The sequence below is a fragment of the Salmo salar genome, chromosome 02, assembly GCF_965601325.2.
Source record: "Salmo salar chromosome 02, fSalSal1, whole genome shotgun sequence".
NCBI lineage: Eukaryota > Metazoa > Chordata > Actinopteri > Salmoniformes > Salmonidae > Salmo > Salmo salar.
Window position 1 is genome coordinate 52,432,199 of NC_138292.1, and position 53,131 is coordinate 52,485,329.

A 53,131-nucleotide genomic window follows, 5' to 3' on the forward strand; every position below is an offset into this window, starting at 1 on the left:
AGTTGATTCCACTTCACAATAACAGCACTTACAGTTGACTGGGGCAGCTCTAGCAGGGCAGAAAATGTAATAACTGACTTGTTGGAAATGTGGCATCTTATGATGGTGCCACGTTGAAAGTCACTGAGCTCTTCAGTACGGGCCATTCTACTGCCAATGTTTGTCTATGGAGAGTGCATGGCTGTGTGCTTGATTTTATACACCTGTCAGCAATGGGTGTGACTGAAATAGCCAAATCCACTAATTTGAAGGGGTGTCCACATACTTCTGTATATATATACAGTACCAGTCAAAAGTTTGGACACACCTACTCATTCAAGGGTTTTTCTTTATTTTTACATTGTAGAATAATAGTGAAAACATCAAAACTATGAAATAACACATATGGAATCATGTAGTTCCCAAAAAAGTGTTAAACAAATCAAAATATATGACATTCTTCAAAGTAGCCACCATTTGCCTTGATGGTTGGGATGAGTTGGACTGCAGAGTGCAGGAAAAGCAGCCAACAAGTGCTCAGCATATGTGGGTACTCCTTCAAGACTGTGTGTCTGTATTTATTTTTTCTCTGTAATACTACTAGCCACCTGGCAATATTATGAAGTTGGCTTTAGATAGCCCAGATAGGTTCCCAACCTCATAACTAGCTACCAATGAAGTTAGAGTAGCTAGCTTGTCAAACAATCTTAGCTGGCATGCCTGCTGTCAATGTTGGTAGACTTTAGAAAAGCAAGCAAATACTAAATGTATGAGACTCACATTCCTTCAATCTTTTACCTAGATTTTAGCAGAGATGCAGAGAAGCATATTTAGGTTCCAGTCAGGACGATACAGACAGCTCAAGAGGTATGTTGTTATATTCAGAAAATGAAACATATTTTTTACACAGAATTAAGCATAATGACTATGGCTCTAGATTGCAAGAAAAAGGTGTTTCAGGTGTTTGAAAAATGCTAAATTCTCAAACCTCCGTACCACCCCACAACCATCCATATTTTGTGGCCTCTCAGATTTTTGGGATGTATGACGCCCGGAGACCTCAAATCCTCAACCTTACGTGCTATACGGTTGAGGATTTGAGGTCCCCAGGCGTCATGCACCCCAAAATTCTGAGGGACTCTATCTACATCAATGGGTCAAAATGATCTGGTTTGTAAAAGAATCCTGGAGACAAAAGAATCAATGGACATGTCATACAGTATATTCAGACTTCTGGTTGTAGCACATGCTTGCATTGGATACAATTTTCTCATCATGCTTTTGTTCGCACATTGACTAGACCGTAGGGGCACTGCAAGGCCCAAAACACCAGATGCAAGTGGGCACCATATCAGCTTAACCCCTAACCACTGGCTTCTGCTCCAATGGCTTCTCTTTCTTCTTTGCCAGGAGCGAAGCAAAGCTTTCATCAGGATCATAGAGCGCATGCTGTCTCCTTTCCCTAAGTAGATTGAGAACAGAGTGAATGGACGAATGACAACCGTCGCAGAGATTTGATCCCTGCGGGCAGCAGGCAGGCAGTAGCAGCCCACTTGCCTTTTCAGATTTAGCCGAATCACCGAGGCACGAGCAGAGAGGTTTGTCGTTCGGCCACAACCGTCGACTTAATCCATTGAAAACCTTTGGGGGCCTATCTTTGCCTCATTAAACCCTCCTTCTCTGTTGTTGTCGTCGGGTAAATGTCACGCAGTTATCCAGGCGACACTTTCCCCAATGCAAAGGGGGGGTCTCTCTATTGAAAAAAGGGGTTTGTCTCTATTGAGTTAAGGGGCCATAATCTATTCATGGGGGCTCTTTAAGGGGGAAGAGCCCAGCTGCTCTAATTTGAGAATAAAGACTGTCCCACCTTTGTCTCTATTTCATACGGGAATCAATGACCCCCCTACTACACCCCTTCACCCTCCCATCGCTCTCCAGTGCACTCCCCATTATGCGATTATTTTCATGCTAAAATTTTGAACAGGGAGCGACTTCGTTGGAAAAAGGGCTCTCTCACAGTCACCGCAATAGGGGGACCCAGCGGTAAGTCTCCCCTTACCCTCATGGGTGTCCTCCTGGTTTTTCAATCATAATTTGTGGGACAACCACAGAAAAACAGCAAATCTCCTTATACCACACAGCTGTCCGTTTGGGATTTGGAGATATAGCTCGGCTTTTTTGTCACTGGGCTCCACAATGGCCGTGTCAGTGGGGTCAACTATAGGGGTATCCGCAACATAATACAATATTAATGTGGATCATATGGATTTTTTACTATTGTCTCAGCTCACTGAAAATAGGCAGTAGATGTATGAGGATGCAGGCATGTTCCTTGTCAAACAAGACAATAAGACACATGATGATGATGGCTACATCATCAAATGGCTTCCCTGCGAATATGCATGAATTTTGTTGGACATATCCCATGTACTTGTCAGAGACATCAAGGGGTTTTCACATCATTGTATCATATTGGTCAGGTTTAGTAGCGTCATTAGAATATGTAAATGTTGACCAATAAAAGACGAATAATTAACTATCTTGCTCATTACCACCAGATTGGATTACACTACACAAGATCAATAAACCCACTGCAGGAGGCTTAATCTCAATGTATAATTATGAAGCAAATGCTAAGTACTTTTCTGTGTGCTCTATGGACTTATTTGAAGGTGTGGTGTATGATGGCACTCGCACAGTTGATTATGGAGTAAACACACGATGCAGGGCAGACATGCATATTCAACATTGGGTGTGGCTTCGATCTCAGGGCCTCTCCTACTTATGAATATTAAACAGCAATTTGATTTGCCCCCGCCCCCTCTTCCCCTGAACTTGCTGTAAAGTCTGGGACAGTCAGTCAGACACAGACGGCGCTTTCTTAGATCGTTGGTATTGTTGTATCAGAGGCGATCAGAAATATATGAAGAAAAAGAACAATAGTCGAAAGGACAAAAGAGTGAGACAAGGGGGCAGGTCATTTTGCATTGGAAATCTATGCTCTTTTCAAAAGGTGTTGTTCTCCACTCGTGCATGTTCAAATCGGAGGAGTATATAGAGCCGTAGGTCGGCCGGACTTTTAGTTTCGCAGCAAACGGCACTATCAAACAGAAGGCATGATTTTGAGACCGAGTTCAAGCTGTGCTGCTTTTTCTATTCATGTCTTCTTGCAATGCATGTGGTTTAAGGTACGTGAATATTCAAGCCTATTTCGCACCTTTTGTCCATACAGTATTGCTCTAATTGTACAGTTTTCTACATGCACATTTTCAAAAACTGGTTGTGGGTTTAGGTGGATGCACTAGAAAACTTGAGCATGTTTTCATGTCACCATCAATTTGCTTTTCCAAAGTTCCAAAATAAGCAGTAACGCGTGCCTCTGTAAAATAACAGTAAGGGGGTTTCTTTGCAATAGTTTGTTGCAAGTTAGTAACTACAAATCACACACTTAGCTAATGTCGATATTAGCTTGCTAACAAACATTTATCTACCTACTTTAAGATTTGTTGCAGCTATCTACTTCTATTTAGCTGTTAGCTAACGTTACTTCTACAGGTGGAAATGTTCAAGCTTACATAAATGTTGATTGACAGTTTGAAATGAAGGTATCAAAAGGCAAGACGCATTCAAATAAAGTAATGTTGCACATCCCCCCCCCCCCAACAGGTGGCTGTGGCATCAGGACACTTCGAATTGCAAATTGTGTCGATGCAGAACGTGAATGGCGAACTGCAGACTGGTGTGTGCTGCGATGGATCTCGGAATGCCGCAGATCGCAAATGCACGAGGGACGAGTGTGATACCTATTTTAAAGTGTGTCTAAAGGAGTACCAGTTGAAGGTCGCTTCCGCGGGCCCATGCAGTTTCGGGACGGCATCAACACCCGTGGTCGGAGGGAATACTTTTTCTTTGCGGAACATGAGGAGTGACAAGTCCAGGATTGTGTTACCGTTCAGCTTCGCTTGGCCGGTGAGTTGATTGTGTCGTTATGTTTATGTAACGCATTCTCCCTCTCTGGCGCGCGAGTTTGCTGAGATCTTGAACCTTCCAATATTTTGTCTCGTCAAAGTGCAATTTCGATTAATGGACATGGAATAGACTACAAAAACGATGGGCAAATTAAGTAACTTTTGGATATGTCAGCATGTCATGTGAGGCAGGCAAGGCTACACAATGCAAGTTGATGGGCCACTTTTTTTTAGGGGGTTACCTTATTCTTACAAAAAAACAGTATGTTATTGTTCAATCAGAATAGCAGAGAATAAAGTGAGGTGGTCCATAAGCTTGCGCTGTCTGAATGCTCATCACTAGTGTTTATGCGATAGTTAATTGGGAATAGGCTGAAATGTTCAACCAAAAATCTGGGCAATTCCGAAGAGGTTTAATCGTTTACGAAGAGCTGTAGCGTCGCATCAATCTGCTGGTGACGCGCTGCCTAAACGGGATTCATTCCCCACTGTCTTTTCCCAAAGAGCGCGACCAGTAGCCGAGCCTCAAACAATGGCTTGTGCAAGAATAGGCAATAAAACAGCTGGGTTATCTAGCCACGGCGTTTACACACAGTGCGCTCCTAGGAAGCGGAGACTTCACTCGATTAACTATACACATTCCTCTGGTTGACTGTTCTCGTGTACGTTTTTTTTTTTTTACCATGCCACAATTTTCATGACATGAGCCATCCATATTTTGAGCTCATTTTTTTTTCTGTCTCTCTGAGATTATACTGTCATTTTTGAGAATTGAGAGGAAAAATCTTGAATGAGGTAGGCTAGTTGAACCCAGCAATTATTTAAGGATTAGGCCATAGTTGACCAAAGAACATGACAACCAAAGTGGACTGATGATATTTCAATAAAGATAAGTTGCCCTGGCAGCATCAAAATATGTTTTGGACACACAATGATGTGGCCCCCAAATAGTTTTCTAGACATGCTCCAATATCACTATGAAAAGACCTAGCTAAGGAGCCTTTGTTCTATTGCATACTTTCTTTTCCATCCAATTTCTACCTAGCAATTTGGAAACATGGTTAATTACTCAAGATTGTTCGCCCAGAAATACAACAAAGACAAGCTCAGGGGAAAACTGAATGAAATATTGAATGGGGAATTGGCTTTTTTTCACACTTACATTAGTGGTCATACAATAACCCCTGTTTTGTATGAATTGTAAATTTGTGCCTCATCAGCATTCAATGAAGAGGTGCCAGGTCATCAATGGGATGAAGGGATTGGATGTTTGAGGGAGTTGCTAGGTAACGAGGCCTCCCACTGGGAGAAATGGAACTGGGAGCAAGAGAGGGAGGAGAGCATCTGCAAGGGGGGCATGGTTAATGGAGACAGCTTTTTCCCCCCTCCAAACCCTTTGCTTACAGTGTTCTCCATGGCTAGACCTAATGGGTGAAGAATGATGTGTGTTGTGGAAGGGCAATGTTGGATTTATAGTGATTTTCGTATAGAATTAGGATCTGGATTAAAAAATGTTTTTAATTCTAGGTCGATTGTAAAGAGGATATTCCTAGAAATAGGGGCTTTTGGAACTATGCCAATGTTTTGTTCTGTTTAGCGCAGGTGTGGACACTTGAGATTCCTGAGTATGGAATATTCCCAAATATTTCATAAACTGAACAGTCATTCAGCGTTTTGGTCACGATGCCAGTACTGTATAGGGGCAGTCGACATTGCCTAAGTCACAAAGGTCTGGGCGTGTACCCTCGCCCCTGACCTTAACACAGGCAGTATAAAGGCCTCTTGTTCCCCCACCGCCCTTTGTCAACCTGGGCGGTTGCGCTTGACTGGTCCCAAGACATTCCATCTTTTTAACCCTGCCACCCTATAGTAACTGGTGTGTTAAATGAAGCAGTCACCGTCCCCTTACTTCGAAGAAGCAGGGGCGTATTCATTAGTGCACACCGTTGGAAAACATTTTGCAACAAAAATGAGTTTCTTATTGAATGACTTTAGGTACGTCCCTCCCCACTTTGGTCCGTTTGCTTCTGTTGGTTCCTAATGAAAAATACACCCCAGGCTTGGCTAGACGTTTTGGGCTAGGCTAGAGTGGCCCTGGGTCTGTTTTATATGTCCACAACCCCGACCCCAAATTGGCACGGGCGACCCAAGACAACCTCACTCTGTGCGTCAGTCTGTTTATTGGGCTCTCAAATGGCAGCCTCTTGCCATGGCCAAAAGTATCGCCAACAACATCTTACTTGTGGTTGAACTTTCATTCCCCCTCTTTTCCCTCTCTCCTTTTTGAACTCTCACATGTGACACAGGCCACTGTTCTCCTCTCATTCTTTTTTAGAGCTTGGAGAGCTCTACTCTCTCTTTCTCTTCTCTCTCTCAGCCCCTGGCTTGACGGCCCGAGCCAGACAGAAGCAGTGACAGCTTATATTAACGGGGGGGGCTGAACAATAGCCTCGGGCTGGCAGCGAGGATTATGGGAGATAATGGGAGGCCAGGATGGGAATAATGTGGCTGGGGGTAAGCAACAGGATGCAGCAGTAGACTCAGCAGTGTCGCGGTTCGTTCGGCGGCTCCCAGACTAAACCGTTGTGCTGAAGTTGCCATTATTTTGAAGTTCGGCCCCTATGGCCCATCGGTTGCCTTACTCGCGTAATGCCGGTAGGCCTATTATTCCACCAGCCAGCAGCCCCCAGAGCCAAAGCCTAGAGAAGGATAGAGACCAATGAGGATAGACCCCCCCCACCACCCACGGTCAACCAGCGGGCTGGAGTTCAGCCAGAGTGACAACATTGATGCTTGTTTTTTTTTTTTTCTGTTCGTTTGGTTTTTTTTTCGCTCTCACTTCTCAGCAAGGATTATTCTATTAGTCTCGCTCATCTCTCGTTCTCTTTTCTCTCTCCAATCCATCTGTCTGCCTCTGTTTCCCCATATCTTTTTCTGTTTCTCTCCATCCCTCTCTCCATCTCCCTTATTGTTGTAAAAGCCTCAACTACCTGCATCTGGCCTAGTGTGTGTGTTCAGGAGAGGCAGGGGGAATGCCTAATAGAGGGAGAGGTCCGACAGTACAAAACTGGAAAGCACACAGTGACTTGTGAGGTGAGGGTAATCCGAACAGCCTGCTTGTATCTTCAGCACAACACGTCCAGATAGAAGTTTCGTTTTAGTGTTCATGTCAAACTGGACATTTTGACCCAACACGTATACTGGACATTTTATGTTCGAGAAGCATTGAAAGCTTGTACCTCGCAGGGCAAAACAGAGAAGAAGAGAACGACACATCCTATTGTTCTCTCTTTTATACTCAGAGATATTTCCTGCTCAATGCTGGCCTGTCCGAGGGAGGAGGAGCGTGGTTAAAACTTGCTCCTCCTGTCGTCGGCGTGTAGTCTGATCCCAGCGTCGTGACGCACTTCCTGTTGCCGGTTGTAGTTCTTGTCTTCAACAGATGATTTACTCGTAGTTTATGTACTTAGCATAGCTTCCCCAGTATATTATATAAGTTATGCAAACAAATAGCCAGTTCAACCCTAACATCTGTGTCTGTGAAACTGGCCCCATATCAGTTGACCTTTGATAAAGGGCTTCCGGTGGTGAATAAAGCATGTGGGCAACGATGACTTTATCCTTTTTTCCCCCAAAAGTTCCCCTTCAGGCCACCATAGCGTGAGCCCTGCTCCTACTGCTCTGCAAAACACAGGCACTTACTCACCCAGCCGACTCCCTTCCTGGACGTGCCCAGGCTTGTCTGCTCATTTCACTTGCTTTTTCCCACACTTATCTCAGCCTAGCGAAAGCGCCCAGCCGTGCCTCTGTCCTCAACCAAAACTGTGTACGAAGCATGTAGTTAGGCACCGTTTCAAAAATACTCAATCATATTGCAGCAAGGAGGGCGTGACGTAGGGGAGAAAGTGGGCGAGGCACCACTAGTCTGGGGAAAGAGGGGATGGTGTGCTTTGGTTTCTTACCTGGCTACTATTTACTGTTTTGGTAAACATTACTTTGGCACAGTCGAATGGTGGCATGTACTAACCGAATGGGTTTGGGAGGGGGAAATGTTTTGAAATATTTTTTTTATATTTGTGAGGAAAGAACAGTTTTTACTGGAGTTTATTTGAGGACAGTGCTTTTTAAATTGTGAAGCTAGCCAAGTGAAATTCGCAAGCTTTGGATAGTATAAGAAAGTTGAGTTGACTTGGCTACCACAGTTTAGCTTGTCTCTCCATTTCAATGGTTATGATCACTTATCATGTTATGCAAAATGGCTGCACACACAGTTGGTGCTGCTGTGTGGTTTCCCTCAAATCTTGACATCATCTGGATTTCCTGGGAGTAATAACCAGTAATTAGACTGACATCCATATAAGATAACGATCAGTGACTCAATGGAACAATGTAGCTAGCTGCAGCCGCTGCTATGCTGTGCAGGGCTATGTGTGCCAGCGAACCAGCGTTGTGTTTGTTTAAATGGGACAAAGTGGCAAGGCCATAAACCCCACACAAGAGGCCGGGCATGCCTCCAAGGGAGAGGGAGGGAAAGAACGAGCGAGTGCTGTCTGCCCCGACCACCCCAACCCCCTCATCGCCCCCTGTTTCCACCACCACACACCCTTCTTTCCTCCGCCCCCCCCCCCCCCCCCCCCCTCATATTTTTGGAGCTTCATTGACAAGTGCTACAAGGAGTGCTCATGTGACTGTTGGCAAGTGAGTGTCGCGAGTGGAGAGAGGCCCTCTGACTGGAGCCAAGTATGGACCCACACACACACTTGAATTCAGGCATGCACGTACGCTTATTTGCGCACACATGCACACACAAACCGATATATGATGCACCCAGATAAACTCATGATATTGTACACAACAGTCTCAAATGAATGAAGGCCCGCATACACACATTCTGGCACACACACTCCTCCCCTCAGCCCAGCCCTCCACGGCTCTCCGCTGTCTGTTATCCGATACCGGTGAGAGCGATGGGGGCCTTAAGAGAGACAGAGTTTCAAAGAGGTGCCGAAATAATGGATCCCCGTCACCACGACGCACACACAAGTATACACACACTGAAATGGCCTTTTACACACACGCGCGCATGCACACACAGCAGAGATGCATACCCACTACCTCAACCATTCTATTCTACCTATTACAGCGCCCTCAAGTCGCTCCACGCTTAACTACTCACAGTGCACTGGAAGGGAAAAATAAAGGAAAGGAACCCAGGATGTTTTTAAACAATGCCAGCGGTTTGCTCTATCGCCACCCTTGATCTCGCTCTATCCGGGGAGGAGAAAGCAGTGGTTTAGTTTTGGGGTGGGTTGCTGGAAGGGAGAGTGGCTTAGCCCGCCCGGATCAGAGGGCTGCTGGCGCCTCGGGGGGGTATAGCCGCGCTCTCTCTAATCTGCAACATATGGACAGACACGGCGTTAAACGCCACCATACCCACTCGCTTGCGGCTCGTGTGTGTGTGTGTGTGTGTGTGTGTGTGTGTGTGTGTGCTCACGAATGGGAAGGAGTTTGGCTGTATTTACACTATTCCCTGTGAATGTGTGCCTATAAAGAAATGTTTTGTTTTATTGATAAAGGTACACACTGCATTGATGTTATACCAGATCTAAGAACAGTTATTACCTCAAATGGGACTTTCTCTTCCCCATCTTTAGATTTCTGCCAATATGTTATGTCCATTCAAACAGTAGGCTAAATAAGAAGTAACCTATAGCCAACTCTGTTAGCAGGAACTATGCAGAAAGGAATCTAAAAGTAAACCTGTATCAGCCAGGGGTGAAAGGATTAACGCAGCTGTGACTTATTTTACCTGACACCTCTCTCTGTCTTATCAATCTTCTCTCTCTCCAGAGGTCCTATACGTTGATCGTGGAGGCCTTGGACTTCAACAACGACTCTTCAACGGGCAGTGAGTATTATCCCCCACCATTATGTTACCTCGTTGTGTGTGTGTGTGTATAGGTATATATATTTATTTATTTATTCCATTTGGTTTCACATTACAAAAGCCACATGACCCCGTGACCTGGAAGTGGTGATCCCAGGACAAAAATAAGGAACCTGTAAAGCGGTCACATTTGTGTAAAGGGGCAGAGGTGTGTGGGGGGGGGCTTCATTTCTTGGTAAGGGGGGGTGGGAGGCAGGGAAATGTTACTTGTGCTTATAAAAATGTTTTTATAGGCTTTGACTGATGGCAGGTCATGGTCATGCCACCATTCTGTGTGTGGGGTACACACTCACACATTGGCCTTTATGATACTCACATTCACCCCCCCCTCCCCCATTTGAAAAGCCATTGGTTGGTATTACTGACCAACATTGGGCAGAAAACTATCAAGCATAAAGAACCTTGAGTCGTTCCCTCTGGCTCTCGTACTCCCCTACCATCGATTTAGCTCTCAACTGTCATTTTACACAATATTCTCATTCAGAAAACAGTGACGGTAGTATAGACTGGTAAGGGAGAGAGTGAGGAGGAGATGGAGATCACACTACAGATTTGTGCGTTGTTTGTTTTCAGCCCGACTGTTAGGCAGTCAGTGGGAGTTAAGGCTGTGTTGCATTTGGCATTCCTCAGGGAACCATTATAGTTCCAGTGTTAAATCGGCCCCAGGGTACGCTGACCCCTGTCCAGGTGTGCTTTGGCCCAGAAGGAGGGCAGGGCAGTAGTTCCACCACAGCCAAGTCTACATCGAGCATGAAACTAATCATCGCATTCGGGCCAATAAAGCCCAAATGCAAAAAGGTTAGTGTGAGGTTGAAGACTTTATTTTTCGAAAGCCCTCCCGCCGACAAGCACACACAACAAGCCAGCTAGATCAATGAAAACGTCTGCCAAGGAAGAGGGCCAAACGAGGACAGGCCAAATATTGACTGTCTCACTTAGCGTCAACAAGCTAAGTGCCCTTGGCACGTGGCCAGTTAGCCTCCAATAAGCAGACTCATTAAAAGCCTATCACAGTTGTGCTGCTAATGCTATCCAGATACACTGCTACGGCTAACCTTAGTCTAGAGTTAGCGTCTCTCTAAATTGTGCTTACATAAGCTTAAATTACAAGTTACCGAGGTAACTATCATGTTGGTGCCGACTCGACTCGTTCCCCCGAGCGGTATTCACCACAGGACTGGGAGGTTTAAATGTTTGGTCAAATCACCAGGACAGTACAGTTTCTTGAGGTTGGCTATTTCTCGCACCGTCAACCGTCCCAGGGTTTTCCTGTTTGATATGGTGGGTCACAGTTTGCTTCCAGGTCTTTTATTTTTTGGGGTTCGAGGACCCTGGGTTAATTTTGTCCATTTTGCCAAACCACAACCCCCTCGCCGTCAAACTATTCCGGGCCTCAGGTAGTGAGAGGGCGTCACCTCACCCCGACCACACTTTGCACTCCACTGGCGAAATACCATGCACAGGGTTCTAGAACGGCATGAAATATTACTACTACGGCCCGCCACTACAACTAGCACTGCCGTAACAAAGCAGCTTTCCCTCCAAGAAAAGAGTAAACAAACTCGACGCTTAAGTTTTTGTTATTTTTCGCGCCCCCTTGTCAAAGCTCGCAGAGGCTGAACAGAATTTAAGTGGGCAGACTGTTTGAAACAGTTAAAAAAATAATAATATGCGTTGTTTGCATTACTGCCTTTCTGTATTTCTTGACTACCAGAGGACTTCTTCATGGAAAATGGGATTAGGGCAGTCACTGCCCTAACATAGTGACATGGCAGCGCTGGCATGGTAGTGATGCCGTCCTCTTTCCCTCGAGTGCTGACCCCGGCGAGGTCGAGTTTTGTTTGGGTGCAGGGGTAGCAGAGGGTGGCGAAGGGGGCAGGGACAGAAGGGAGCATCACCTCTTATGTCTGTTGGCAGCAGTAGACTTGGATGGCAATTCATGTTTGGGCATTTACCCACTGATATTTGGAGACTCTGTACTAGTAAAGACTGAGAAGTGGCATTAAAATGACCCAAAGCAAGATGCTTGGTCTTGCTGAATGGGCATTCACATCGTGTGTTGACTTCTTCTGTGTATGTATTGTGTCTGTCTGTATGACTGCATTTGTCTTTGCCTCCCCCTCCACCTTATGCCCATGTGTTTCCTACCAGTCCCTCTGACTCCTCTCTCTCTCTCTCCGCAATCCATTTCCCTCCGTCAGGCGTGGGAGGCGAGAGGATCGAGAAGGCTGTTCAGTCGGGCATGATAAACCCCAGCCGCCAGTGGCAGAGCCTGAAGCACAACGGGCCGGTGGGCCAGTTCGAGTACCAGATCCGGGTCAGCTGCGATGAGCACTACTACGGTTTCGGCTGCAACAAGTTCTGCCGTCCGCGCAACGACTTTTTTGGCCACTACAACTGCGACCACAACGGCAACAAGACCTGCCTCGAAGGGTGGTCTGGACCAGAATGCAGCACTGGTAAGAGGGAGGGATTTAACCGAAGTAGTTGTCTGTAATTTTACAGCAACGTGAAGTCAAAAGCTAAAGAAGTAACTTTCTTTACATGAGGTTAGACATTTGAACAAAGTTCAAAAGGCATTCATCAAGTGACATTCATCAACAATCAATTGGAATATATAATTTAAATTATATAAATAAGTGGGCCTTTTAAGGGCAACTTGTGCTTTAGCGACTTTTGTTAGCATGCTGTCATTATGGCAAGTCCAAAACTATTGAAAGTAACAATGGCCCACAATTGACAGCAATTGCGTTGAGGTGAATACCGACCAGAGAGAGAGAATGAACACTAGGCTAAATCATATAATTTAGGGGTGGGGGTCAAGCTGGCTTCTTCACCCATTGACACGAGGGCATATTGTCTTAACGCAGCAGATTTTGGCCACGACTGGCCCGGCAGGCTTTTACAAATGGTTAGCGTTGCCGTTTGGAATTTGGGCTGTTTGCAACGCACCAGCGCACCCCTAGGCCTTAGTATCCTAGCGGGGAGCGATGGCAGGGCTCCGGGATAAGTCTTGGATTTTGTAGGATTACTGCCCCGGTTGGAGCTTAGGACATTCCCACGAGTTTGGAGATGAGATGGGGGAGGGGGAGCTGTCTGACATCATCATGCTGACTCTGTGTTTTTTCTCTCTTGTCACTCTTACTTTTCCCCCCCTGTGAATTTCTTGCTGTCTCTCACCGTCACCACACTTGACTTGACTTTCTTTCTCTCCCTCTTGCTTTCTCCTTTACTTCCTACCTCATTCTCTTTCTCTCTCACTCTCAGCTATTTGCAGGCAAGGCTGCAGCACTGAACATGGTTCCTGTAAATTGCCCGGAGATTGCAAGTAAGCACCCCTTTTCCCAACACAACCATTTTCATCTAACCTAAGTTAGTAAAAAGCTCCCTGAAAAGAGCCAGACTCAAAATCTCACTGCGACTTGTTGTCACTCAGCAATACCCTTGTTCAACATGGAAATGACACCATTGGCAGGGGGAATTCCCAATACCATGTGTTCTGTCCACTTTGGATTGGCACAAGACTCGATGGAGACGTAGTCAGTTTTGGCAGTGTCTTAGATAACACTGTATACGTTACTATACGTGGCAATCAAACTCACAACCCTAGAACGTGATGTGTTCGTTAGGCACCAAACAGAAGAATACAGACTGAAGCAGGAAGTGACTGTTTTAAAGTTTTACATTGCGTGCCCTAATAAGCACAACCCAATGAATCCCCCTCCCATCATCCAGAGCTGTGAAGGGCCCGAACCTTTGCATGTTTTGGGAAGGGAGTTTATGTGGGGTGGTTGGACATTATCGCGACCACCCTTTGCACACGTCTGCCAGGGGCCCCCAGAGTGGTGAGAGCTTAATGTTGGCGGCAGTGGAATCTGGTCTCAAAGACCGCTCTCAAATTCAAAGGATTTTTTTTCTTTCTTTCACCTGTCTGTTTCCCCACCCCCAACCCCATCCTCTTTCACCTCCCTTCAGCGCTACGCTTTGATTTAGCCCCTTTAGTCTCACAGCCAAGAAACAATCGGAAGTGGCGGTAGGAGAAGTTAGCATGTTGTGGCGATTCCGGAGAAGCTTCTATAGCTTCTTCTGAACTCAAACGCGCATCTGATTCTGACGGGAGGCTGCAGTGAAATGGGTACTTTTGATGCTTTCACATTTCCTCCATTTTGATAGATTTTGCAGCTCTCATTCAAGCCTTTCAGTAGCAAATTATGTATTCGGTAGGAGGTGTATATATTGGGTATCTGGGATAGTTATCCATTGCATGAAGCAAAGGTGGGCTGGGCATGGATACCAGGAATGAATGATAAGTGGTGTGTGTGTATACGATTCGCTCTGTTATCCTAATGGCTCAGTGAGAAGTTTACCCCTGCTAGTGGCCTGTCCAGACAAGCACTTTTACTTACTCAAGGAGCAGCCTTAGCCCAGCCCAACCCATTTGTGTGTTACATTGTGTTTGTGTGTTTAAGCGGGATAGTGTCAAGCACTGAATGTGTATTTTTGTTAAGATCAGTTGTCCCGTGCATTGAATACTTATCGTGTGTGTGTGTGTGTCCTGCAGGTGTCTGTACGGCTGGCAGGGCGAGTACTGTGATAAGTGCATCCCTCACCCGGGCTGTGTGCACGGAAGCTGCGTGGAACCGTGGCAGTGCCTCTGTGACACAAACTTTGGCGGCCAGCTCTGCGACAAAGGTAAGCATACACATGCACGCATGCAAATACACACATGCAAATACACACCAGAGAGGTATACTACAAAGCATGGTCATTGAGTTGGCCAGCTAACTTTGATAACAACCATAAATAGGCCTACTGATTTTCTGGTTCTAGCTAAACTTAGATGCTTTTGGTTGTTGAGTCAATTTGTGTGTGTGTGTGTGAGAGAGAGATATATTATTTTTTTTAATGAATATTTAGGCAAGTTAGCTGGCTAACTCGTTGATCCTGCTTTGTGGTATACCCCTCTGCTCTGTAGATAGATATACAGCTGATAACTGGTGCCCTCACAAACACACTCGTCCATTTGCTGTGAAGTACCAACACACTCGTACTTTTCCCTCCCTGTCTTCCAGACCTGAACACATGTGGTACGTTCCAGCCCTGTCAGAACATGGGGACCTGCAGCAACACTGGACCTGACAAGTACCACTGTGCCTGTCCTGACGGCTACTCTGGTATCAACTGCGAGAAAGGTGAGTCGCCTGACGTGTGTGTGTAAATAGGTAAGTCGCTTGTAGTGTCTGGGGTCTGGTTCCACTCAATGTTTATTCCTTATGAGAGTGAAATTGGAGTAGAAAACAAGATTAACTTTATTGTCCCAGAGGGAAATTAGTCTTGGACGCTCAAGCGCAGCTAATCTACTACGTTGGAGAATCTCTCTCCTGTCTCCCACTCAACTTTTTTCATTTTCTGGTGACGATTAAGAGAACAAGGTATTTGTTTTCTCAAGACTGGTCGGTGAGATCTGAGTCATGTGGTGCGACGGGGTGGGAAGTCGAGGGGTCATGGTTCAGGGGTTAGGGGGGGTCAGCCCCGTGCTTAACCCCATCCAGGGAGGTTCCGTTCGTGGGGCGGTCTCCCGCGTCACTCCGGCCAGGAGGTGACGACCTCATTAAGGTATCGTCAAGGGGAACGGAAGGAGACGCAGTAACGGAGCTAACCTTGTGTCAATTGTTTGAATCAAGGTTGGTTTCTATAAAGTTTGAGTTTTGATCATAGGGATGTCATAGAGTTGTATATGTCATTTCTTTAGTTTTTTTGAGTTGAGAACATTTCAATGAAGTTGGGTTGAATTTGATCATTAGGATAAGTAGATGGCCCTTGTTTTGTATGGGGGTCAATGGAGGCATGACTCAGCTAATTGAGGGGAAAGCTCCCTGTAGGCGTTGGCAGTCAAACACGCCCGCTCTGTGTTTGTCTGGGACAGTTGCCACCTCTGTTTGTAGCGAGGGTTTGAAAACTATCACCGGTCATCTTGAGAGCGAGGGAGTGGAGGGAGAGAACGAGGGAAAGAAGAGGGGGATTCCAGCCAAGCCTGAATTCTCCTTTTCTTTTTCTCTCCCAGCCATACCCAACAACATTAAACCCCCCTCCTGTGCTCCTTCTCTCCCTCCCTATATCCCCCTCTCTTCCTCCCCTGCCCCTAGCCCGCTGACACCAATCAACAGTCATCTCCCCCTCAGGGCCTCCCCCCTCGTGGGAGTCCCAAATGGCACCCTATTCAGTGCACTACTTTTGACCAGAGGTGTAGTGCATTATATAGAGAATAGGGTGCCATTTGGGATGCTACCTCGATCTGCCAGCCAAAGAATGCAGCATTAATTGATTTGAGCGGAGGAATCCGTCGTGACTTGAGTTTGCTATTCTCTTCTCTCCTGTCTTCTCTCGTCCTCCCGCGAAGGGATGGACAATGATTTACGCTTGGGTGGAAGTCACGGTGCGTCGCTTGGCGGGTCAGCATGCCGTGACAGACGATTTCCTGCTAGCTGGCTAGAGTAAACGCTAAGGCTATAGGGCTAGGGCCCTGGGGGGCTAGTGAGAGTGAAATGGGAGAGGGGATGTTTTTTGTTTGTTTTTTTTACGACGTAGGCCTAGTGGGGGAACGGACCCTCTTTCTGTCTCGCTTTCTTTCTGTGTCTTTCTCAGTGAGAAATGTTGTTCTTTCTTTCTCTTGTTCTGTTTATTTCTCTTGCACTCAGCACTCTTTATCTTTTCCTCTCTCTTTCCTTCCCCCTCTCGCTCCTCGTCTTGCGGTGTGGTCCAGAGCTGGTTAGTGAGAGGTCAAAGGGGCTTTCCACTCCACTGGCTGTAGCCATGCTGGGCCAGAGAAAGCTGCTGGGAACCGACAGCAGCGAGGGGAAAAACCCACCTCACCCTCATGCAGTGTGAGAACTAACTGAGTTTAGGAGTTTAACTCTCCATCTGTTCTCCACCTTTCCCCTCTCTCCCCTTTCTTTCTCTCCCTTCTCACTCCCATCCCTCTCCCTTTTACCCGCTCAATCTACCTCTTGCTCTGTCTCTCGGTCCATAGCAGAGCATGCCTGTCTGTCGGAGCCCTGTTTTAACGGAGGGAGCTGTGTGGAGACCAGTCAGGGCTTCGAGTGCCAGTGTGGCCCCGGCTGGAGTGGCCCCTCCTGCAGCATCAGTAAGTAATACATTATAGTATGTAATACCTGAGGTTTAGGTCATTTTAAATTCAATATTATACTGGCCTTGTTCGTGCCGATGACGCGTCTTTTGGACATCAACATTCTAACAGCATATATGAAATATATTTGACTATCGTAAAAATAATTATCTGGTTGTGTTTTATGAAGGTCGTAGGCAACATTTAAAATAAAATATTTTGAGGGGGAAAGAACATAATATTTTCATTAGTTTATGGTACTGTATGTAAAAAAAAAAAAATTGAAAAATCACTAAACGTAGAATTTCAAGTGTAAAATCTATTTTATTTGTGGAGTGCCTTCATTAAAACTGAAACAAAAAGCATGTGCGTTGGAACACAGTAACCGCTTCTTTTTACAACGACAACACAAATACAAGTAACCAAACCAACAAGACACATGGTCTGTCAGCAAGACGCGTGGTCAATTGAAGAAAATCTCAGTTGCATAAACATCAGTATTGGCACCATTTGTGCTTGATGATAAATAGTGAAAATCAGCACAAAAGAAATAATGGCATTATAATGAATGTGTCAATTTTATGACCGCAGTCAAAAATAGCCCATTTATTATCAGTTATTAAACACATTAATTGTGGCCCTGCTTGTGCTTGGGATGTTGTGCATCTTCACGTAATGGCAGCAGTTGGCTCTTTATTTAGGTGTTGTCCCTTGTTCTAACAGTCAACACAAATGTTTGTCGCTTGCAACACTTCGCACAAACAAGTCGCTTGCAGCTGAAACAGGTTTTGTGTTTTGTAGCGAGTGGATCTGCCCACCTGGCAGTTTCTACTTGGCTTGCGCAATTGCTCGTGTGGAATCTTTGCTGCTGCCTTGGTCCTCGTATGTCTCTCACGTAGCCCGTGTGCTAGACCCATGAAGTCTCTCCTGCTCATGGGGTTCATGCACAGCTTAAACAACACGTGTGTTGATGGCAGCCAAGTCAAGCATGTTGTAGAACACAGTGACAGGCCAGCGGCGAGTTTCTCCTTTCACTGTGCAGCTGTGCCATCTGATCCCCCCAAAAATCCACAACCTATAGAAAACAATAGGATCATTTTTCTCATAGGAAAAACGCATTGTATAAGTTGATCTAAATATGGCAACGCGTACAGCGGTGGAAAGAATTCCACTTGTCATACTTGAGTCATTTTCTATTAAGGTTTCAAAGTATATTTAATATACTTAAGTATCAAAAGTAAATGCTATAAATCCTTTAAAATTCCTTTTATATTAAGCAAACGAGACGGGATGATATAATTTTTTGGGGAGGTAGCACGGGGAACAATCCAACACTCAGACATCATTCACAAACGAAGCATTTGTGTTTAGTGAGACCGCCAGATCGGAGGCAGTAGGGAAGACCACATGTTCTCTTGATAAATGCGTGAGTTAGACAATGTTGCTGTCCTGCTAAGCAATCAAAATGTATGGGAGTTAAAAAGTACATATTTTCTTTAGGAATGCAGTGGTAACCCCAAAATATTTAAGTAGTACTTCAAAGTAGTTTTACTTAATACGCATCCAGTGGTGTAAAGTAAGTATGTTGAAATAGCTTTGATAGGTATTAGTTCATAATAGTTTTCTCTTTGTCGCTGGTGCTCATGATACAAACGTTATTTCTTGCCTTGCATTGGTAAAGTGTGACAACACTCATTCTTCAGCACCGTTGTAGAGTACTGCTGATGTGCAGGTGCCTTATTTTGCACAGAGGGAGCGAGCACCATTCTCGCTTTGTTCATGGTGCCAACCAGGCTTGTTTTCTTTGCAAGCAACTTGTTCGCCAATGACAGATGTGAAGAAATTGTCCCTGTTGACATTTCTCCACTACCGTTTTGAGATTGTAAATTGAATAGATGAATGACATGCCCTCCTAAAACAGGTTATAACTCCAGTTATGTTTGTGATATTAATAGGGGTTAAGAGTTGAACAACCAGTGTGTTATATAGACTTATTTAGGAATAGGCAAGGACGGCGGGGACATGACTTTAAAAACGTAAATGTATTTTGTGTTGATTTGACATTCCACATGTAGTCGTAACACACTTGTCCTCCACCCCCCCCCCCCCCCCACCCCCCCAGATGTGGACGAGTGTTTCCCCAACCCCTGTGGCCATGGGGGCACCTGCCAGGACCAGGTCAACGGCTTCAAGTGCACCTGTCCCTTCCAGTGGAGCGGCAAGACCTGCCTCATCGGTCAGTCAGTCCTCTATCCCAACACCCTGCACCTCCTCTATCATACGGTCGTCACTATTTGGCCAAGTTGCAAAGTTTAACTTTGCATCTTGGCCATCTAGTTTGAACCCTATCATACGACCACTGAGCTCTCATTCATCCTCTATCCATTTTTTTTTTTTTTTTTACCTCCTATATCCCACAAACCCCATGCAACTCCTCTACTATATCCCCTCTATCACAGAAACAACTGAGTACTCTTATATCCTACAAACCTCCACCTTCTATCTCACAACAACAACCTAGTCCTTCTCTATTCCACTACCATCTCTATATCCTACTACCATTGAGAGAGTATTGATCTCTATGCCCACTACGGAGTTGGTAAATTATATACTTTATTTGGCCCACTGATACAGGATCAAATATCTCTTCTCTCACTAATGGTTGAAGATAACCACCGATCTAGGAAACTGAGGGCAACTTCTAACCACCTTGCTACAATTAGAGGATTTCCTTAGGGCACAGATCTAGGAACAGCTTACACTCTCCAAATCTGAACCTTAACCATTAGGGGGGGGGGGAAATCTACAAACTGACATTAGATAAGCTTCTAAGTGCATATTCGTCATACCACCCTTGTCTTTTGGTGGCGCTCTAGTGTGAGGATTTGGAAACGGGCATGGTTCCTTCGGCATTCCATTCCATGGCTGCTTTTGGGAATCCTCTGGGGGCAGGGATAATGTGGGGTTTCCTAAGCCGGGGGATCATCCTTTTGAGGAATGGCAGTGTGTTTTAAAGTGCTTCGAATGAGGAGTGAGAGGATGGGTGCCTCTAACGCTTCACTTCTGTCTTAATCCACTAACAGCTATCCCCTCCCACTCCTTCTCACCCTCCACTAACAACTACCCCCCCCACACTCCTTCTCACCCGTATGTGTCTGTCACCCCTTCCTCACCCCTTAGTGTGAGGAGCAAGAGGATAACTCTTCACTGCTGCCTTGATCCACTACCCTTCACCCCTCCTGGCACATTTTGTGTTTGTTTGTCCCCAATTGCCTTTCGCCATGGGGACTGGCTCTGACGCGGTTTGAATGCGAACCGCAGCAGACCACCAGAAAAGACCATAGAAATAAAATTCCTAGAATAGGCATCCCCAAGTCAATGGGTGGATGACGGGGGAAACGATTCTAAATTCTATTCCTATGGCTGCCGACACCTCGCAGTTGCATGCCCAATGAAGGAATGAAATGTTTTGTGGGTTTCAGACGCCAATGAGTGCGAAGGCGACCCCTGCCTGAATGCCAACTCCTGCCGCAACCTGATTGGAGGGTACTTCTGCGAGTGCCTCCCCGGTTGGATGGGCCAGAACTGCGACACCAGTGAGTTTTTTTTATTTTCTGGTTCCAGGGAGCAGCAGGGGAAACAGGCTTTTGTTCCAGCCCAGCACTAACATGGGTAATTCAACTAATCATGGTTGGCAATTGAAAGTATGATTAGTTGAAGTGTGTTCGTGCTAGGGTAGAACAAAAGCCTGCTCACCCTGCCATTCAATCTCCAGAGTCAAAAGTTGCACACCCCTGTTCTAAAATGAAGCAATGGCACGTCAAGTGCCAGTAGCAACTTTAAACAACTGTTCTAGGGTCAGTTTTGGAAGTGAGTTTATGACAATGACGGCTAGGACTGAGGCTGGCTCAGTGTTTTTATTTTTGTATTTATTTGGTCCTGGACTAATAGTTCTGGAGTGGTCCGTCTGAAATTGAACGAGAGGAAAAAAACAAATACTACTACTACTACTACTAATAATAATAATAATGCACATTTTTCTCGAGCCATTGTCTGCTTGCACAGCCGGGCAGACGATAACATCCAAATAACATGGGCGCTCAAGCAATCGCGTGAAGCCCCAGTGCACCGAGGCCCCTTTTTTTTTTCTATTTTTTTATTTTTCCACCCATTCTCGAACAAGGCTTATCTTGAGGAAAGCTTGTGGGAAATCTTGACAAGGAAGCCTTATCAAGGCCTCTCCTCGGCGGAGCTCAAATTGTATACGTTTGTTTATTTTTATTTGATTGTTACAAATTGTTTCCGCAGATATTAATGACTGCCAGGACCAGTGTCAAAATGGGGGAACCTGCAAGGTAGGTTTATTGGGTTTCTCCCAAATGGCATCCTATTCCCTATATCGTGCACTACTTTTGACCAGAACCCTATCATGGGGAATAGGGTGCCATTTGGGACATAGATGTGTTATTTTTCTGGAATGTACCGGTCCTGGTGGATTGACATACTTCAGATACTTCCTGGCATATTGGAGTTGTTTTTGGCTGCTTTCTCTCCCCCTCTTTCTCCCCCTTTTTTCCCCTTTATGGCAGGTTTAAAAATAGCAAACTGCTGAGACATGCTTTCAGAACACAGACATGACAGAGTTGCTCGGGCAATGCTAACAAAGAGCGGGGCAGAAGACATGAATGCTTGTGGCGGAGGGGAGAATGGGAGGGAGTAGGTGGAAGGTCTTCATGACTACAATAGATCAGATTACCATAAACATTCTCGTCCCCTGCCAGGAAAAATAAATGTCTTAATTATTTTCCAACCCTTTAATTTAACAATGGCTTGTTTTCCTCACCACCCCGTTCTGTACCTCCCACACTCACCCCCAACACCCTGTTCTCTCTTCTCTCCCCCCCCCCCCCCCCTTTTCCTCCCCTCCCTAGGACATGGTGAACGGGTACCGCTGCGTTTGTCCGTCAGGCTTCGGCGGCGAGCACTGCGAGAAGGACGTAGATGAGTGTGCCAGTGGCCCGTGCCTGAATGACGGCCGTTGCAAGGACGACGTCAATGGCTTCCAGTGCCTGTGCCTGCCCGGTTTCTCTGGCAACTTCTGTCAGGTGAGCAGAGATTGGCACCACACCCCCTCACTGTGCCCAGAGCCTACCCAGAGTTGGTCCAAGTCACCTCAAACCATAACACTGATCCAGGAGCAGATATTGCTGCATCCTTGTAATGGTTTATGGTTAGGATTGGAGGTAGTATAAGCTGATCCTAGATCTGTGGTTAGGGCCAACTTATCTTGAATAAATCCAGAGTAAGTTGCAGTCACCTCAAACCACTGATCCACGGTCAGATACCGTATTTCCCCATACCTTTAATGGTTAAGGATAGGATTGGAGATGGTCCTATATCGGTGGTTAGGGCCAACTTTCCTCTCTCCTGTGTGAATCTTCACACCATGATCTGTTTTCATTGATAGCCTCTTCAATAGTTAAAAAAAATAAAAAATTGCCACCTTTCCATCCCACCCCACTGTAGTTGCACCTGCGTTTCTCTCTGCGATCGTTTCTCTTTGCAACTCAAAACCGGAGCTTTGTCGTGCTTGTTAACACTTGTGAACCTTCCGACCCTTCCGTCTGGGCTATTCTGTCTTCTCTTTTCCCGCCTCCTCCAACTCCCCACCGCTAAGTGTTTGTTTATGGGTCTTTAGCAGGTTTCCGTGGTGAAGTCTACAATGGGTTATGAAAAAGGTAAAATGGCAGGTATTACTTTACATGGTATATGTCTAAACCGTTCTCTGTTTTTGTTCTCGCCTTCTCAGCTGGATATCGACTACTGCATGCCGAACCCATGTCAAAACGGGGCCCAGTGTTTCAACCTGGCTACCAACTACTTCTGCAAATGTCCCGAAGACTACGAGGGCAAGAACTGTTCCCATTTGAAGGACCACTGTCGTACCACACCCTGCAAAGGTTCATATTTTCTTTTTGGTTCAGCCTTGTGCAGTCTTTACGTTGCTGTAAAAGTCTGTTGGTTTTCAGTGTTAGCCTAGCCAGTTTCGGCTAGCTTGGCTAATGCTAATGAAGGCTAACCCCGAAAAAATGTAGGTCACTCATCTCCCTTTGCTTTTTTTTTTACTGTAAATCTGAGAGGGGGGGCTTTTTAACCTGCAGAGCCTGTAATCTAATCTGCTAATTTGAGGCCATTGTGCTGGGTGTGTGTCCCACCTGTGTGTGTGTGTGAAGACCTAAGGTTAGCAAGCCCGCGCGGCACAAACCCGTTCTCCGCCGGTCCCCCAGGGCCTCGTTACCATGGGAAGAGTTAAGATTTGGTTTCATGTTTTCGAGCCGCTACTGCTGCCAGACTACTTCTTTGACAAGACACTCCCTTTAAGAACCCCCCGCCCTACTCCTCCTTCTGACAAATTGCCTCTGCTTCTTAAATTTTTCCTCTCCTCCCTTTTAGACTGTGTTTTGTCTCTCCAAAACACCCCAGAAAAATCTGGCAAATTGAAATGCTGTGTTCTTCCTGCTAAAAATATGATAGACCCCCTTCATTTTCTCTCTCTCCTCTCTGTGTGTGTGTGTGTGTGTGTGTGTGCTCGCGTGCATTTTTGATAGTAACCCTGATAAGGGTTAATACGCTTGTATTTAGTTGGACTACTTTTATCTAAACACACACACACCACAGATTGAAGAAATTAGGAGGACTTTGGCATGTGTTGCATCTGTTTGAATATTTATTTATTAGAAGCTTTAGCACCCAAAGCGCTTGTGAAGGTTTATATGACGTGTGTGGTAATGTCAGTTCTGTGCATTACAGATCAACATTTGTGATTTGCCATATATGAACACTGTCCTGACCTTGCCCTCTCTCCCTCAGTGATTGACAGCTGCACGGTTGCCGTGGCATCCAACAGCACCCCTGGGGGCATGCGTCTGATTTCGTCCAATGTGTGCGGGCCCCACGGGCGCTGCCGGAGCCAGGCTGGGGGCCAGTTCAGCTGTGAGTGCCAGGAGGGCTTCACTGGGACATACTGCCATGAGAGTAAGTGACTCCCCCAGTTCCAAGGGGTGAAGAACGGTGGATGAATGGCTGACTGGAGGATGGCTAGGGAGGTGGATGGATGGAGCCTTGGCTAGATGGTGGATGGCTAATGTGTGAATTAAGGGATCAATGTGGGGGTGTGATGGAGGCATGGATAGATGAGATGTGGCAGAATTATGAGGTGGATAGGGCAGAGCATGGAGGGAGAATGGTATTGCAGGGGTGGTAGAGGACAGGATGGGCCCTTCTTGAGAAGCAGATCTTCTTTAAAAGCCCTGCTCCGTTCCGACCACAAGTACACCACAAGAATCTCCCTCCCCGTTATAATGATTGTTCCTGGCGCTTGACAAGAACTCTCTCTGTCACTACACACGCATCCTTGGGTTCAAAGCGTGCTCTCTCTCGCTCCCTCCAAACCTGGCGACTTTGTTCTCACCAACACTTCTTTCAGGGGAGAGTGGTGACCCCCCCCCCCCCCCCCCACTGACGATAATTATTAGCTCCCTGTTTGATGGATGGCTGTTTTAGCTGCCGGCTCCCTAGCCCAGAGAGGTCAGGCGGGCTAGACCTGGCCCTGCCAGTCACTGGGTTATCAGCTCTAATGGAGGACTGGAGGCCCCAGGCGAGGCCTATGCTGTCTCTCAGACACAGGTCTTGATTAATGACCCTGTCCAGCCTTCACTAGCCTGTCAGGGGGTGGGGAAGTTGTTAAATGAGGGGGGTTCCATGCCTCCCCACCCTTAACTCTCACTTTCTTAAGCCAGGAAGTCTGCCTGGCCTTGTCTCTCCCACGCACTCACACACCCAACACCAAGCTCTCTGTTGTGGTTTTGGGTGACAGAAGAGGGAGTTTTGGGAAGGGCTTTTGGTGGGAGGTTACTTGACCGGAGACGACAGCCAAAATAAATGGGGCACTAGGGAAACTGCAAGGCCGCCGTTGGATGTGTAATGTGGAAACAATGTGAGTTGTTCACTTGTTCTAAGAAACTGTAGAAAATTGGAAATGGTAAATAAGTCCTTGAAGGGATTTCATGGTGCACGCCTTGATTGCATGGCTTGATATTGTGCATATTCCTCAGGCTTTTGCTTATTTTTCTCCTCTTTCACACTCAGATATAAATGACTGTGAAAGCGGCCCGTGTCAGAACGGGGGAACGTGTATTGACAAAGTCAGCCTGTACCAGTGCATCTGTGCCGAGGGTTGGGAGGGACCCAACTGCGACAACAGTAAGTTAATTTTCTTCTCGCCACACAATACTGTTATGTAGTCGTATTTGTTTATATGAATAATGGATTTCACTTTCTTTGACCCACCGGTGGATAATACATGGTTATTGAAGTTATATACAAGTTGCCTACAATCACCCCACAACGTAGTACAAGTGTTCAAAAAAGCTCATGGTTCTTTTTGTTTGTGTTATTACAAAAGTATTCATACAGTGGTACACAAGTCTATACATGTGCTTATGCATTACATGCAGGTGGAACAGTGCATTGACTTCTTCATCTGTCTTGCTTCTTAATGCTGATAACAAGTCTTCAATATTATAACACCTGGTAGGCTAAACATAACACTTCCATATTGCATTCCTAATGCATAGGCAACACACAAAGTGCTACCAAATAATCCCGCTTGTTTCAAACCTTCAAGTGACGGGGGATATGAATGATCATTAGGCCCATATTGAAACTTTTCTGGTTCAAAAAAAGGCTTAGGTGTTTGGGGTGGCAATGAGCGCAGTCGGCTGTCGGCGCGGCTACATTTTAGAGAAAATTATAGAGGCATTTTCGAATTTAAGCCAATTTGCTGCAATTCTACACATTTCTCCATGGAGCTGAGATTCTTTTTTTGCAGTTTTAAAGCTAATTTCTTGGAATTATAACATTTTTGCCATACAGTTGAGAATGTTTGTTTTAAAGCTAGTTTTCAGCAATTCTATGCATTTTGCCATGGATAATGCGGTTTTCTTTTGCTCAAACATAATAACAAAATGAATACTGCTAAGTTAATTCCCAAAAGAATGTTCTATTCTCCCTGACTGTCTAGCTTTTATTTTGGTGATTTGAGAACTAACAAAGATCACGTTATGAAAAAAAGATATAGTTCCATTATCTTTTATACATACTTTAAAACCAGATGTAGTCATTGAATTTTACACTTAGTGTTTTTCCATTCTGAAAATTTGACTTATGCGATCTGAAAAAAAAAAACAGCGTTTAGGCAGCCCGACAAGGATTAAAATGGCAGAAAAATCTCTGCGTGTTTTTCTTTCTCCGTGAAGATGCCAAACAGGCATGTTTGTCTCTGTCTTGTCTTCTCAGACATTGACGACTGCAACACCAACCCCTGTCGCAACCGCGGCACGTGCCGGGACCTGGTGAACGACTTCTACTGTGAGTGTAAGAACGGATGGAAGGGCAAGACATGTCACTCAAGTAAGCCCCCCTTACAACAGAATCGCACACTTTTTTTCTATTTTTTTATTTTTTCGCCCTGGGGCGGCCATGTGAAGTGTGTTGTGGTGGGAAGTATGCGTGTGGTTTGGATGTAAGCATGTGTGCATGCTTGTACGTGTTCGAAAGCGTGTGTTTATGTGCATAAATTAAACCTGTATGTGTTAAGGCCTAATGGTTTCCTGACATTGACTATGAACAGTTGCTAACGTGTAGTCTTGTTTTGCTTCCAGGGGAGAGCCAGTGTGACGAGGCTACATGCAACAATGGCGGAACGTGCTACGATGAAGGGGACACCTTCAAATGCATGTGTGCCGCCGGATGGGAGGGTGCCACCTGTAATATAGGTATGTAGTATAGCCAGCCGTGCTAAATTATTGCAGCTAGCTCTGTAGCATTTTCCAGCTAGCTAGCATGTTGGCTAAAGGTTGTGTTTGCTTCTCCAGCTAAGAACAGCAGCTGTCTGCCTAGCCCTTGTGAGAACGGAGGCACCTGTGTGGTCAGTGGAGACTCTTTCACCTGTGTCTGCAAAGAGGGCTGGGAGGGCCTGACCTGCAACCAAAGTGAGTGATCCCAGAGTGTGTCCTCCCTTGTCCCAGTGACTGGGGTAGGTAATACATCTTTAGTAGAGAATTGTAGTTTTTTTGCGCTATTAGTTGTTCATAACAACTTGATAGTGTAATATTCAGTTGCGCTACATTTTAACCTGCCGCAGTAGATGAGTACAGTTTGGCCTTCGTCCATTATGTAAAGAATGTATCTAGCTAAATCTTAATGGGAAACTTTATATATACTTATTTTATTTCTTAGATTAATGGTATGTGGCCTCTCAGCTAGCCACACACTCGTCTTGAGTTAGTATTCAAACATTCACTCTGTGTTAGAGGTCGACCAATTTTTTTTAAAAGACGATATCGATTAAATCGGACGATTTTATTTATATATATTTTAATATATTTGTAATAAACAATATTGAATGAACAATGATCACTTATTTTAACTTCATATATTACATAAATAAAATTAATTTAGTCTCAAATAAATATTGAAACATGTTCAATTTGGTTTAAATAATGCAAAAACACAGTGTTGGAGAAGAAAGTAAAAGTGCAATATGTGCCATGTAAAAAAGCTAACGTTTAAGTTCCTTGCTCAGAACATGAGAACATATGAAAGCTGGTGGTTCCTTTTAACATGAGTCTTCAATATTCCCAGTTCAGAAGTTTTAGGTTGTAGTTATTATAGGACTATTTCTCTCTATAACATTTGTATTTCCTATACCTTTGACTACTGGATGTTCCTATAGGCACTTTAGTATTGCCAGCCTAATCTCGGGACTTGATAGGCCTGAAGTCGTAAACAGCGCTGTGCCTCAAGCATTGCTAACAGCTGCTGGCAAACGCAGTAAAGCGCTGTTTGAATGAATGCTTACGAGCCTGCTGCTGCCTACCACCACTCAGACTGTTCTATCAAATCATATACTTAATTATAATATAATAAACCCACAGAAATACGAGCCTTTGGTCATTAATATGGTCAACACTGGTAATTAATATGGTCATTAACAGCCCAAACTGCTGCATATACCCTGACTCTGCTTGCACTGAACGCAAGAGAAGTGACACAATTTCCCTAGTTAATATTGCCTGCTAACATGAATTTCTTTTAACTACATATACAGGTAAAAACAATATATACTTGTGTATTGATTTTAAGAAAGGCATTGATGTTTATGGTTAGGTACATGAGTGCAACGATTTTGCTTTTTCCACGAATGCGCTTTTGTTAAATCACCACCCGTTTGGCGAAGTTGAAGTAGGCTGTGATTCGATGATAAATTAACAGGCACCGCAAAACAAGCTAGGTAACCTAGTAATATCATCAACCATGTGTAGTTAACTGGTGATTATGTGAAGATTGATTGCTTTTTTTCTAAGATAAGTTTGATGCGGCACTCGCATAACAGGTGGTCAGCCTGCCACGCAGTCTCCTCGTGGATTGCAATGTAATCGTCCAAAAAGGACGATTACCGATTTTGATATATGAACTTGAAATCGTCCCTATGTGTCTAACCCAACTTTCTTGTATTTCTCATTTTACAGATTCCAACGACTGCAATCCCCACCCTTGGTAAGTCAATCCCAAGCCAAATTAGACCCAGTAAACTTATCTGCCCTCAGGAATGTCCTGTTGCTATAACACACACACACACACACACGCTCGCGTATACACTCACCTCCACAAACAACTCACGTAACCCTGTTTGCTCAAGTCTTCACAATCAGACATTGTACCTTGTTCCACTTCCTCTTCTACCCAATGCCATTTTAAGAATAATATAAATGTATCTGTTAAACTATTTTTGTGGTGAAATCATTTAATGCAGAGGGAATTCTGAGTGATGCTTATTTAGATACTTTCTAAGACATGGAATTATATTTCCTACCCGTTTAGTAAATTCTTATTGGTTAAGAGCTATGAACCCTGACCTCTGTCTCAATCCTTTTCTCTGCAGCTATAACAGTGGAACCTGTGTGGACGGAGATAACTGGTACCGGTGTGAGTGTGCCGCAGGATTCGCAGGACCAGACTGCAGGATTAGTGAGTGTTAACCCTTTGCGTTCCTCTTCCCTCACCCCCTTTACTATTCTTAAGCTGTGACAAAAGTCAGTTAAGTCAGGGCTAAATCAGGTTTGTCTTTTGGATTTGGTGGTGCTTGTAGGACAACACAATGGAGGATGGAGCTTATGAGTTGGCTAGAAAAGTTCACGCTGCGGTTAGCCCTTTGATCCAGTTAAAGAGCTCAGGTGGAGAAGTTGATCACCTGCACTCATTCCCAATGATAACTTGACCACCCAGAGTTAGTCCAACTGTTAACTAGGAATGAAACTAGGGTAGAGTTTGAAAGTATTTGATCTTCAAATGTTTTTTTTTTTTTTTGTTATGACGTTATACTACTTTGTAATTAGCACAGTTTGGTCTGTGGCTCTGGGAACAATCAGTCTAAGGAAAATGGTTCCAAGACGTATCGGGTTTCATTTGGAAGTCTGATTTGTAGTCACTCAGTCTGTTAGTCAGTAGGCTAGATGGACTGATGCATATAGATTGATGAACAGATGAAGTGACAGAAATGGAGTAGTACCCTAACAGTTGCCAATCTGGTCCCCTCAGACATCAACGAGTGCCAGTCGTCGCCTTGCGCGTTCGGCTCCACCTGCGTCGACGAGATCAACGGCTACCGCTGCCTGTGTCCACCAGGGAGGGCCGGCCCCAGATGCCAAGAAGGTAAGACCTATACCCTCCGTGTGTTCCTTTAGCGGCTCACACTGGCTTCAATAAATACATTTTCCATCATGATCATCCCTGTTGGATTTTGCCATGACAATGGACTGTATTTTAGTTGAAAACTTAGTCTGAATTTTTGTTCCTTGTGCTATAACTCTAGGTGGTGTTTACCTAACTATAAACAGGACATCAGATTAACAATGTATAAGCGCACGGTACAATAGCTTTATTAACATCACAAGAACCTAAGTCTTAACAAGAGTCAATGTAGGTGTAAACAGTCAACCTGAAACACGGTCAACCTGAAACACGGTACATCTAGGATTTTGGGCTTCTATAGCAAATGTTTTTAATGTTCAATCTTGATGAGACTAAAATCGCCGCCTCCTGCTTTGCAGTTACTGGGAGACCCTGTGTTGTCAACGGTCTGGTGGCCGTGGACGGGACCAAATGGGACGACGATTGCAACACCTGCCAGTGCCACAATGGGAAGGTCACCTGTACAATGGTACGAAACCACAGGTTTTACGACAAGCTGTCTTTTTGTTTTGTTTGTACCATATTCAATCCCCATAGTAATGTGAGCTAGCTATGCAGTGAATGACCACAAATTATCACCACAGTTGACCACATTCTTGTCCCCCTCAAGATCTGGTGCGGTCCCAAATCCTGCCGGGTCCACAGTAAAAGCCACAGCGGTGGCGAGTGCCCGGTCGGTCAGGTGTGTGTGCCCGTCCGGGACGAGTGCTGTTTTGTCAAGCCATGCCCCAGCCAGGGCGAGTGCTGGTCGGCCTCCCACAGTCCCAAGCCCCACGCAAAGTGCCACCCCGAGAGCAACTGTGCCAACGTCACCTTCACCTTCAACAAGGACACCATGCCACAGGTGAGTTGGCACAAGCCACATCATAAAAACATTCAAACTTAAACTAGGAAGTCAATTTAACCATTGTCACATCCAGTTTGGCAGCAATTTCATATTCCTTTGTAAGACTAGGAGCAGTATGCAGTTTTTGATTAACTGTGATGCCGATACTTTAATACTTGAACTTATACATTGAACCTTTTTGATCTCTCTGTGTGTGGCAGGGCTTGACTGTTGAGAACATCTGCAGCGAGCTAAGGAGTCTGTATGTGGTGAGGAACCTCTCGTCGGAGTACTCGGTGTCCATGACATGCGAGCCATCGGCCACAGCCAACAACGAGATCCATGTAGCCATCGTAAGTACCGCTTGGCAAAAATTTTGCCCTCAATTCCATGATTGTCAAGAAAAAGCAAATGATCATTTTGAAACATACATTAGTCATTTAGCAGACAGTCTTATCCTAAGAATGACTACATTCGCATAAGGATTAATTTGTCCTGTTTCTCACAGTATACTCAATATTCTTTCAAATGCGATATATGGAAGTTACAAGTTTCTTGTACAAAGACTTAACTAAATTGCTTCTTATTTTTTTAGTCGACGGAGGACCCCAGAAGAGGCAAGGCCCCTATCAAGGAGATCACAGACAAGTTCATAGACCTGGTCAGCAAGCGAAACGGCAACAGCACTATCATCACAGCCATCATCGAGGTCCGCGTCCAGAGGAGGCAGAGCCACAACCCCAATGGTGAGGGCACAGGCAGCCATTTTTTTTGTTTCTGCAAGGACATTGACTTTCACTAGTAGTGGGATGGTTTTATGTACCCAGGTTTGAAAAATTCCTGAACATTTCCCATGTTTTCCAGAAATCCTGGTTGAAGGATTTGGGGAATTTTGCAGTTCAAAATTGTTAATTGGAAGAGGGAGAAGATCACATTTCTGCTGCTGTCAACTTCTGCTTAAACTATAGTTTTTGATATCTGAGTCTCCCTCCTTTGTTATAGTCTTTGATAACTAATGCCTTCCCTCCCTTTCTCCTTCCAGCAGACTACCTGGTCCCCCTGCTGGTGTCCGTAGTCATCATCATCTGGCTCCTGGCTGTGGCTTCTGCTTTTATCTGGTGCCTCAAGCGGCGCCGAAAGCCCAGCACCCACACGGGTGTCAACACCCAGTCGTCGTCCCCTGCGACGACAGCCGAAGACACAAACAACGCAGTCAACAACGTACGCGAGCAGCTCAACCAGATCAAGAACCCCATCGATAAACACAGTCTGGCCAATGGCCTACCCCCAGTTAAAGAACACCCCAACCACCACCACTATCACTACGAGGACAAGAACTCTCTTCTCAACGCCAAAATTAGAACAAACAACTCAGACGTGGGTAGCCACCATTCGGATGACGAGGAGTCTGAGAAGAGGTTTCAAAAGGCTAGGTTCCCAAGGCAGACACCGTATACGCTAGTGGACCGGGAGGAGCGGAGCCCACAGCCGCTCAGCACGGCCGGCAAACACCCCAACTGGATTAACAAACAGGACAACAGAGACTTGGAGTCGGCGCAGAGCTTAAACCGAATGGAATTCATTGTATAGCGCACAGCTTGGTGACCTTGGCCTGACCACTTCAACCGGTTTCTCATCGTTGGAAGGTCAACTGAGGGGCGCTCCAAAGTTGTTGATACTGTTGTCATATTTTTGAATCAAAAAGTTGTGATTTACCCTTCACAAAGAAGACAAATTTCCATGTGTTTAATTTATGTTTCGACAAGCTGGCTTACACTGCCAATAACGGTTGGCTGTGGTTTGGCTGGATTTCCGGGTGCTGCGTTTGCGTTTTTTAAATTATTTTTTAATTTTTTTAAGAAAAACCAGTTAACTTCGAGGCGGCACTTCTGTAAATGGAGATTGATGTACGTGTAAGAACATCTCTACGTTGTTCGGTAAGCTGCTGTTGAAGGCTTTTTACAGGCTTTCACCCGGTAGTCATACGAAGTGTACAATTTAATATTAATGTGGGTTTAGCCTCTAACTGGTTTTGTATTTGTACGCGCTTCCGCATCACCATACCACAGCAACTATCAAAACATATTATTTATTTTTGCTTGGGGCAGGTTGAGTCTGTCAGCAGTTGCTGCCGATATGAAGAATTTGTGTCAATGTAGAATGATGTATAGATCTGTAAATATTTTTTTTTTATTAATCATTGTGTATATTTGATTTATTAACTTAATAATCAAGAGCCTTAATATCATTCCTTTTATTTATATGCATTGTTTAGATTTGAAGGTTTGACAGCTTTGTAAGCGTACAACTTCCTTATTGTTGAAAATATTGTTTCAATATATACAGTCAGGTCCAATATATACAGACATTGACAATTTTTTGTTGTTGTTTTGGCTCTGTACTACAGTAATTTGGATGTGAAATGATACAATGACTGAGGTTAAAGTGCAGACGGTCAGCTTTATTTTGAGGGTATTTTCATCCATATCGTGTTAACTTAAAAAAAAAAAAAAGACCTTTTTCTACATGGTCTACCCATTTCAAGGAACCAAAAGCATCGGACAAATTCACTGTGTATTAAAGTAGTTAAAAGTTTAGTATTTAGTCCCATATTCCTAGCACGCAACAACTACATCAAGCTTGTGACTCTACAAACTTGTTGGATGCAGTTTCTGTTTGTTTCAGATTATTTGGTGCCCAATAGAATTGAATGGTAAATAATGTCTCATGTGTATGGCACTTGCAACGCCAGGGTTGTGGTTTCGATTCCCACAGGGGGACCAGTATGAACTAGTACACAAAATGTATGCTCTGATTTTAAGAGCGTCTGCTAAATGAACTAAATGTTAATGTCATTTTGGAGTCACTTATTGTAAATATGAATAGAATGTTTCTGAACACTTCTACATTAATGTGGATGCTACCATGATTACAGATAATCATGAATAATGATGAGTGAGAAAGTTGGAGGCACAAAGATCATACCCCAAGACATGCTAACCTCTCACCATTACCAATAACATGAGAATAGCATATTTTGTGGAGGGAGGGAGTGAGAGATATCATTTTTCATCATTCATGACTTTCTGTAATCATGGTAACATCCACATGAATCAATGAAAATACCCTCAAATTAAAGCTGACAGTCAGCAATTTAACTTCAGTCATTCTATAATTTCAAATCTAAAGTGCTGGAGTACAGAACCAAAACAACAAAATGTTTCGCTGTCCAAATACTTTTGAACCTCACTTTGTTTCATAAATGCCAAACGTGTTCTTGAAAGAATAGTTTATTTTTGAACAATTTAGATGGGCATTTGTGTCCACCCAAAAAAAAAAAAAAAAAGTTTGTCTGTTTTGAAACCATTTCTATGGTATATTTGCCAGGACTCTTTTGTAAGTACTTAAATGTAAATGGGATGGCAGGGGAAAGGACAAAATAACATGGAGGGTCATTTGAAACAACTCAATGTGGCAGACACATTGCTTGCCAATTAAATACTTTTAAGGGAGCTTTTTTTTGTTGATAGCCTGATGTTTGCATGTACAGCATAACAAGTGTCAAGAACAGGAGAAAATGTCCTTAGAATCTTTGTAGAAAATGTAACTGTTTCGATGTATGCGATTACTTTGCATCTTATTTCCATATATTGTAATGAACTCTAATAAATGGTGGAATTTGTTTTGCATGGCCCGGTGCCCCAGGTGGGTGGAGGTTTCACTTAAGGACCAATGGAATGGTCTACAATGAGCAAACTCGGGTCACCAGGCCATGCAAAACAAACTCGACCATTGAGATACTTGAAGAGAGGAGATTCAATAAGAACACTGTAGAACTGTCATGTGACACAGCCTTTCTGGATTGGATGGAGACCACCAGGCTGTAAACTTTTTTTAATTTATTTTTTTGTTTGCCCTGAATATCATGATATAAGAGAAAGTATGTGTACATTTCACTTTAGTGTGTTAAGAACTTGAGAATTAAAGTATTTTTTGGGGGGGGGCGGGGTTGTTCCTGGCAAGTCTTTGTTTTGTTTTTTGGAAAGTAATATTTATTAAAATATTTTGTACAAAAAGAGCTTAGTCTTTGTATTCCATTGCAAATGGTCTGTCTGGTGCCGTAAGTCGGTAGGTGTAGACTTGATGACATGGCGGATGAGCCGCATTTGCTGTTGAGTGTTGAACAATGATGAGCCTTTGTCTGAGCCTCGACTGTCCCTGTCCTCTCTCACACATGAACTAACAGTCTCAGCAGACACGTGAGAGAGTTTAAAAGGTTTGTACACAGCCCTAACCTGCGTGGGAACAAGCCTGTCTTTCACCAAAATAGTCAGAATGAGACACTTGCAAATGCATTTATAGAGGAATCACTCCAAATGGAAAAAACAAGCAATCTTTTTCCTCCTGCTTGACCTGACTTTGAGATTTTTTTTCATTTATATTCAACTTGATTTGTCCCTACTTATTACGCTGCGGTTGAAAAATGGGAAAGTAGCATTTGTGTGTTTTAGCACGAGGGGGTGTGGTATATGGCCAATATACCACGGCAGAGGGCTGTTCATATGCACAACGCGGAGTGCCTGGGTACAGCCATTGGCCATATACCAAAAACCCCCGAGTTGCTTTATTACTAATATAAAAAATGTTTTGTCATACCCGTGGTATACGGTCTGATATACCACAGCTGTCGGCCAATCGGCATCAAGGGCACAAACCTCCGTGTATTGAAATACAAATATACAAATTACACAAACTTTGTCAATGGGAGGATAGCCTACTTCTCATGCAAAATGGAGTCTGATAAGTAGTGAAAGTCTTCAGGATCTAGTGATTATTTGGGGTATAAGCAGAGGATGTGGGAGTTTAGTCGTCTTTTTGGGATTGCGGCCTCCACTGTTTTTATTATTTTGGGATGCAAAAATTCAGACTTCATCATTCCCAACTCTCAAGTTATGTCCCAAATGGCACCCTATTCCTTATATAGTGCACTAAAGTGTTTATTGCCTCAGTCTACTTAAGTAGTGCGCTTTATAAGGAACAGGGTACCGTTTTGGACACACTCTCCACCACTGTGAGCTCTCAGCTGACTCCCAGCCAATGAATGCCAATTCCTCTCTTCCTGGTTTCTCAGCAAAATATGCATTTATTGCCCCGGTCTCACTTTAAGGGAGATGAGGTTTGTGGGTGGTTAGGCGTGTCTTTGTTTATGCGTATGCATGTTTGTGTCTTTATGCATTTATGAACGGGAGCTCTATCAAAACATTCATGACACACCCTACCCAGCCTTGTCCTCAGTCCCTGTAGTCCTGTATAAAAACCGAGACAACCCAATTGATCCCATGTATGATAGCGACATTGGGAAACCGTTTCATGGCTACTAGGTCATGAAATCAAAGCCCCTCGGCTATAACCATTTCAAAGCCACTTTAGAAAATCAAGCTAACATCATAGTTATGATCTGTAACATAGCACTTGTACACTTTCCGCGAGGTCGGGAGAAAGCGGATGCTTCCAGTTTCAAAGCTAGGTTGAAAATACTATGTGGGGACTATGTGGGGACTCCGCTCAGGTGTCTTTTTATGCTTGCTACATTAGGTGACACCGGGGGGCGAACTCAATATACTTTTGAATGAAATCAAAAAATCTAATCGAAACTGTGTATAAATGATAATGGACCTATATTCATATTTTTTTTGTCTATGTCCAGCTCACTAATAATCACCGAAATGAAAGCTAGACAGTCAGGTATAATCGAAAATAAATATGGATTGATTTCGACAAGGAAATATAACCAATTTTCAATGCAGCCCTCCGGACCTCACTGAAGACTGAATGCGTCCTCCGTGGCAAAATGAAACACCCTGCATTTACCAAGGTCAAGTAGGTTTTATATCAGACATTCAACAGACATTCGCCATTAGCCTATTTAAAAGTTGACAACTATTTTCATTCCTCTCTGATTACTATGAAGGATCTTTCACGGACAAATGTGTTATATATTTATTTATTGACTGGGGTAAAAGTGCAATTGCTATAAAGGCCCTTGAATCAAATCAAATTGTATTTGTCACATGTGCTGAATACAACAGATGTAGACCTTAACGTGAAGTGCTTACTTACAAGTCCTTAACCAACAATACAGTTAACGAAAATGAGAGTTTTTTTTATTTTTTATTAAATAAACTCAAGTAAAAAATAAGAGCAAAAATAAAATAATAACGAGGCTATATACAGGGGGTACCACTGAGTCAATGTGCGGGGGCACAGGTTAGTCGAGGTAATTGAGGTAATATGTACATGTAGGTTGGGGTAAAGGGATTATGCATAGATAATAGATAATAAACAGCGTGTGGCAGCAGCGTAAAAAAGGTGGAGGGGCGTCAATGCAAATAGTCCGCTTAGCTGTTCAGCAGTCTTATGGCTTGGTGGTAGAAGCTGTTCAGAAGCCTTTTGAACCTAGATTTTGCGCTCCAGTACCACTTGCCGTGCAGTAGCAGAGAGAACATAAATGACTGGTGGCTGGAGTCTTTGACAATGTTTAGGGCCTTCCTCTGACACCGCCTGGTATAGAGGTCCTGGATGGCAGGAAGCTTGGCCCCAAGCTGGGCCGTGCGCACTAGCCTCTGTACCGCCTTGCAGTCACCATAATAGGCAGTGATGCAACCAGTCAGGATGCTCTCGACGGTTCAGCTGTAGAACTTTTTGAGGATCTGAAGACCCATGCCAAATCTTTTCAGTCTCCTGAGGGGGGAATAGGGGTTGTCATGCCCTCTTCACGACTGTCTTGGTGTGTTTGGATCATGATAGTTTGTTGGTGATGTGGACACCAAGGAACTTCAAGGTCTCAACCTGCACAACTACAGCCCCGTCGATGAGAATGGAGGAATCATGCTTGTCCCTCCTTTTCCTGTAGTCCACGATCATCTCATTTGATCACGTTGAGGGAGAGGTTGTTGTCCTGACACCACACTTACAGGTCTCTGACCTCCTCCCTATAGGTTGTCTCATCATTGTCGGTGATCAGACCTACCACCGTTGTGTCGTCAGCAAACTTAATGAGGGTGTTAGAGTCGTGCTTGGCCACGCAGTCATGGGTTAACAGGGAGTACAGGAGGGGACTAAGCACATACCCCTGGGGGGCCCCCGTGTTGAGGATCAGCGTGGCAGATGTGTTGTTGCCTACCCTTACCACCTGGGGGCGGACCGTCAGGAAGTCCAGAATCCAGTTTCAGAGGGAGGTGTTTAGTCCCAGGGTCCTTAGCTTAGTGATGGGCTTTGAGAGCACTATGGTGTTGAACGCTGAGGTTTAGTTAATGAACAGCATACTCGTGTAGGTGTTCATTTTGTCCAGGTGGGAATGGGCAGTGTTGAGTGCAACAGAGATTGCGTAATCTGTAGATCTGTTTGGGCGGTATGCAAATTGGAGTGGGTCTAAAGTTTATGGGATTGATGGTGTTAATGTGAGCCATGACCAGCCTTTCAAAGCACTTCATGGCTACAGACGTGAGTGCTATGGGTCTGTAGTCATTTAGGCAGGTTACCTTGGTATTCTTGGGCACAGGGACTATGGTGGTCTGCTTGAAACATGTAGGTATTACAGACTCGGCCAGGGAGAGGTTGAAAATGTCAGTGGAGACACTTGCCTGTTGGTCAGCGCATGCTCGGAGTGCAAGTCCTGGTAATCCGTCTGGCCCTGTAGCCTTGTGAATGTTGACCTGTTTAAAGGACTTACTCACATTATCCCACAGTCGTCCTGAACAGCTGGTGCTCTCATGCATGCTTCAGTGTTGCTTGCCTCGAAGCGCGCATAGAAGTAATTTAGCATGTCTGGTTGTCATTCGGCAGCTCGCTGCTGGGCTTCCCTTTGTAGTCCGTAGTAGTTTGCAAGCCCTGCCACATCCGACGAGCGTCGGAGCCAGTGTAGTAGGATTCAATCTTAGTCCTGTATTTACGCTTTGCCTGTTTTATGGTTCGTCGGAGGGCATAGCGGGATTTCTTATAAGCATCCGGGTTAGAGTCCCGCTCCTTGAAAGCGGCAGCTCTACCTTTTAGCTCAGTGATGATGTTGCCTATAATCCATGGTTTCTGGTTGTGGTATGTACGTACAGTCACTGTGGGGGACAACGTCATTATGGCACCTACTGATGAGCCGGCAACTGATGTGGTATACTCCTCAATGCCATCGGATGCGTCCCGGAACCTATTCCAGTCTGTGCTAGAAAAACAGTCCTTTAGCTTAGCATCTGCTTCATCTGACCACTTCCATATTGAGCAAGTCACTGGTACTTCCTGCTTTGGTTGTAGACCCCATCATAGCACTGAGACTGCACTTGTGAAGGTGGTAAATGGCGTTTTAATGGTGTCAGACCGAGGCTCTGCATCTGTCCTCGTGCTCCTAGACCTTAGTGCTGCTTTTGATAACATCGATCACCACATTCTTTTGGAGAGATTGGAAACCCAAATTGGTCTACACGTTCAAGTTCTGCCCTGGTTTAGATCTTTTCTGTCGGAAAGATATCAGTTTGTCTCTGTGGATGGTTTGTCCTCTGACAAATCAACTGTAAATTGCAGTGTTCCTTAAGATTCCGTTTTAGAACCACTATTGTTTTCACTATATATTTTACCTCTTGGTGATGTCATCCAGAAACATAATGTTAACTTTCACTGCTATGCGGATGACACACAGCTGTACATTTCGATGAAACATGGTGAAGCCCCAAAATTGCCCTCGCTGGAAGCCTGTGTTTCAGACATTAGGAAGTGGATGGCTGCAAATGTTCTACTTTTAAACTCGGACAAAGCAGAGATGCTTGTTCTAGGTCCCAAGAAACAAAGAGATCTCCTGTTGAATCTGACAATTAATCTTGATGGTTGTACAGTTGTCTCAAATAAAACTGTGAAGGACCTCGGCGTTACTCTGGACCCTGATCTCTCTTTTGACGAACATACCAAGACTGTTTCAAGGACAGCTTTTTTCCATCTACGTAGCATTGCAAAAATGAGAAACTTTCTGTCCAACAATGAAGCAGAAATAAAAGGTTAGACTACTACAATGTTCTACTTTCCGGATAAAGCACTAAATAAACTTCAGTTAGTGCTAAACACGGCTGCTAGAATCTTGACTAGAACCCCAAAATTGTATCATATTACTCCAGTGCTAGCCTCCCTACACTGGCTTCCTGTTAAGGCAAGGGCTGATTAAGGTTTTACTGCTAACCTACAAAGCATTACATGGGCTTGCTCCTACCTATCTTTCCGATGTGGTCCTGCCGTACATACCTACACGTACGCTACGGTCACAAGACACAGGCCTCCTAACTGTCCCTAGAATTTCTAAGCAAACAGCTGGAGGCAGGGCTTTCTCCTATAGAGTTCCATTTTTAAAGAATGGTCTACCGACTCGGTCTCAACCTTTAACCTAAACCCTTTAACCTACAGTGGGTGGAAAAAGTATTTGATCCCCTGCTGATTTTGTACGTTTGACCACTTACAAAGAAATGATCAGTCTATAATTTTAATAGTAGGTTTATTTGAACAGTGAGAGACAGAATAACAACAAAAAAATCCAGAAAAACGCATGTAAAAAATGTTAGAAAATGATTTGCATTTTAATGAGGGAAATAAGTATTTGACCCCTCTGCAAAACATGAGTTAGTACTTGGTGGCAAAACCCTTGTTGGCAATCACAGAGGTCAGACGTTTCTTGTAGTTGGCAACCAGGTTTGCACACATCTCAGGAGGGATTTTGTCCCACTCCTCTTTGCAGATCTTCTCCAAGTCATTAAGGTTTCGAGGCTGACGTTTGGCAACTCGAACCTTCAGCTCCCTCCACAGATTTTCTATGGGATTAAGGTCTGGAGACTGGCAAGGCCACTCCAGATCCTTAATGTGCTTCTTCTTGAGCCACTCCTTTGTTGCCTTGGCCGTGTGTTTTGGGTCATTGTCATGCTGGAATACCCATCCACGACCCATTTTCAATGCCCTGGCTGAGGGAAGGAGGTCCTCACCCAAGATTCGACGGTACATGGCCCCGTCCATCGTCCCTTTGATGTGGTGAAGTTGTCCTGTCCACTTAGCAGAAAAACACCCCCAAAGCATAATGTTTCCACCTCCATGTTTGACGGTGGAGATGGTGTTCTTGGGGTCATAGGCAGCATTCCTCCTCCTCCAAACACGGCGAGTTGAGTTGATGTCAAAGAGCTCCATTTTGGTCTCATCTGACCACAACACTTTCACCAGTTGTCCTCTGAGTCATTCAGATGTTCATTGGCAAACTTCAGACGGGCATGTATATGTATTCTTGAGCAGGGGGACCTTGCGGGCGCTGCAGGATTTCAGTCCTTCACAGCGTAGTGTGTTACCAATTATTTTCTTGGTGACTATGGTCCCAGCTGCCTTGAGATCATTGACAAGATCCTCCCGTGTAGTTCTGGGCTGATTCCTCACCATTCTCATGATCATTGCAACTCCACGAGGTGAGATCTTGCAAGGAGCCCCAGGCCAAGGGATGTTGACAGTTCTTTTGTGTTTCTTCCATTTGCGAATAATCGCACCAACTGTTGTCACCTTCTCACCAAGCTGCTTGGCGATGGTCTTGTAGCCCATTCCAGCCTTGTGTAGGTCTACAATCTTGTCCCTGACATCCTTGGAGAGCTCTTTGGGCTTGGCCATGGTGGAGAGTTTGGAATCTGATTGATTGATTGCTTCTGTGGACAGGTGTCTTTTTTACAGGTAACAAGCTGCGGTTAGGAGCACTCCCTTTAAGAGTGTGCTCCTAATCTCAGCTTGTTACCTGTATAAAAGACACCTGGGAGCCAGAAATCTTTCTGATTGAGAGGGGGTCAAATACTTATTTCCCTCCTTAAAATGCAAATCAATTAATTTATAACATTTTTGACATGCGTTTTTCTGGATATTTTTGTTGTTATTCTGTCCCTCACTGTTCAAATAAACCTACCATTAAAATGATAGACTGATAATTTCTTTGTCAGTGGGCAAACGTACAAAATCAGCAGGGGATCAAATACTTTTTCCCCCCACTGTAGGTTAAAGGGTTTAGGTTAGGGGAAGGGTTAGCAAAAAGGCTTAAGGTTAGGGATGGGTTAGCGAACATGTAAATTGCAAAAAAGTAGTAAGTAGTTGAAAAGTTGCTAAAATGCTGAAGTTGTCCTTGATGAGCTTCGAACTCACAAACGTTTGGTTATACGCCTAACCTTCAACCCCGACCAACCACCCTACTTTCGTTTTTGTCTTATGTAACCATACCTAACATATCATACTAATTTAAGTGTCCCGGATTTGCTTTTACTATGTTAAGTCTAGTCTATGAGACCAGGCTGACATTACATTACTTTAATCCGTCACAGAAACCTGATTCTGGTATATTCAGTTACATGAGCAAAGATGTAAAGATGCTCGTCATGGCTGGCTTGATGATAAATTAGCTCCTTACATTTTGATCAGGACATCAAACTAAGTCACTTCTTAGCAATACTTTGGCTGAGAAAAGAGTGTGCTTAAAGTTGTTGAAGGAAAATGCCTACTCAGAAAGATACACGCACAGCAACCACACCCCTCATAGAGCAGTCTGTGTTATGAAAACACAGTTGTGTGCATGGATTCATGTGCGCAAGTATGTGTGCGCGCTTGTGCGTGTGTGGCAGTACATACTGTATGACAGTCTGGGACAGAGTGTGTGGGAACTGCAGGAGTCAGAGACAGGAGAGACGCATGATGACCAAGCTCCCTCTGGCTGGAACTCACCCAGAAAGAGAGGGAAGTACAAAGAGAGGAGAGAGAAAGAGAGGGAGGGAGTCATAAATAACAGACAATGACCATCCTCGGTGCCAACGACTGCTTTCAAAGCTTCTGTCTTCCACTTAGCATTTTTTCCCAACAATCAGATAAATGTGATTTCACAGGGTTTCACAAACAAGCTCCCCATATATTTTTGTAAGCGAACATCTCTATTCTTTGTTGGATGAATGAAGCTTGGATGTTGTGGTGTTATGGTTTTGTTATATGTTATGATGGCTTGACTGACCTACATTTCGAAGTTTGGTATTACTGGACTGTATCTCACAGTGAGGTACAAATATTTCTGAAATTGATTACTGAAATGTAATTAAAGCTTGCTAAACTAATCAGTAGTAACAATTTAGTAACAATTTAAAACCTGCAATGGTATCCAAAACAGTATCAAAACAAAGGGTATTTCAGCAAAACACCTCCTGAATATCGCCCCACAGTGTTGTAATTAAGATAAATAATTATAAACTGGGTGGTTTGAGCCCTGAATGCTGATTGGCTGACAGCCGTGGTATATCAGAACGTATACCATGGGTATGACAAAACATTTATTTTACATTTTCTAATTACGTTGGTAACCAGTTTATAATAGCAATAAGGTACCTCTGGGGTTTGTGATATATGGCCAATATACCACGACTAAGGGCTGTGTCCAGGCACTCCGCGTCGTGCGTAAGAACAGCCCTTAGTCGTGGTATATTGGCCATATACCACACACCCTCGGGTCTTATTGCTTAAATAAACCTCTTTCATGTAGAAGTCTCAAGGTATTGCTCGCCTGAGGTAGAGTACCTTATGATAAGCTGTAAACCACACTATCTACCAAGAGGGTTCTCATCTATATTATTCAGAGCCGTCTATTTACCACCACAGACCGATGCTGGCATTAAGAGCGCACTTAACTAACTCTATAAGGCCATAAGCAAACAAGAAAATGCTCACCCAGAAGCGTCCTGGTAATCCATCTGGCGCGGCTTTGTGAATGTTAACCTGTTTAAAGGTCTTAATCACATCGGCTACCGAGAGCATTATCACACTGTCATCCAGAACAGCTGGTGCTCTTGTGCATGCTTAAGTGTTGCTTGCCTCGAAGCGAGCATAAAAGCATTTAGCTCGTCTGGTAGGCTTGCGTCACTGGGCAGCTCGCATCTGGGTTTCCCTTTGTAGTCCGTAATAAGCCCTGCCACATCCGATGCGCGTCAGAGCTGGTGTAGTAGCACATTTTCAACCTCTCCCTGACTGAGTCTGTTATACCTACATGTTTCAAGCAGACCACCATAGTCCCTGTGCCCAAGGAAGTGAAGGTAACCTGCCTAAATTATAACTGCCCCGTAGCACTCATGTTGGTAGCCATGAAGTGCTTTGAAAGGATGGTCATGGCTCACATCAACAGCATCCTCCCGGATACCCTAGACCCACTCCAATTCGCATACCGCCCCAACAGATCCACAGATGACACGATCTCAATCACACTCCACACTGCCCTTTCCCACCTGGACAAAAGGAACACCTATGTGAGAATGCTGTTCATTGACTACAGCTCAGCGTTCAACACCATAGTGCCCACGAAGCTCATCACTAAGCTAAGGACCCTGGGACTAAACACCTCCCTCTGAAACTGGATCCTGGACTTCCTGATGGGCTGCCCCCAGGTGGTAAGGGTAGGCAACAACATGTCTGCCACGCTGGTCCTCAACACTGGTGCCCCTCAGGGGTGTGTACTTAGTCCCCTCCTGTACTCCCTGTTCACCCATGACTGCGTGGCCAAAGTGACTCCAACACCATCATTAAGTTTACTGACGACACAACAGTGGTAGGCCTGATCAACGACAATGATGAGACAGCCTATAGGGCAGAGGTCAGAGAACTGGCAGTGTGGTGCCAGGACAACAACCTCTCCCTCAATGTGAGCAAGACAAAGGAGCTGATCGTGGACTACAGGAAAAGGCTAGCCGAACAGGCCCCCATTATCATCGACGGGGCTGTAGTGGAGTGGGTCGAGAGTTTCAAGTTCCTTGGTGTCCACATCACCAACAACCAGTCATGGTCCAAACACACCAAGACAGTCGTGAAGAGGGCACGACAAAACCTTTTCCCCCTCAGGAGACTGAAAATATTTGGCATGGGTCCCCAGATTTTCAAAAAGTTCTACAGCTGCACCCGAGAGAATCCTGACTGGTTCCATCACCGCCTGGTATGGCAACTGCTCGGCATCTGAACGTAAGGTGCTACAGAGGGTAGTGTGTACGACCCAGTACATCACTTGAGCCAAGCTTCCTGCAATCCAGGACCTATATAATAGGCGGTGTCAGAGGAAAGCCCATAAAATTGTCAGGAGTCTCCAGTCACCCAAGTCATAGACTGTTTTCTCTACTACCGCACGGCAAGCAGTACCGGAGCGCCAAGTCTAGGACCAAAAGGCTCCTTAACAGCTTCTACACCCAAACCATAAGACTGCTGAACCATTAATCAAATGGCCACCGGAGTATTACATTGACGAACCCCCCATTTGTTTTGTACACTGCTGCTACTCGCTGTTTACTATCTATGCATAGTCACTTCACCCCTGCCTACATGTACAAATGACCTCTAACCTATCTCAGTACCAGTATATAGCCCCTGTATATAGCCTCGTTATTGTTATGTTATTGTGTTACACTAAAGTAAAAAATAAAAAATAAAAAGTATTTGGTAAATATTTTCTTAACTCTTCTTGAACTGCACTGTTGGTTAAGGGCTTGTAAGGAAGCATTTCACGGTAAGGTCTACACTTGTTGTATTCGGTGCATGTGACAAATAAAGTTTGATTTGAATTGATTAGATTATATTGGCCATATACCACACCCCCTCTGGTCTTATTGCTTAAATAAACCTATTTTCATGTGACCATTTTAATATGATTCAGTTGTATGATTCAGATTATAAAACCTGTTCTAAAAGTTTCATTTTCTACTGGATGTGAAATCAAAGGACATTTACAACAACAAAAAAACTATAAAATAATATATGTCTTCACCATAGAAAGTATTACAGCTAAATCAACAGAAAGAAGGCGAAAATACATCAGGCAGTCATGGCTCATAAAGTCTCTTTCAAGTGAAAATGGGATCTTTGGTTACGGAGATCTACACGCGACATCAAAGCTACAGACTTCCGAGAAAATCAGAAATATTTGTTTTTAAAGTATTATACAGCTAGGGGGGCCAGTGACAATAAGGTCTATGCTCAGATTTACAGTATACAGAGTTTAGTCCTGGACTTTCAAAGGAGAATCTCCACTGCTTTCTAGACCAGTATTTGTGTTAATCTGTGTCCAGGAAACCAGCAGATATTGCGATGAGCAAGATGCAAGACTTCGCTCCCACATGCATCTTTGCTCCCACACAGTTACACACAGTATCTGCACATGTGCACGGGTTCTCTTTACACTTTTACAATGTGGTAGCCACACGGGCAGTGGTGGAAAAAGTACTCAAGATAACTTAATAGAAAATGACTGAAGTAAAATATAAATAAATAAAATAGTAAAGTACAGATACCCCCAAAAAAACAACTTAAAGATGCACTCCTGAACTTTTGTATAATTTCAGCCAATAGTTTTGAAAGTGGTGTTCACAAGCCAAAACTGGTCCCCATTTTTTGTGTACTATGTCATCCAATTGTGTACTACATCATCCATTTCGTGATATGTTAGGAATTTTGCAATTTGTATGATATCATATGAATTTTCCAATACGTATGACATATCATACGAATTTTGCAATTAGTGTGATATTTTACAAATCAAATGTGTGCGAATTTGTTGTGCTTAAGTGAGTGTGTCTTTAAGTAGTACTTTAAAATATTTTTACTTAAGTAATTTACACCACGGGACCAAAACAGCAGAGAAGTTGAGCCTCGCGCTTTAACGCTCCTAGTTGTTGTGGAAATTGACCAACTATGCTGTTTACCTTCTGCATCTACGTCATATCACTGACTCTACCTTGAAATGTGCTTGACACTTAAATAGTCAGGAACTAACTAAATTACTATCTAAATTACTTAAATGTCTTATTTGTGATTCCTATAGCTTTCTATAGCTGTGTGAGGCCTGTTGTTGTTTGTCATTAACGCATTTGTGGAGTTCAATATCAGCAACACGTGGGATAATAACCCGTTATTGGTGTCTTTGGCGACTACATACCTGCCATAGATGGATAAGTTAAGTCTTGTCTTTGGTCATTGATTGTGTTTTTCTCTTAGATATTAAGTCCTTTATTTGGGAGACTTTGAGAGGTTCTGGACCGGTTCCGACTGACATTTTGGCGCTCTGTGAATGTTGTAGGGTGCAGTGCCTTATAGTGCCAAAAAAGCCCCATCTCTCTGCTCTCCACTCTCATTCTCTCAGCGGATATGACTTGAAGTGTCAGGTTTCAGACAAACATTTGCATAGGGTGTGACGTGTCAAAGGAACTATTTCCCATGCCTGTGAAACTCACAGCTGTCCTTGCAATAGTGTGTATGAAACGGGAGAGTCCAGCAGATGCATGCAACAATAGTGGTTTAATCTTGCTGTGATATTCTCAGCCGGATTTAGAGCTCTCAACATGAAAAAATACGAAATAATTTTATAGAATTGAAACAAGACCACTTTCTCTTGGTCACAGACAGATGAAATCACTTTGTGCTTAAAGCTGAAGTTGTAACGAGTCTGGACACATTTGAATGGTGTCTCTGCACCATTCAGTGGACGTTTAGGAGAAAATTCTCTGTCATCAGTTAAATGAAATAGTGACAGTACTGTATTGTAATTTAGTATGATCATATTTAGATTACAGTTATAAAGGTGAAATCTTATAGTAAGTTGTTTATAATGTTATTGTTGCTATATTTAGAAAACATTTCAGTAATTTAAAGCCCTATTGACCCCCCCTTGTTGAATAGAAATATATATAAAAAGAAACGTCCTCTCACTGTCAACTGCGTTTATTTTCAGCAAACTGAACATGTGGAAATATTTGTATGAACATAAGATTCAACAACTGGGCCATAAACTGAACAAGTTCCACAGACATGTGACTAACAGAAATGGAATAATGTGTCCCTCAACAAAGAGGGGGGGTCAAAATCAAAAGTAACAGTCAGTATCTGGTGTGGCCACCAGCTGCATTAAGTACTGCAGTGCATCTCCTCCTCATGGACTGCACCAGATTTGCCAGTTCTTGCTGTGAAATGTTACCCCACTCTTCCACCAAGGCACCTGCAAGTTCCCAGACATTTCTGGGGGGAATGGCCCTAGCCCTCACCCTCTGATCCAACAGGTCCCAGACATGCTCAATGGGATTGAGATCCGGGCTCTTCGCTGGCCATGGCAGAACACTGACATTCCTGTCTTGCAGGAAATCATGCACAGAACGCAGAAGCAGTATGCTGGAGGGTTATTGTCATGCTGGAGGGTCATGTCAGGATGAACCTGCAGGAAGGGTACCACATGAGGGAGTAGGATGTCTTCTCTGTAACGCACAGCATTGAGATTGCCTGCAATGACAACAAGCTCAGTTTGATGATGCTGTGACACACCGCCCCAGACCATGACGAACCCTCCACCGCCAAATCGATCCCGCTCCAGAGTACAGGCCTCGGTGTAACGCTCATTCCTTCGATGATAAACGCGACTCCGACCATCACCCCTGGTGAGACAAAACCACGACTCGTCAGTGATGAGCACTTTTTGGCAGTCCTGTCTGGTCCAGCAACGGTGGGTTTGTGCCCATAGGCGACACTGTTGCCGGTGATGTCTGGTGAGGACCTGCCTTACAATAGGCCTACAAGCCCTTAGTCCAGCCTCTCTCAGCCTATTACGGACAGTCTGAGCACTGATGGAAGATTGCGCGTTCCTGGTGTAACTCGGGCAGTTGTTGTTGCCATCCTGTACCTGTCCCGCAGGTGTGATGTTCGGATGCACCGATACTGTGCAGGTGTTGTTACACGTTTTCTGCCACTGCGAGGGTGATCAGCTGTCCGTCCTGTCTCCCTGTTGCGCTGTCTTAGGCGTCTCACAGTACGGACATTGCAATTTATTTCCCTGGCCACATTTGCAGTCCTCATGCCTCCTTGCAGCATGCCTAAGGCACGTTTACGCAGATGAGCAGGGACCCTGGGCATCTTTCTTTTGGTGTTTTTCAGAGTCAGTAGAAAGGCCTGTTTAGTGTCCTAAGTTTTCATAACTGTGACCTTAATTGCCTACCGTCTGTAAGCTGTTAGTGTCTTAACGAACGTTCCGCAGGTGCATGTTCATTAATTGTTTATGGTTCATTGAACAAGCATGGGAAACAGTGTTTAAACCATTTACAATGAAGATCTGTGAAGTTACTTGGATTTTTACAAATTATCTTTGAAAAAAAAGGGTCCTGAAAAAGGGACTTTTCTTTTTTTGCTGAGTTTAGTTCTTAGGCTGTAATTGATCATTGTCTTCCGTCAGATGGGCGTTATTGATGTAATGGATGCGCTAAAGAGATCAATCTAACTCGACCAAAACAATGGAAACACCACTCACGTGTCCCCGTGGGGTATAGATCCAGAATCTCCTCATTACACGAACGGGAGTTAGCATTTATCAAACATTTTTGCTAAACCCAAAAAGGACAACTTCTAAATATAATGTAGCGAAACAGCCAAATATATCCAATTGGATTTTAGTAACCATGTTGTGGCCCTGTTAGAACACTAATATGACCGATTTGACGAATATCCACTTTGTTAGATAGATATATATAGTATGCTTACCCCTATACATATCTACCTCTATAGACCCAGTATCCCTGCACATTATGATATGGTACTGGAAATGACCCTGTATATAGTATGCTTTTTAGATGGGCGCCAATTACCCTTTTCTATCTCCCACAGCCTGCTTTCCATTCATCTTTTTACCCCATCTATTGACGGGTATGATGTCACTATAGACAGACTAATATCAAGTTGCAGCTTTCAGACAGGTGCATTTGTGCTATGTGCTTGCTATAATGGAGTTGCATAGCTCTTTGAGATTTTGTACGTTAGCAATTCATTGTTTTATTACTAATTAGCTGAGTAATATTGTCAACTTTCCTCCCTGGGTCAATCCCAAAGTGAAGATCCAAAACTGTTCTAGTAAGTACTTAGGAGTTCTTACTAAAACTAATCCTATAACTCCTGTTAGTTTAAATGAGAATGTTTCTTACAGCAATGGAAGACACAGAATTCGGGAAAACAAAGAGAGGGAAGAAAGAGAGGACTCAAGCAGAAAGCAAACGATCAACAGCAGCGCAAGTCGAGGCATCCACTGCTGTTCATACCTAGAAAAATGCTGCACAGTTTGCAGTTGTGACGCCAAGGCTAATTGCTTTGCTCGTATTGTTACGTGTCTTTTTGTTAAATCTTGCTCTGGCAGCATGCAGACCCTCAGCATAGAAAGACTGTGGTGGTGCCCAGGCTATCTAAATCCGTTAAGCCATCAACCTTTCAGTAACACTTTACTTAAAGCCTGCAGGTATAATGCTTCATAACTTGTTAAAACTATGAGCATTTGTAACGTCTTATAACAGTGTTTAGAAACCTGTTAATGTTCCTGTAACACTTAACTTAAAAGGATCATTTAAGTAAAAGGCATCATCACAGGTTTTGACTGATGCCATGTAGACTTTTTGGGGATTGTATTAACAGTGGATTAATGAACAAAACACTCAAATATAGTTTGAGAGAACAATCCTTTTAAAGCCTGTAGGGAAAATGTGTTATGCTGCGTTATAATGCATAGATATAATTGCCATGAAGATGTATGACCCCCTTATAAGGTCTGATGACCATCTCATAATTAAACTTATTATGTAAACATCCTGACACGGAACTTGATGGAACACTTTTTCTCATAACCCCTATCTAATGAAGCCTAACCACACAGGTTGCTAACTCACAGTAAATCCTGGTACACAGATTTTGAGACCGCGCCCTATTCAAGGTGAAAATGTACCGTACGATACATTGACTGTGCGTGCATGCAGGGACATGCAGGAGGAAGATTCTAAGCAACGTTAGAGGAGTGTATTAGTAACGTTAGCAATGCGTTGAATGAACGTAACCTCGAGAATGGGTGGAGGTATTTAAAATGAACATGGACTAAGAAGACCACAACGGAAATAAGTCTTTGTGCTTTATTGTGTTTTATCCTCAATAAGTTATGTAAGTTTATTATGTACACCCATCTAGTACCGGTTCGGACCCCCTTTGCCTCCAGAACAGCAGGAATTATTCTGGGCATGGATTCTACAAGGTTTGGCATTTAAACGTTGCTCAATTGGTATCAAGGGACCTAACGTGTGCCAGGAAAACATTCCCCACACCATTACACCACCGCCACCAGCCTGCACCGTTGACACCAGGCAGGGTGGGCCCAAGTCCTGACTCTGCCATCAGCATGACGCAATAGGAACCGGGATTCGGACCAGGCAATGTTTTTCCACTCCTCAATTGTCCAGTGTTGGTGATCGCATGCCCAATGGAGACGCTTCTTGTTTTTAGCTGATAGGAGTGGAACCCGGTGGTCATCTGCTGCAATAGCACATCCGTGACAAGGACCGTTGAGCTGTGTGTTCCAAGATGCCGTTCTGCACACCACTGTTGCACTGCGCTGTTATTTGCCTGTCAGCTTGCACGATTCTTGCCATTGTCCTTCGACCTCTCTCATCAAAGCTCTGTTTTCCCCCACAGGACTGCCGCTGACTGGATTTTCTTTTTTTTGGACTCACCATTCTCGGTAAACCCTAGACACTGTCTTGCGTGGAAAATACAGGAGGCTGGCCATTTCTGAGATACTGGAACCGGCATCTGGCACTTACGATCATACCACACTCAAAGTCGCTTATGTCACTCGTTTTGCCCATTCTAACGTTCAATCGAACAGTAACTGAATGCCTCGATGCCTGTTTTACAGTATATAGCAAGCCATGGCCACGTGACTCACAGTCTGTAAGAGTGAACCATTTGTGAACGGGGTGGTGTACTTAATAAACTGGCCACTGAGTCTGATTTATCTCACAATTAAAACGACAAATCAAAAGTCTCTGAGAATCCTAAATAATGACTTTGGTTGAATCATTCCCAAGTCATTCAGAGTCATTTTCTTCCGTGAACACCCCCCGTCAGGTGTGGCAGGATTCGGGATGTCATCATCTGCATCTATCATTTCCATTTAAGGAGCTACTGGGGCTTCACTGGAAGAAGATCACACACACTGACACACCCAACCACGTCTGAAATCTCAGACACCCACCTACACACACCTAGAAAATCACTTAGTTGGAAACACACAGACACACACAACTAGACAAACATGCAAGTGCACGCACACACTTCGAGACACACACACACCATTTCCCATGTATCCGTCATGGCACAGCTGTTAGTATAAAGCTTTACCTGCCAGTACAAGTCTATGGGTGTAACCTGTGTGAGCAGACAAACTGGGAACCGATCGGAGTAACATTTCTCTGGGTGGTAGCTAGAAATATAAAATGCACAGAATAATTGAAGATTAATTTATTGTATCTAACCCCAACAGGCATAATTCACAATTATACAATCATAATGCATCATAACACTTGTCATAAGCATGTATGAACAACTTTACTGTAGCAGATATAACATATAACACTGTGGGCTGGTTTCCCAGACACAGATTAAGCCTGCCAGAGAACCTGGGGGGGCAGAAACTGTGGACATTTTTAAAAGAGATCTTAAAAAGACACCTTTTTGGCTTTGCTTTTCCTTAGCGTGCTTTTTAGTCATTCAGTTTTTATTGTTATTCTTTCGTTTTTTTTTTATCTTCGTTTGTTGTGTAGTAAATATTTCAGTTTTTATTTTCATTGTTTTTATTCAGTTTTTTTTCCTCTGAAGCACATTATTTTGCATTCCATGTCTGAAATGTGCTGTATAAACAAAGCTTGATTTGATTTAGTCCTAGACTAAAAAGGGTGCTCAATGGGTAATCTCCAGTGAAAGAACTTGAATTACAAATGCAAAGTCCCAACATTAGCTGGATTCATGCACTTATGCCAGCAGGAGATTTTCACATAAATTCAAGTAACAGTCCTTGTCTTTATCCCAATTTCCCAAGTCAAGATTCCACTCCTAACAACTACCATATGTCTCTCGCTGTACTTTGGACCCGTCCAGTTGTGTGGTCCGTCACTCTAAAATGAAAGGCACCAACCTTGCGCCAGCTGAGTCACCAAAACCAGGTTCATACAAGTTCATGTGTGTGGCTGCCTGACTGTTGTGTTTGTGTGTGCGTGCATAGTCAGTCGGTCTATCCGTGTGTGTGTGTATCTGCTTGCCAGCCTGCCTGACTAGGTGCTGCTGCTAAGTGAAAACGACTCAAAACTACAGCTTTCTACTGCACTTTCTCTGCTCTGGTAGAATCTGGTTGTATGTAAACAGTATGGGGTGACACCAGCGGTCGCTTCCGTGGTCGTTTGCCCAGGGCCTCGGGACCACTAAACTTGGAGCTAAGTCTCACGTGACAAATAAACTTTGATTTGATTTGAGGTACTGAGTTTAGCTGTGGGAGGGATATGGTAAATTAAGCTGCTTTAATGAAGACTAGGAGTTGTATGCTTTTCATTTTCCTTCGCAAAACAGCCTATACT

General features: G+C 44.1%; 1 protein-coding gene across 3 annotated transcripts; it reads left to right on the top strand.

Annotated features, from left to right (window-relative positions):
- Positions 1–2,821: 2,821 nt before the first annotated feature.
- On the top strand, positions 2,822–34,729 carry LOC106586244 (protein jagged-1b). 3 transcript variants are annotated; one of them, XM_014173309.3, is made up of 26 exons: positions 2,822–3,167; positions 3,646–3,948; positions 9,798–9,855; positions 12,096–12,353; positions 13,162–13,222; positions 14,456–14,586; positions 14,967–15,086; positions 16,925–17,038; positions 19,143–19,256; positions 20,503–20,616; positions 21,329–21,375; positions 21,952–22,125; positions 22,830–22,980; positions 23,891–24,055; positions 25,169–25,282; positions 26,378–26,491; positions 26,743–26,856; positions 26,956–27,072; positions 28,612–28,639; positions 29,025–29,110; positions 29,681–29,794; positions 30,193–30,302; positions 30,444–30,677; positions 30,881–31,012; positions 31,255–31,405; positions 31,702–34,729. In XM_014173309.3, the coding sequence occupies exons 1-26, from the start codon at positions 3,096–3,098 to the stop codon at positions 32,247–32,249; spliced, it is 3,744 nt and encodes a 1,247-aa protein (XP_014028784.1). In that variant the 5' UTR covers positions 2,822–3,095; the 3' UTR covers positions 32,250–34,729. The 3 variants fall into 3 exon arrangements, with proteins under 3 accessions (XP_014028784.1, XP_014028802.1, XP_014028793.1); XM_014173327.3 differs by having other exon boundaries at positions 31,705–34,729; XM_014173318.3 differs by having other exon boundaries at positions 16,928–17,038.
- Positions 34,730–53,131: the final 18,402 nt, after the last annotated feature.

Excerpts from the sequence above, each read along its gene's own strand:
- LOC106586244 (XM_014173309.3), top strand. The coding sequence starts at position 3,096 with ATGATTTTGAGACCGAGTTCAAGCTGTGCTGCTTTTTCTATTCATGTC. Across the intron at positions 21,376-21,951 it reads AAAATGGGGGAACCTGCAAG|GACATGGTGAACGGGTACCG; the intron begins GTAGGTTTATTG and ends TCCCCTCCCTAG. Across the intron at positions 22,126-22,829 it reads TCTCTGGCAACTTCTGTCAG|CTGGATATCGACTACTGCAT; the intron begins GTGAGCAGAGAT and ends TCGCCTTCTCAG.